The sequence below is a fragment of the Dipteris shenzhenensis genome, chromosome 26 (genome assembly GCF_047967505.1).
Source record: "Dipteris shenzhenensis isolate YYH24624 ecotype China chromosome 26, Dip_SZ_1.0, whole genome shotgun sequence".
In the NCBI taxonomy this organism is placed as follows: Eukaryota; Viridiplantae; Streptophyta; class Polypodiopsida; order Gleicheniales; family Dipteridaceae; genus Dipteris; species Dipteris shenzhenensis.
This window is the reverse complement of record NC_141621.1, coordinates 1,330,987-1,403,075: the sequence shown is the minus strand read 5'-3', so window position 1 is coordinate 1,403,075 and position 72,089 is coordinate 1,330,987. Positions and strand designations below refer to the sequence as shown.

The 72,089-nt window shown below is 44.2% G+C and overlaps 1 protein-coding gene across 1 annotated transcript; it reads right to left on the bottom strand.

The window, feature by feature from the left end:
• Positions 1 to 12,736: 12,736 nt before the first annotated feature.
• Positions 12,737 to 38,085, bottom strand: LOC147884516 (ethylene receptor 2-like). Its single transcript, XM_087397323.1, has 6 exons — positions 36,438 to 38,085; positions 35,219 to 35,587; positions 22,385 to 22,651; positions 22,119 to 22,243; positions 21,832 to 22,026; positions 12,737 to 13,437 (listed from the first exon to the last, which is right to left on the bottom strand). The coding sequence occupies exons 1-6, from the start codon at positions 37,329 to 37,331 to the stop codon at positions 13,089 to 13,091; spliced, it is 2,199 nt and encodes a 732-aa protein (XP_087253449.1). The 5' UTR covers positions 37,332 to 38,085; the 3' UTR covers positions 12,737 to 13,088.
• Between the last annotated feature and the right edge of the window lie 34,004 nt (positions 38,086 to 72,089).

Sequence of the window (72,089 nt, the reverse complement as noted above, 5' to 3'; positions counted from 1 at the left end):
AGTCGATGGAGATGGAGCGCTTTGGAGCTGGAGCTAGGCAGGCGGCTGTCGGCCGTAGCTCGGTGTGGTGTAACAGGAGGCCGCTGCGAGAGCCTCATGCACAGTGTGGGCTTTGGAGCGTAGCGCTTCATCGTCAGAGTTACTCATTGAAGAGGTGGCTGAGGGTTGGCCGTCGCTGAGGAGCATGCACAGGACGTCTCGTTGTAGGAGGTGCCGGCTCGGTGGTGAGGGAGTCGCTGCTAGAGAGGCCGCGTGAGCCTTGACTGCAGTAGAGCTTGGAGGCGCAGTTCGTTGCAGTCGTGAGGCTCAGCCGCTTGTAGATGAAGCAGGTCGTTGTAGACCAAATGGTGAAGCCTTTGAGAAGGGCTTTTGCTTGTTGGTCGTTGGCATTGCAGTCGGATAGAGAGCTAAGGATGTCGTGGAGCTGCGTGCAGCCAGAGAGCTTAGGCTCTTGTTGAATATAGCGCTGGAGCGCTAGAGCTTTGTCGTAGGGGCCTTTGCAGCAAGGTGTCCGTCGCTCGAGCCTCAAAGGCTTTGCTGCAGTTGTAGATGCACCGCCTCAGAGGTCATTGAAGGAGGCTGCGATTGAAGCGGTCGTTGTGTAGCATGGGTTGCGCCTCAAGACCTGCCTTGCATAGAGAGCCTTTGAGTTGCTGGAGAGGCTGAGAATCACAGAAGCCGGTTGATGCGACTGTTCTTGTAAGCTTGTTGGACGTTGCAAGTCGAAGGCGTTCTAGTTTGGTCGAGAGAGCCGCTGAGACTATGTCTTGGCTCGTCCTCAGGAGCTCTTGGTCATGAGCCAAGCTTTGGAGTCGAGACATTGTAGAGGTCATCTCTGAGTCCCATCTTTGGACTAGCCGAGTCAAGGGCGTTGCTTGAAGGTCGCAAGTCGTCTTTGTCGCAGGTCGATGTGGATAGTTGAAGCTGTCTATTGGCACTGAAGAAGACCGAGTTGATAAAGGTCATAGGAGCCTCTTTGCTTTGGTGTTGCACTCAAAGCTCTCCTCTCACCAAGAACAGAGAATAGTCTCTCTCTCTCTAATCAATACAAAGAACTAAAACAGAAAATGGATTCTCACAATGGATTTCTTTCACTCTCAAAGGAATGAACACTCAAAGGATTCTCCCTATCTCTTTCATCAAAAGAGATGAACAGAAATTCCTCTCAAATGGACGGAATTTCTTCCAAAATGAGCGGAAATTTTCTCTCAACGGAAGTGAAGGGAAGGATCTCACAATCACTCAAGAGAACTCTCAATCTCACAATCTCTCAATCACTCTCACAAGAAGGATGGCGCCTCAGCGGAAGGCGAAACCATGCTCTGATACCATGACAAAATATGAAGAGGGGAGAGGAGAAGAGTGGAGATGAGGAGAGAGGGCACAGCTAGAGAGCACACCACAAATGACTAACTGTACACTAGAATTAGTTGAAAAAATAGAATATATACAAACCCTTTTAGGGTTAGGGTTAGGGGATCTAACCCTTTCCTTTATAGCACTCTATAAGGTTAGTGCTATGCACATATGATCACGTGATGGTGCTATGCACACATGATCACATGATGTTGAGCGTGAACTCTCAACATACATATGTTGCATCGGTATGCCTCTTTTGCAAAACACAATGGCTAGTAATTGAGAGAGATCTGAGAACCTTTCTCTGGGCCGAGGATGGTGGTACTAAGCGGATGCATTACATCCCCTGGAATGCTCTTAAGCTCCCCAAGAGAAGAGGAAGTCTAGGTTTTCCTAATACTTTCCTAAAAAATGTTGCCCTGATTAGCAAATGGATCCCAAAGGTGTTCAGTGGAGGCTTGCCCTAGGTGGAAATTACTCATTGGTCCATTGAGACTGGCTCTAGCTACAGAGTGGGAGTTTGGAGGGGTCTTACATGTTATGAGAGGATTTTCTCGAACTTCCCAATCTCCATTAGGGGTCCTCGCTACTGCACGAGATGTTGGAAGGTGTCAATTGCCAAACTCTCCTAGAAACCGCTTGGCAACCTTAGAGGCGATGCAGGGCTAGCTGAAAATATGTGGTGGAGTAAGGCGTTTGGCCTCAATGGTAAGTCTCTAGCCTGGTTTGACCTTGCATCAGAAGCATGTTTAGGAAGGGCCTATGGCACTAGAAACAAATTTGGATTCCACACTGGGGCCAATGGTGGCCCCTAGGGGACATAAGCTGTACGCTCTCTTTGATAGTAACTGAGATAGCATTGCTGCACAGAATCCTAGGCCTTTGTTTAGATGTTTGGCTACCCAAATGCATTCTGGGAGAACAGATAAGACACTTCCATTGGTTCCTAGGTAAGGTCCAGTTGAGGAAATCATCAGTCAAACTAATGTACAAATCCCTCTTGGAGGATGTGGATGCTAAGGTGGACCTCAACAAGAAGTGGGGACTACGGCATTCCCTATCATGGTGGGACAACACCTAATAGACATTTGGAAAGGTTACCACATCAGGAAATTCTCATTTCTCCTGTGGAAGATATTACAACAATGGTTGCCTGTTTGGGCCAAGGTAGCCCAAAGATTTGTGGTGAATCCGCTCTGTCCGCTTTGCAAGATTGCTCTTGAATCCCTACAACACCTAATTTGGAGATGCCCTATGTCTAGACAAGTGTAATACGCGATCGAGAAGGCCATCAGAGGTTTGGGGGCGATGGAGAGCTTTCAAATAGGTTTCAATCAGAAATTGATATTGCTCGGGGATACCATGGGGTGTTCCTCAACAGTTGCTGCTGCTTGGCCTTTAGTGAGAGGAGTTGTTTGCTATGCAATCTGGATCTATCGCAACCAGATAGTCTTTCGAGGCAACCTGACGAGTGGTCGGCGAGACTCTATGGTTCTCATCTTGGAAACAATGTATCTAACTGACTCAATCCTAATCAAAGTATGCAGTGATGCGGCGGTGCTAGCATGTATTGAAGGTATCAGAGCGGCTCTTGCTAGTTAACCGTACCCAGAATAGACTAGTTGCTTTTTGCTCCCTGAGCGTGGGCCTTAGGCGTAGCCACTGTGTAGGCAACAGTTTTGATAAGGGTCCTGTAGGGGCCTAACCCACCCCGTTTTCTCTTCTTAATATCAAAGCCAACATTTTACCAATAACAACAAAAAAACAAGGTGACAAAATATGAAGAGGGGAGAGGAGAAGAGTGGAGATATGAGGAGAGAGGGCACAACTAAGAGCACACCACAAATGACTAACTGTACACTACATTTAGTTGAAAATGTAGAATATACACAAAATCTTTTAGGGTTAGGGTTAGGGCATCTAACCCTTTCCTTTATAGAACTCTATTGGGTTAGTGCTATACACATATCTAACAAATGATGTTGAGATGGTTTCTCAACACCTTCCCTCAAGATCAACATCATGAAGTAGGCCTTCCCTCAAGATGATGATTCTGGGGAATCGAAGAAGGATTGAGCATTACATTCCATCACACCCCTCTGATGAGAATGTCCTTCCTCTGTGTAAAAACCAAGAGCTTGTCAGTGCTTCTCGAAAAGCTCTTTGCCAAGTGGTTTGGTAAAGATATCTGCAATATTCTCTTTGTTGAGAGATATGGTGCCATGAGCACATAGATTAAAGGCTAAGGTATGGTATAGGAAAGAATTAAAGTAGCCACCCTATGATGTGGACTACATGATGTGGAGATGTGGATTGAGGATATCCACAAGGAGAGATGTGGATGAGAGGATCCCACATTGTTGACTATTCAAAGGGCACTCTCTTTATAAGAGGCTTATCATGTATTGTTGAGTACACACATAGCACATTGGAATAGATTGAGTGTTTCATACTTCCTATCTCTCTCCCCATGGCTTTCCGTATTTGGTTTGATCCTCCATGATCTTTATGCTCACTAAGTGATAGATTAGGCTAGTATGATCCTCACTTTGTCATGGTATCAGAGCATAGGTTTAGCTCTCCTAGTTTAGCTCATTAGTAGTTCACTAGGATTGCTCCCATTCCTAGATTAGTTTCAAAATGTAAGATTAGTTTTAGATTGCGAGAGTTCTTCATTTAGAGAGATTCATTCTGAGTGACAAATATGTTTAGAGGTTCTTAGAGAATTCCGAAAGAAAGAGAGAAATCATCTCAGCTCTTACAAGAGCTTATGGAGATCTAAGCAAGCTTTAAGACCGACAAGCAATAGGTCAGGCAGCCATTCAGACTCCTTTGCAAATAGTCGCTCACAAACTCATAAGATTCTCACGACTCTATCTTTGAGCTCAGCTGCCTCAACTTTACAGCAAAGAGTTGCAGCATCAATGTATCCATAAGCAGCCTCATGAATCTGACAACCGCTCTCCCACATCCAAATGGACACCCCCAGCCTCAAGCGGCTCTTGCTCCTTAATACAACTCTGCTCAATAGGCATCCACTGCAATTGGGCGACTCCAACTTGTCTCCACGAGCATTTATGAAGCAGCTTAAGCTTTTGCCTACCTGTCTGCAACCTCGCCAGCCCTACCGGTAGCCTGACGACCTCAACAAAGGCAATGCAGCCCTACATAGTTGCTGTCAACGAGCGGCCTCACCAACAAAGCTCCTGAACAGACGGCTGGCAGCCCATCTATCGGCTAGTGTTCGCGCCCCGCTGGACCTGCGCCATCTATGGTTGCTAGCCGCCAATGCCAACTACATAGTGCAAGGCAGTCTCAATGAGCCTCTACACCTTAGCCATCTCTACGCTCTGCAGGTGCTCCGCTTTCAAATGACTGCATCAGCCCGGCCCACAACGAACCTCCTACAGCAACGTCCCACGACTTCTCCTCCAACATCTTCAACGACGATGCCTCTACGGCCTACGGTCTCCAAAGTCCAGCACTAGCCACAGCCGCCTCGACCAATCAACTCTGTAGCATCCTCAACAAAGACGACTCGACTTCTTCAACGCCGATTCGCCATCGCTATAGATTCCCATGCCATCGACGTCGCTGCAGAGAAGCAGAGTTTTCTCTTCTTTTTCTCTCCTAAGGTGTAACCTTAGGACACGTGGCAAAGATAAAACTTATCCATGGTTAGGGGTGATTAAGTTAGTGGAGTTAGGTTCAGTCGTTTGGACCATAGTTAAATTTCTTAGTCTTGGGTTAAAAGACTGCCACATGGCACAAGGCTACCTCAGCACAATAACCCCTTGCCAAGCACAGCATGTAAGCACCATGTGACTCCATATTTCACATCATCATCAAAGGCCTCTTCTTCACAAAAACTTAGACCATGCATAACTTGCAATCCAGGAGGAATTTGCACGCGCTCCAAAAAGGAAAAATGATCATCTTTTCGACCTCTACGCGTCTATCAAGTCAGAATCATTGTATACAATTAGACACTGCCAATATTGAAAGAAATCAATTGGTAAGACCTTTGCAACAAATGGATTAGTGACGCATGAATGCAAACGTCGCTGTCATAAGCATGCCGAAAGCACAAATGCATGAGATGACCATAGCACGAAGCATGGCATCCACACATATAGCATTAAGGCACATGAATGAACAAAGCATCATGCATCAAGCTACATCGAGTAAAGATGTGAATGCCATCGACAACATGTATTGAGAAGAAACATCCTTGCCACCTTGAGCCCACACATTTGTAAATCAAGCCTGACCACCTGAGAGTAGCTATGTAAGCACCCTGGGGAGGTATTGACATGTAAAAAGCCACACTTGACCACCTTAAGTAGCAATGCATGCATTAAGGGGAGGTGATGGATTTGTAGCTCACATCTGACCACCTTGCAGTAGCCAAAGGATCATGGCACCAAGGGGAGGTGTTGAGAGATATGGTGCCATGAGCACATAGATTAAAGGCTAAGGTATGGTATAGGAAAGAATTAAAGTAGCCACCCTATGATGTGGACTACATGATGTGGAGATGTGGATTGAGGATATCCACAAGGAGAGATGTGGATGAGAGGATCCCACATTGTTGACTATTCAAAGGGCACTCTCTTTATAAGAGGCTTATCATGTATTGTTGAATACACACATAGCACATTGGAATAGATTGAGTGTTTCATACTTCCTGTCTCTCTCCCCATGGCTTTCCGTATTTGGTTTGATCCTCCATGATCTTTATGCTCATTAAGTGATAGATTAGGCTAGTTGATCCTCACTTTGTCACTCTTTGCTATCACAATGCTACAATATGATGTCACCAAGTAACACTCTTTCTCTAATGAAGTGCTCTCTGACATCAATGTGCTTTATCCTAGAGTGGTACACTGGATTCTTAGCAAGTGCTTGAGCCAATTGATTATCACAGTATATTGTTGTTGGCTTTGATTCACCAAAGCAATCTGTTTTTGACAATAGTCTTTTGAGTCATATAGCCTCACATGCACTTGTAGTGAGTTCCCTATATTCTGCTTTAGTTGAAGACAAAGAAAAAGTTGGATGTTTGTTTGACAACCATGATATAGCACCTTGACCAAGGAAAATTTCATATCCCTGTGTTGATCTCCTGGTCGCATGATCGCTGGAATAGTCATTGTCATAATATCCATGCAACTTTGGATGACTTCCTCTATATTCTATTACAAACCCGTCTTGTACCTCTGATGTATCTCAAGACTCTTTTGGCTACATTCTAGTGAGACTGTTTTGGATTTGCCATAAACTATGCAAGTGAGCTTACTGACTTACAAATATCTGGCTGTGTGATAATCAGATATATAAGATCCAATGAGTTGTCGATAGTACTTGTCATTGATTATAGGTTGTTCTAAATCTTTTGTAAGTTTCAAACTATGTTCCATGGGAGTGGCTGTAATTTTGCAATCTGCCATGTGAAACTTCTTCAGGAGACTATCAACATACTTTAGCTGACTCATGAAGGTGTTTTCTGAATCTTTCCAGAATTCAATTCCAAGACAATAGTGCATAAGTCCGAGATCTTTCATATCGTACGCTGTAGATAAGTTTTGTTTCAACTTTTTTATGAAGCCATCATTGCTTCCGATCACAACAATCAGATCATCTACGTACAAAAGTGCAATAGTGATGTCTTCCCCTTGAACTTTGTAGTAGAGAGTATGATCTGCATTGGATTTCATGTATCCCAGATTAGCAAAATACTCATCAATTCTGATGTACCAACTTCTGGGTGCTTGTTGTAAGCCATAGAGACTTTTCTTGATATGGAAAACCTGATTCTCTTTTCCTGGTTCAACATAACCTGCTTGTTGTTGCATGTAGACTTCCTCGTCTAGGTAACCATTGAGAAAATCATTCTTGACATCGAGCTGGTACACATTCCATCTGTTGAGTGTCGCTAGTGATATCAAGAACCGTATGGAATCCATCTTTGCTACTGGAGCATAAGTCTCATCATAGTCTTGACCATACTATTGTGCAAATCCTTTTGCAACTAGTCTGGCTTTGTATCTTTCAATGCTTCCATCTGGATTGTACTTCACTTTGTAAACCCATTTGTTTGCTATGGCCTTCTTTCCTAGTGGAAGGTCGCATAATTCCCGTGTTTTTTTTGTACAAACCTTCCATTTCTTGATTCATAGTAGTTTGTCATTTTGGCTTGTCAACTGCATCTTCGAAGTGCACTGGCTCTTCTGTAGCCATAATGGTAGTCATAAGAGCATAATTGGTGGTTTCAACCTGAATTTCTTTGCCTTTCTGAGCATATGTCAATCTAGCAGGTGGTCTGCTTTCCCTAGTAGACCGCATCTGAGTTGTTGTTGCTCTTCTTGAGGTATCTCAAGCAATTCTTGCTCTTCTTCATCAACCTTTTATGTAGGTGACTGTGTAATTGGTATGTCTATCTTCTATGTATTTGAGGTTTTCCATTCTGATTCCTCATCAAAGATTACATATCTAGAGATAATGACCTTTCGGGTTGATTGGATCATACAACTTGTATGCATTGCTTTCTTCACTGTAGCCAACCATGATGCATTTATGTGACTTCGCATCCAATTTTCTGCAATGATCGTCATGTATGTGGGCATATGCTATGCAACCAAATATGTGGAGATGCCCATTGTGTGGCTTGTGTCCAGTGAATGCTTCATAAGGTGTCATACCTGAATCGATTCGGTCGACTGTGCTGGGCAGGGGGTCAGTGCCATGTGGCAGATGTTGAGTTGGCAGCAGCTGAGGTGCCAATGTTGATGCGGCCTAATGACCTAGCTGATGATGTGGCCTGATGACATGGACTGATGACATGGTTGATTAGTATAAGATGATGATGTGGCACTTTTGGTGACATGGCACTTACGTGGGTAGTGATGATGTGTCACTCAACTAGCCTTGCTGACATGGCAATGTGTTGTGGTTGATGATGTGGCAGATAAGCCTACCATGTGGTAGCTCTTTGACCACAGGTGTGTATGGTGATCCTAGAGGCTAGGGTTTGACACGTGTTAGTATCCGGATGATCATAATCTTAGTAGATTTCGACGAAGATGTTGATTATGTCCTAATTCCGTTAATGGTCTTTCGTCTCCCCATCGGGTGAAGAAGCAACTAGAGCTGAGTGCTTCTATTCGTAGCATGCTACAGCTGAGTGGCCTCTGTTTGTAGGTCATTCGTTGGAGGTCGTAGCTCTGTTGGTCGTCATCGCATGAGGCATTTGAGAACAGAGGTTGTCGTGTGTGTTTGCTACCATGAGCCGTGGAGGTAGCAGTCTTGTGGTTCGAGCGTGAGTCGAGGGAGCTCCTGGGTCGCTGGCAGTTGTTAAAGCTATGGAAGGAGCCGGTGGTTGGAGCCCATGTTGAGGTCGATGCTCGTGGACATTGAAGGTTTTGTAGAGGAAGTTGGATGAGCCGTTTGGAGGCGGAGTCGCTCTGCAAAGCATTGGCTGGTCATTCGTACCTTGTTGCTGGAGAGTCACACAACACTAAGAAGACTCAAGAAGAACAACTCCATACCCAAAACTCTGAAATCCTAAGAGAGCAGGCGATGTGATTGGCTATCATCTATGATCCTCGTGCCATGGCATCCCTTTTAGCGTGATGTGAAGATGTCTCGCATCTATCTCTGTCAGGTCATCTCTCATTGTAGTGGAGGGTGTCACGTCCATGATCTCTGTATTTGGTGGGCCATATCACAAGTGACACCTTGACTCTCATGAGTAGAGCTGGGATAGGTCGAACCTCCATAGTATGTGCTCTCTATCTTTGTCACCATAGCTCTGTGTCGTCTCTTCCCTCTAATCCAGCCTGCCCTCATATTAGCTAGTTGCTTCTCCTCCACTTCACTATGTCTGGGGGCTGACTCAAATGTGTAGAAATCTGTTATGTGTCATTGTGTACACTCTCTCTATCTCCTATGTCACCATCGCCTCCTGCTATCTGATCTATCTCAATAGGGTCTCTATGTGATGTCACACCTCGATAAGATAGAGACCAATGTGGACGTGATCATCAAAGCGGACCAAGGAAGAAAATGGCCCAAAACCATGCCTTTTTTGAAAAAGGCAGGACCCAATGGCAATCCTTAGTGCATGTGAGACTTGTGTACCATTTAAGTACTAGGGTCTGATAATCACTCCATACTCTAATACTCTCAAGAAGTGATCATGATAGAATGGGATCTTGTTAGGGAACTCTTGGTTGTTCCATCCCCAAGCTCATGATGAAAAGAGCCATAGTAGACCCAATCATATGACATGGTTGATCTCATCGCGTGGGACCAGAGGAGACAGGGTATCCAAACTATAGTCGATCCATCTAAATTGTCATGGGACCAAGGGGGATGGGGCATCCAAACTATAGTTAAGGGACCAAGGGAGACAAGGCATCCAAACTATATTGAAAAGGGGGGAGCCCATCAATCTAAATACCTTGACTAGAAAACCATCTAGATATACGTGCATACTAGGCCATGCTAACGCCTCTATTTTCTAGTCGTGTACTAGCCTGCCCTAGGGTTTCTAGATATCTTTGTAAAGCAGTTGCTGAGGAGGATGTCAGGACTATATTAGCTACATATAATCATGTATGCTTCATTATTCAACAAGCAATGATCCCCCCCCTAAGTAATCAATGAAGGTCATGATCTCATCAATGTAGAGCCAAAATTTGATGGCGAGAGGGGACATCCTTGCTTCTATCTGATCATGATCTCAATCCAATCTGACAAACCTCTTGGGGCATGTACTCTCCCTGTGACTGACTCATATAAACTCATGACCGCCCAAATCATGACTATTGGGATCTACATCTCCTAAAATCTCCTAATCATACGATGGTGTCCAAGGCCTTCTAAAAGTCTACAAAGCAAGCATAGACTTCCAGGGATCTCGACCTTGCCTCCTCTATGATGGCCCATACAGTGAAGATGTGTTCTAGAGTAGAGTGTTGTCTTCGAAATTTAGCTTGCTCCAATCCTTACTACCCCTGTGGCTCTAGATAGGTACTATTTTGTCTCTCTAGTATCGACCTGAAAACCTTGGCCAGTGTGTGACCAATCATGGTGGTGGCACTCCAAGTAAGGGGGAAGGCGTGGCATACAACATGATCGAACATCTGCACTAAGATCGAGGCCAAGACCTCCTGTCCGTGCGCGAAGTGCTCAGTCCATAACCCTCATGGTCTTGGTCTCTCAAATTATGGAGTCAAGAAAATGTAGACTGCACATTCTCTGTGGTGAATGAGGTGGGCCTGGGTAGGGAGGACATGTCAGGTGGTGCATGGACTCTGACATGGTGTGAAATCTTCTATGCCTCAAGATGTCGTGAAATGACCCCAAAGTCTGCTTGTGTATGAAGTGCGATCTAATATGTCGGCACTCAGTATTAAACCATAGATTCTTAGCCATCTTTCCAATTGTAGGGCATGTTGGGGCTCCAATCATGAAGAATGATCTGGCACGGCGACATCCTAAACCACTGCTAGGAGAGTGTCCAAGGCATGGGTGAGGTCTGCATCATCTCCAAGGGAGATTGATACCTCATAAGACAGGTGGCTCACATAGATCACATCAAGGGTAAGGTAAAATTATCTGGACATGGTAGTGGCAGGAGGATCGTGCCATGTGTCTGGTGTAATAGTCAATATGTTGAATGTAAATTTAGAATGCTCAGTGTCAATTGGTGAGAGAGGGATTATAAAGTCATGCACTTGTGACAAAACGGCTTGGAAACCCATCAGGTAGCAAATTGTATTTTTCCCAACTCCATGCAAGAAACAAGTGAGCCCTCTAGATAGAGCGCATCTCATAAGACCATTGTACAAGATTAGGTCGTGTATTGCTCCCATCTCTAGTAATGTCGCGCATACCCTATTGCATGTGGTGTATCGTCTGAGTGTGTCACTATCCTAGGCTCTACTAGGTCCATCTTTGGTACTTTGAGGGGTCCAATCCAAAGTCTAGTAAGCCCACCTATCTACTCCTAGTACACGCATTTTGGTCACCTAAAGGAGGATCTCCCACTGTCTAGAGAACTTCATGATAGCATCATGTATCATCTCATATGGTATAATGTATCCGGAGGAAAGTAGCATGTTGCAATGAAAATTGGCCATGGGTCAAGTTACTGAACTCCTATCCACATGTGTTGTGCATGCTCCTTCTTCCACATCACAGATATGAGCGGTCGCAGATGTTATATGAAAAGAACTGCTACGCCCTTAGAGCTTCGTATCCCACGCTCTCCTCATCTCCTTCCTATGACCTATGAGTCAACTTCCACGTATATCTTGTTACTGTTTCTATACTTTTTTGTGTGAGTGTACAAGACTCTGTGAGAACCCTAGATCATACCAAAGGGTGCCATTACAGCTGCACATAGCCATGCTCAACTTGTTCTATATCCCCTTCCCCTAGGCCCAACACCTTCATGTGATGCGTGCATCCCTCTCCTCTTTCTCCTTGTTCTCAAATAATTATCTTACCATCTAAGTGAGAGAGAGAGAGAGAGAGAGAGATTATCATTGTGATGTATTTCAACACCCATCGGGGACCAAATCATCTATAAGAGCAATATAAGTATGTAGCCTGCTAATGAGCAAATCATACACCCCGAGAGAGAGAGAGAGAGAGAGAGATAGAGAGAGAGAGAGAGAGATTATGATTGTGATGTATTTCAACATCCATCGGGGACCAAATCATCTATAAGAGCAATATAAGTACGTAGCCTGCTAATGAGCAAAGCATACACCCCTCAGAAAGGACATTCTCAATAAACACATCCCTCCCTCCTTTTGAATGTCACTTCCAAGTTTCGAGAAATCTAAAGTTGTACACAAAATATGTACACCCCGAAACTGCCTTAGACATTTGCAAATTTCACTCTTTTATTTGTGTATTGTTGACATATAGACTCCATTGGCTTTTTTTTTTCTGACTTGATGCAGAAAAGGATACGAATAATCAAGACAAACTACCACCATCAGAACTTGTTTCTTCGCTACCCATACGTCAGAACACATGTTAATCCAAAGAAATATATTCCCTACGTTATTTCACATATTTCATTCCAGACTTTGCATACAGAAAATTGTAATTTGCTTAAAAAGTGGAGACTGTTGCTGATTACTATCACAAGAAACCATGTTAAAACTAACGCAGATCAATTGCTGGACTGGTACTGTGGTAAGATGACCACGACTGTTATAAAAGAGCCAAAATCTTCTACACACCTGTTGCTTGCATTTTGAAAAGCTCTCAACATTTACAAACAACATCATATGCAGGTCAATGAATAAGAATTTATAAACGTCATATGCAGGTCATTTATAAACGTCATATCCAGGTCAATGAATAAGAATTTGCTCCAGCCACTCACGTCAAAACGTCAGGCTTTCAATTTACAGAAGGTAATGAAGGTCTAAAACGTTTACATATGACCTCTCTGCATAAGAAACCCACTTCGTGGGCAAGGTCAACCGTCATCTATACTGTTACAATCAGGCAAAACTTTACTCGTCCATCATGTTTAAGGCAGAGGTTGCAGCTTTAATCTACGCACAGAAGGTAACCAGTTCAGTTTTTTATCACTAAGACCACTTCTGCAGTAAAGAGCCTCCTCTTGAATCCATGCCTGGGACCTTGGGTAAGCAAGCAATCAAGATGAGCATTGTATGCAAAGCGCACAGTTTTTTTACATACTAAGTCCTATCCAAGAGTTGATTTAGCATGTTCCTCATTTTTTCAAGAGAGAAAGGCTTTAATAGCACACCATCCATGCCTACACTAAAACATCTCTCCCTTGTGGAGGGATCAGTAGTGGAAGTCAGAGCCACAATAAATGGCCTCTCAGTCCGAATGGGAAATTTCTCTTTTACCCGAATAGCCACCTCAAACCCATCCATTTCAGGCAAACAAACATCAACAAGTAGCACCCTAAAGCTCTGGCCAGCTTGTGAGAAAGCGGTCAGTCCCTCACATCCAGATTTCACAGCAGTAACGTCACAACCCAAGCGGTTCAAGAGACCCTTTGTGACCATCCGATTTACCCTGCACAAAGCATCCATTTTCCAAGTCATTGAGAATACTAAAGTAGTCCATTCACACAGAATTACAAGTGAATTCAAAAGACACGAAGCTTACTATAGCTTTGCAGCTTGCACCTGGATAAGCATATCCTCAAACTAAATTTGGCAAGCTGGGATAATTAAGGAATAATTCCTCAAGGAAAAAGATACACCACCTCACCAGCTTTTAACGTTTAAATGAAGTGAAATTTAAATTTTTTAATTATGTAAAAATGGTAGCCCCCTCTTGAAGTCATGTACAAAAGTAACTTGTGCATTCCAAAAGCATAGCTGAAGTTTTCTCCAACCATTGGAGTGACATAGGTAGAAGCTAGCTTGTGGTCAAAGTGGATCTCCTAATACATGTGTGAAGGGATGTGATCGGTGTATGGTATGAGGTAGATAAGCTAAAGAACGAGTAGGTATGGTTGGCTCTAAGGAGTCGCAACGGGATGGAGACGTTTGTGATGTGAGAAGCAAAGTCACGCGATCCCATCAGGTAAACAACTACACTAAAACCCCTCCATGTGGGAAACATTTGAGCCCACATCATCTGTCTAGACCATTGCAGATAATCAAGTACTGTATCTTGCCCATATCTAGGAAAGAGTACCATATGAGTGATCCAGGCTCACTATCTCCCATCTATGGAGATTAAGGATATGCCTACCTCATCCAATTTGGTGCCGGGTCTGGAACGAAAAAAAGGACCTACAGACTTAACTCAGAAAAAGTAAACTGTGTAGGTGTGTCTATGTGGAAGAAAGAGAGAGAGATAGTGGAAGAAAGAGAGAAAGAGAGAGAGAAGGTAGTCAAAGAATTCAAGAGAAAGATGGAAAAACGTGAGGGAAGAAAAGAGAGAGTGCAACATGGAGAGAAATATAGAGAACGCAAGGGGAGGGGTGTGAGTGTGCATGTGTGTGTGCGTGCGTGCGTGTGTATCACAATGAGGTGCGCTTCTAATCCAAATTGGCGTGTGTCATGTATGATGTCTCTCCACTGAGATCATCCCAATGAGAGAAGATTGTTATAAAACTGCAACTCGGCTCGATCCCATCCTCAGTCTGCCTCTCTAGTCTCTTTGTCTTGCTAGTCTTGTCTTGATAGGAAAACTCCCATCTATATCCACATATATACCTTCATAAGACTAGAATATATCCAATCTTACAAATTAAAATTTTACAGAACAAGCAAAGGTAACTACTGGGGCATACGCATCCTCAAAAGATAAATCATTGAAGCACAACAACTAGTTACCACTTACATGAAAAATATTATATAACTTGCATGTACGCTACGGTGACAGAAAAATATGCATTCATAAGACTAGAATATAACCCATGTATATCCACAAAGTCGTAGTGGGCATACTGGACTCTGAGTCTCTATATAGAAAACAATAATAAATTGCCTCTGTTACAATTATTCATCATTTGTAGTAATTGATTGATAGACTTGACTCAAGTTTGTCTATCACATTTGATATTGGACCGCAAGGACTTGCTCCCTTGTGCTCTGCAAACCTCGTATGAAACTTAATTTAGTGCATTCCAAGATTAAAAGCATTGGAATGCCAAGAAGTACAATTTTATACTTCAAATTGTATTTTCTACCTCTACCCGCCTCTCAGCAATCGTCTGAGATCTCATCACCCTTCACTCCCATGTGGCACATAAGGTGTAGATGATATCCTGCCAAATGGCAATGGCTGTTGGGGGACTTGTTGGCCTCCAATCACCATACTGCAATGAGTGACCGTAATGTTCCAAGTAGTAATGACGAGCTAGTAAGGCTCTCAACATCAGAGTCTATGGCATTTCCTGCACTCCCTCCACTATGCTCATGTCATATATGTACGTAGCTACCTACATACTATCTATCTATGTATGCATGTATGTATGTATGTATGTATATACATATGTATATGTGTGTACACACACACACACATACACACATATATATATGTATACACATGTATGCATACATATATACATGTATATATGTGTGTGTAGACGCGCGCGCACGTGTGTGTGTGTGTGTGTGTGTGTGTGTGTGTGTGTGTGTGTGTGCGCACGTGTGTGTACATACATACATATTACACACACACACACACACACACACATATAACTAGTCTGCTGAGCTAACCAGACCACAGCAAACCAGTCTGGTTAGTTTAACCAGGTAGTTAGTCATTCAGCCAGTTCCAACCAATAAAAAAAGAGAGGACGGTGTTGAAAATAGAGGATAGAATCACTCACACCTCACTCCCGATCTAGCTCATACAACACTCAGAGAGACGGAGAGAGAGATAGCAAAAAACTCAGATATATTCTTCCACAATCGTGGGCAGACAAAAGCTGAAAAGATGAGCATGTGCAAACAGCCAAGTGAAGCTATCAAATGCTAAGCCTACTCCTCTCCCTTTGCGCGCTTGCCTGTGCAAGGCTTTCTGTGCAAGTGATTCTATCCTCTATTTCCAACATGGTATCAAAGCCCAAGTAGGAGGCTCACAGGTATGGGAGCCTAAAGGCAATGACCTTGCTGAAGGACGACCCTGATTCAGAAGCTCTTGGGAATCGACTTCCACGACTGGAGGACAGTACCCTTGTGAGAAGGAGGGTGACTCAGGTTCAGTCAGGTGCGTTCAGAGTTCTGGTTTACTGAAGATTGAGTTTGATCGACTTTGGTGTGTGGTTAAACAGCAAAGATGTCGACCGCTACAGCCTCTTCAGCCCCTGCTCTCCCTTCCTCCTCCCCTAGTTTTCTTTCATTTACAATTCCTAACTTCGGAGAGTCTAGGAAACTGGACGGGAGCAACTGCCCGATCTGGAAGATGAAGATCCGGAGTCATTTAGTGGCTCGAAAGCTATGGAAACTGACAACGGGAGTGGAGGCGAAGCCAGAGGACATAGTGGACAGACAGGGGAAGATACTCATGGCAATAGACAGAGAGGAGCTCGAAGCTTGGGAAGATAGAGATGACCATGCCCTAGCATTGATCATAGGGACTACGACGGACTCTTTGCTTCCTCATATCTAGATGGTCGAGACGTCAGTAGAGGCATGGGTCACTTTGAAGGATACGAGACAAATAACTCTACAATCTTGATAAGGAAGAGGGGGATTTGGTACACAACCACTTGACAAAGGTCAAGGTGGTTATGGATCAACTCTACAATCTTGATATGGAAGAGGGAGATTCGGTACACAGCCACTTGACGAAGGTGGACTCATGCCATTTGGTCTTGATGGTACGGAGGAGGCTACCTCGGAGTTTCAAAAGCTTTGTTACGACTGTGACAGCAGGACAAAGGACCAAACCTTTGACTTTTGAGCAGTTGGGTCCATTACTGCTACAGGAGGAAACTAGGGAGAAGCTCTACAACAACGACAAAGACGACAAGGTGTTGCTAGCAAAGGAAAGGACAAGCCTAACGGTAGCAAGTCCAAGAAAGATGACTCTAATGACGAAGATACTTCCAAGAGGAAGCAGAAGAAGAAGTGCTTTCACTCAAATTCAAAGGGAGATACAAAGGCCAAAGCAAATGTGGTAATCGAAGGGTTGTTCCTGGTGACATCACCGTGTATTACCGAGGTCAGATATGTTGACCTAGAAACCACAATGAGGATGTCTGACATAGAGATGTGGGTCGACGAGGAGTCAGACGCCTTTGTGAAGGTGAAGAACAGCATGAGCGCTTGGTACCTTCCAGGTGCGTGGCTATTGACACTGACACAAGGGTGGATTTCATGGAGGACCCTGGGGTCTCATGGTCAAATGGATGTTGTACTTCAGAAGGGGACAATACAGGATTACACAGGCTTTTGGTGGGTGCCTCGATGAGGTGCATAGTTTGCTTTGAAAGCAAGCACATAGGCAGTACGTCGGTCTGGTATGTACTTGATGTTCTGCATTTGAGCCTTTATAGCATGCTGTGGAGAGACTCTGCTCTTCATTTGTCTCAGGTAATGCAAGATTGGAAGGAATTGGCCTTCTTCGAAGGCAGAAGGGGAAGTGTGGGTGCTTCTTCAAATCTCGGATGCAAATTGCTAGAAGGTGATGGACAAGGAGTACTGAAGCTAGAAGAGTACCTGCTTGAGAACTCAGCGAGAGTTCATGGTCTAGGTTATCCAAGCGACAAGGACAGCCAAAGCCAATGGCGAGAGAACCAGGTCATCTATGAGGATCTCTTACAGCTACACACATTCCGGACCTGGCTGGGACCGAGCGAGCTTCCAGTGAAGCTCAGCTTCTACAAAGATCACTGCTTGCATATCACAGAGGACGGTTTCATGGCCCCCCACGATACACGCAGATCCACTTACCCCACTCACTGAGGATCTCTATTGTGTAGTTTCGGGTCTCTTCACATAGACTTCGTATCGAGAGCAGCAGAGCAGAGCAGCAGCGCAGAGGGCATACCCAAGTAGAGGCACATATGCACATCATGTGACATACAGGAGGTTGAGACAGAGAAGCACTCATCTTTAAGTGTCCTCTTTACTATGGGATCCGAGGGCATTTCTACTCCCTCTTCAGAGATAGCTCTGGGTTTATCCCGGTTCCTCTCTTATCCAAACCAGAGATGCTTGGCGGCCTTCATTCATGAGGCAATCAGGCACCACGAGAGGCTACTTCGTTCATGGAGACAGGAGCAGACTTCTTCCTTGGCAGATCCCTCTCAGAGCTCTATCACAGAGTTCTTCCTACCAGATCACACGGGACCCCATGATACGAGACCTCGACATGATCGTGACCCAAAGCCAGTGACTCGACAGCTGAGACAAAGGGTTGACACAGATTACACTTGAGGATATCCCCTCTCTATTCAGAGTCAGAGCCCGGCCGACAAGGGTTACTGTAGCCCTTGTTAGGCGCAGAGCTATGACCAGGAGACGTCACAGAGCCACACCCGTGGGCAACCGATGGCACTCTATTGCCGATTTCATGCCTCCATTGCCTCATCCACCCTGATGTTCTGATGATGATTATGATGATGATGAGATTGATGTGTGGTCGACCATTGACATGACTATGTTGTACTTAGGACAATCATTTTGCAGTTTTTGCATTCTGCATTGGTGTGGATGCTCATTTAGTAGCTCCACCCTCACAGCTCGTTTGTACCAAGATTATCACAGTCTCATAGAACCATCGGTCTTCCGAAGACTTTAATAAACTTTCTGTCTTTCTTTCTCCATTTTGTTCCCTTGTACTTCTCGTACAGAAGAAAGATGTCATTTCGTATGTGCGATGATTATCACGCACTAAACAAGATGACCATCAAGAATAGATTCCCATTGTCCAATTCCGAGCATTGATGATGTGCTGGATCAGCTCAATGGAGCCTCGGTTTTCAACAGGATAGATTTAAAGATCGTCAAGTCGGAATACAGCCACAGACCAATGTTTCGCACCACATTTGGGATGTATGAGTATTTGGTGATGTCTTTTGGGTTAACAAATGCCTCGGCTACCTTTAACAAAATGATGATCGTATCTTCCGTCCGTGCCTTCTTGGATGACATAATCATCTTCTCAAAGTCTAAGAAGAGCATAGGGAGCATCTTGCTACAATTTTCCAAGAGCTGCGTGATCACCAGCTCTGCAAAAAAATTGAATTTTTCTTGGAAGAAATCTAGTACTTGGGGCACATAATTTCCAAGGATGGAATACGGATGGATCCGGCAAAGATCCAAGCCAACAGGATGCGATCACGCCGAGGGGAAGCTCCATCAAACAACGTCCTTTGCCTCTGCTTCAAGATGCCTTGAGCCACGCTGCTGCAAGCCCTCATCAGCTTGGATGAATGGCCTTAGATCATACCAGACTTGTGGCCGATCCCTTGGGGTGTCCACACCATGTCTAGACTGCACCAAAACAGCCACCTAGTATATCTGTGTCAGATCGCCCTGTAGAAGAGATCACTCCCAAGTGCTGCCTCAAGTCGTCTTGGGCAGGCTGCTCCAGACCCTACCTCAACTCGCCTTGAAGCAGCCCTGCAAACGGGATTGACGTGGCAGCAGTCATTCGACCTCCCCATGCTAACTGAGTGGAAGTACCTCACGCTTCCCCTGGGCCTTCATCAGCCCCTCTGAAATGCAGCCAAATCTACGTAGCAATGCCTTAGATCTGCATCAGATCATCCCCCTCTTTGTCCCTCATCAACAATGGCGAATGGTACCGTGTGAGAGCCGGGCACATGCGGAAGCGTACAGAAAAGAGAGAGAAATAGACACCGAAGTAGGCAAAAGCAACTTGTACCACAGCCAAGGGGGTGGCAGAGAGAGAACGCTCCAAAAGAACCCGGATGTGAGACTCCAATCAAGTGATGGAGGGGGAGCCTTTATAGGTCCCAGACAGCCCGGTCGGCCTGCCTAGGGCTGGCTGACTGGCCCACCAGTAGATTGGCTTGTCCTGGCCAGCATGTCGGGCTGACCCGACCCAACTAGGGTCAGTTTAAGGTTGGGTTGACCAAACCAGGAAGATCGATTGACCAACCGAGTTAAGTGCCCAAATAGGGCCCCAACCATGCACTGACCGTGGGTCAAGCTGGTCTATACCAGCCAACCTAAAACAAGCTTCCAACCAATCTAGGGATGCAGACATGCCCTTGGGAATGGCCTGGAGAAGAATGTCCTACGCCTCACTCCAGGCAGGCACACCCAGAAAGAATCCCTCTCTCTCTATGATATGCCATAACTTTAACAGTATCCACATGTGTCACGCACGCTGCTCCTTGATATGAGCAGTCTCAGATGTGATTCTGAAGAGAACTACTACATCCCCAGAGCCTCGTACCGTGCTCTCTCTCCTCATCTCCTTCCTATGGGCCAACTTCCATGTGTACCAGGTCAGTATGGGTAGCCCTCACTCAAGACTCTCGTGTGTCAATAAAAAAGACAACATGTGTACCAGGTCAGTATGGGTAGCCCTCACTCAAGACTCTCGTGTGTCAACTCCATTAGTGTGGGTCTCTGCTAAAGCAAATGTACTAGATGGTTTTTTGCTATCCCATAAACTTGTTGGTCTCCCGTGGACATTAATAGACTTTCTTTCTTTCTTTCTGACAATTACGGTCAAGGGCTTGTTGGTCCTCCTCCGAGCATCTGCTATACATTTTTTTGGGGGAGGCTGAATTACCTTTGTTGACTATTCTAGCATCTCTGTCTCTGTCTTGGTTACTTGGTGTGAAACTTTAGCACATTTGTCAGCCATCCCTTTCACAATTTCCTTGTGGTTCCCCTGCATAGCCCACATGGCCGCCATTTCCTTTCGTAGCTGTTCATTTTCTGATTTCAGCTCCCTCATTTCCTATGCATGCGATCTCCGGTGACCCCTTCATTTCAGTTGCTGCCATCTCTGTTTCCATGGCCTGCATTTTCCCCTTTGTGATGGCCCCATCCAGCTCCCACACAGCCTTCTCTTTTTCCCATTCTTCTGTTTCCTCCACTCCTCCTGTATCTTCTCATATCTTCCCTCCTTAATTCAACGAGGAGTTTGTCCACGTGTGCCTTCTCACCCATCAGTGCCACATTTGTGGCTTCTAGACTGTTAATCTTTCCAAACAGAATTTTTTGAGGTGTGTAAACCTCAGATGTGGCCTCAGGTGGTGACCCAGCTAGGTAGGTGGACATAGCCATTCAAGACTCAAGTGTCTCAGGCCTGCTACCCCAGACGCAGCCCCATGTCATCATGGTGGACATGCAGTCTTGGGCATGCGGTCCTGCACTTTGTTCTGCCACTTTTTGTTCTTCCAGAAGACCCTGTTCTTGCAAATCTCTTGAATGGCAAAATGTTTATTGATAGCTTGCAGATTCTTACATATTCATGTGCTGTACTTAGCTTCAGTAACCAGCAGGGGCTGCTGAGCTACTCGAAACCATTCTATGAGCTTAATCACTCTACCAATGACGTCAGACAGTAGAGGAAGTACCCAACAACTATCTTTCCTGTTCACTCACGCCTACAGTTGTTCTGTCCTTACCCATTTGGCGTCATTAAGTCCATAATGGTTCTGTCCAACCCTGTGACTGATTAGAAATTGGACAGACTTATCCATCCAAATTGACAGATAAGTCTAAACAAGCACAACAACTCGCAGTTACACTCGTCGCTTTGTCCCATAGGACCCCTACTCATCATCCTCAATACATAACCAGGCTAACCCTTCCCCATTGCACAAACACGATAGATCTCCGCCTGATTACAAGAATTGACAAATTCATTTTGTGTGGCCCTGAAACATGATAATCAACAAGAATGACGACACTGCAAGTTTCAGAACTACAACATCAAAAGATAGTGAACTGTCATTCACAAATTAACAGTCCAAGGTCTCCATGAATCTAGGGATTTGAAAAAGAGGAGACTCACATATTGTCATCGATAACAAGGATCCGGAGTCCTGCAAGATCTGTCCGTGTTGGAGGTGGAATTAGAAGCGGTCCATTTTGACCAACATCATACAATTGATCAGGAGGCTGAAGCTTCACGACAAATGTCACAGTCGAGCCCTTTCCAAGCCCTTGACTCTCAATCCAAATATGCCCTTCCATCAAATTCACAAACCTGGACCACATACAGCTATCTTTTAAGAACGTGGATGGAGGATTTCATGTATTGAATATGAAAAGTCAAATGCCTACTTTTATGGGCCAAACCTTTTGCAAATTGCCAGGCCGAGCCCTGTTCCAGCATAGTTTCTGGGTGCTGAATCACCTTGTACAAACTTGCTAAATAGCTTGGGGATATCTGGAGGATTAACACCAAGTCCAGTGTCGCGAACCTGCTCAGCAAAACCAACAACAGAAGGAAAAGACTTTACAGAATCATTTACAGACTTGATGGCATAACTTCAATAAAAGAAGAGGAGATGAGAATGCTGATACATAGCTTGTACGTTATAAGTTTGTGAGAGGAAAGTCACCTGTACTCGGAGAAAAAAAGTATCATCACCATGCATAGGACGAAATTCTGGTACACGAGGATCCCTCAAAAACTCTTTTCTTTCCAAACACACTATTAAAGCCACGCTTCCGTCTTTTGTGAATTTCACAGCATTGCCAATCACATTTAATGTTGTCTGCATCAGGCGTTTATCATCACCCTTAGCATACTCTGGAAGGTCTGGGGCTAGATGTAAAGACACGGAGATCTTCTTCACAGATGCGATTGGTTTCACCAAATTTAGAACCTGCAACATTCATAATGCTTCAAGTAAGAAGACCCAATCGCAGTTCTCCAAAAGCTTCCCTCTTACAGTAAATCTACAAAGTCAACATAGTGGATGCAAAATTAATTATGCTTTGAACTGCTCCTTGGCATAGTTAGCCAATACCATGCTCGGCTGCCGGAGACATGTGACCAAGGCTAGCTTGTAGTTAGATAGACCTTCGCGTTCAACCTAGTGAAGGGTTCAACCTAGATGGACCTGGTGAAGTGTAGTTAGATAGACCTTCGCGTTCAACCTAGTGAAGGGTTCTTCAATTTCATGTGAAGCTCTCACCTCAAAGAAGATACACAATTGTATCACTCACTAGAGTCAAAATCCCTTTGTTATTCTATAGGAATGAAACAATCTCTTTCAATAAAAGGAGATCTCTTTTATCTCTTTTTTTGCCGAAAAAACAGTTCTAATTATATTACTTCGAGAACAAGATACAAGAGGTCAGCTTATAGCTGACGGGCTGCGTTCACAAACCGGACGCAGCCCAAAAGGTAGCATAATAAATCATACTCTCACGGAGGAATATGCTGAGTGTGAATGAACAGCCATCGGGGTGGTGAGTAGTGCCACCGAAGGCCCTGCGTAGTCTGCTCGAAGAAGAGGCTCTGTGAATCCCAAGCCTGGAGGAAGCGTCTCCGCTTCTCCTGACCAGCCCGGGAGTCTCCCTGAATCTGGTCCCACTGGCCTCTGAGGGTATGAATAATCTCACTCCAAATCTCCGCCATGATCTGGGCAGTCGATAAGGAGGTGCCACCGAGGATCTGCGCGCAGCGCGAGGTCCAGATGTGCCATCCTGTAATGCTGCTGATAATCTCCCAGACTGGCTGCCTCTCCCGAACTCCTGTATCAGCCTCTGCTAGGTGCTGTGGGATACCCTCGAGCGGCCCCCACGTCCCCTGTGTGATAAGGAAAGTGGGGTCCTGCTGGCATGCCTCGAACAAGTGATGAAGACCAGGTGCGGTGCTGCACCAACAGAACGCGCCCCAAGTGATCACTCCTAGCTCTGGTGCTGCACGAGTAAGAAGCCCGAAAGTCCACCTCCACACTTCCTGGGCGCGCATGCAGCTCCACAGGCAGTGTTTTGGTGACTCCTCATCCGCATGGCAAATCTGACAGCAACCGTCCTGGCCTATCTGCCTCAACCAGCTCCCCACTGGAAGACCTTTGTGGGTAAGAAGCCACAGGAAGTACGAGATCTTCCGCGGCCGCCAGCTCTCCCACAAGGCCTTCCAGAAAGCCTGCAAAAAGAACCTGGAAATACCCTGTGCGTACCAGCTAGGACGCTGGGTGGGGGGGCGGCTCTGCATCCTCCCGAGAATTCGCCTGCCCAGAGTCGTGCTGTACGCGAAGAAGGAAGTCTGCCCCTGTCCTGTCACAATCTCTGGCCACCACCACTCTCCTGGGTCCCACTCAAGCTCTGACAAGGCCCGCCCCTCCCAGAGCCAAAGACGCCAAAGCTGCAACTGGTCCTGCTCGATACTAGGGTCGGTATGCCAGACCTTCCCCAGAAGGCCTACGACCCTAACCCTCTGCCACGGTAGTAGGGGGTCAATGAGCGCATCCTCTCTCCTGAGTCGTCCGTCCCCTGAAACCGCAAAGAAGGCGATAGAGGAGTCATCCAAACGTCCTGCGACCACCAGTGGGATGCCACGGGGGGTGAACTGTCCCAGCCAGTGGGTGTCTCCAGGCATGAGGACCTGAGGCTCAGGTGGAGCCAACCAAGCGGCTGGGATCGCTCCGTCGATCTCCGTGCGTCTCGCCTGGACTCCGCGTGCACCTCCCGCTGCGTCTGCCAGATCGGCCATCTCCAGATGTCTGTACGTATCCCTCCAAACTCGAAGGGACCGGGCTGGCCCCCTCATCCAGCCGTCCCACCTGATATGTGATCTCTCCCCCAACTGAAGGCCCTCGGCGTCTCTGACCTGCCCATTCCAGACGAGCGGCTGGCGATCGATCTCCTCCTGACAGCTGGGCTGGGACTGAATGAGACTGAGACGGAGCCGCCTCCAAACCATGAGGAGGCTACGAACGAGTGGGGAGCGGGGCTGAGTGAGCGGGGCGGAAGAGAAGATCCACCTGAAGGACGGTAGCCACTCTCCACCTCGGCGCGGGACACAAGAGCCGACTCCCTGCTGGAGTAACATCTTCCACGTCTGCCCCCCTGGGGTCAAACCGCGGATGATAAGCTTGCCTAACAAGGCCTGACTCTGAAGCTCTGGATCAATGACCCCCAGACCCCCCTCCGCCTGCGGAAGAATGACTGTCTGCCAAGCAACCCTGGCTCTGGTATCTCTCTGCCCATCCTCCCCAGACCAAAGAAAGTTCCGAACCAACCTCCTGAGCTGTGCCACGCTGGATCTCGAGAAGCACCAACAGGAAGCCACATACCAAGCCGTGGCTAGAAGGACCTGGTTAACTACTAAAGCACGACCTGCAAGGGACAGCTTAGCAGTGCTCCAGAAAGCCAGCTTCCGTCGGATGGAATCTAGCACCGGGAGAAACTGCTGGGCTGGCGTAATGTCTAGGCCAACCTGGAAGCCAAGGTATCTAGCTGTCTGACCACGTGGAATCCATCTGAAGCCCAGGAATCGCCCCCACTGAGAACACGCCCCCGGGTCTGTGAGAAAACCAACTGATTTGTTCCAGTTGATTTTCGCACCAGCGGCCGAGCAGAAAACCTCCAGGGCCATCCGCACCCTCTCTAGCATCCTCTCATCGTCCTGGACATAAAGGGCTGTATCATCTGCGTACTCTGAGTCCAGAAGCTCCGTGTCCTCCCGGAGTGGAAGGCGAACACCCCTGAGCCCTGTGGACCTCGCCCGAAGGTAGTAAGTCATGGCCTCGGCGAAGAAGAGAAACAGATAAGGAGCCAAGGGACAACCCTGACGTACTGATCTCTCCAAGCTGAAACGCTCACCCATCCTGCCTCCAATGATGACTCTGCTAGACGCTGTCCTGTACAAAGCTGAGATACCCTGGATCCAGCCTGCCGGGAAACCTAGCCGCTCCAGAGTCCCCTCCAAAAAGGACCAATCCACGCGATCGTAGGCCTTCTCGAAGTCGAGAAGTAAAATGGCAAGGTGTGAACCGCTGTACTGAGCCCACTCCGCCGCCTCTGAAAAGGTGAAGACATTATCCAGGATACTGCGGTCCTGGACAAAGCCTGTCTGAGTGTCATGGACAAGGTCTGGGAGTAGAGGTCGAACTCTGGCACTGATCATCTTGGCGAGGATTTTGTAGGCAGTGGTAAGGAGAGTGATCGGACGCCACTGGCGGATCTCCTGTCTATCTCCTCCCTTCGGGATGAGGCAAATCAGTCCCGAGGAGAGGCTCTCTGGCATCTGACCGCTGCTGAAAATCCCCTGCAGAGCTGCAAGGAGGGGCTGATGGATCTGGTCCCAGAAGGAGGTGAAGAAAGCTCGGGATAGCCCATCCTCACCTGGGCATTTCTGCCCATCAATAGCCATCAAGGCCTCCAACATCTCATCCGCGGTGAACGGCGCCAACAACGACGCCTGCATGCTGGGCTGGACCAGGGATGGAATGTGCCTCCACACCTCCTCACGGTCACGACTAGCACGAGGGGCAAGTGGCTCCTGCTGGAAGAGGGTCCTGTAGAAGTCAGTGGCCAACCCCATGACCTCCCCCGGGTCCGTAACAGTGTGACCATCCGCTGTCCTGAGACTCCGTAGCTGATCACCTGCAGCTCTCTGGCCGTGTGTCCTGAAGAACTCCCTGCACATCCGGTCACCCTTCCGGGCCCAGAAGGAGAGAGAGGCGTGATAGGAGAACTCGGAGCGACGCTGGAGGGTCTCCTCCAAGAGGGCTCTGGCTCGAAGGGCCTGGATCCGAAGCTCCTCCGAGCCCGGGGAAGACTGCTGAAGTCGCTGAATGGAGGCGAGGTCCCTCCGAAGAGCTCTCTCTCTGCCCCACCAATCCTGTCGAACCTGTAGGGCTGCGAGCTGGCAGATCTGGCTGGACTCCTGCAGAGCCTGCGCGACCGAGTCTACCAGATCCATGCCCTCCCCCCAATCTCTGTCCCAAAGACTGCAAATGCTGCTACGGACGTCCACCCTCGAGAAGATGGAATCGGGAATCCTGCATGATCGGGGGGGGAGAGTCTGGGCTACCGAATCTAATGAGAGGAGCACAGGCGCATGGTCGGATAGTGTCGTCCCTGGAACAATGCCCGCCTGGCCACCTCTGCTGATGGCCCAATCACTGACATAAAACCTATCAAGCCGCTCCAGGAGTCTGCCTCCTTCCCTGCGGAAGCCCCAAGAGAAGTCCAGGCTCCCGTGCCAACGCCGGAAGGACGGGTCTCTCCAACTGTCCCTCCCTCCTGTCGCGAAGATGAAAGAATCCCAAGCTGACTGCTCTGCCTGAGCCATACCTGTGAACTCCGGATCTCTACCCTGCTGGTCCTCCAAGGTCTCCAGGTTGTTGAAGTCTCCTCCAACAATCCAGGATTCCATGTCTGGAAGAATCCCTGTGAGTGTCCTCCAAAAGGTGGCTCTGCATCTGAGGTCTGTGGGAGCATAAATGTTGAGGATTCCTATCTTGGAACCCTCCAAGTTCAGGCCTACCCAAAGGGCTCGGCCTGGGATCAACGTGCCGTGACCGAAAACTGACTGAGCTAACTGCTCGCACACGGAGGTACAGACCCCCCCGCTCCTCCCCTGTGCGCCGATCGAAGGCTCCCAATAAGTGTAGGAGCGTCCAGGGAGAACCTTCCCGCAGCTACGGGCATGAGCCGCAGAAAGCTTGTGCTCCTGGAGCAGCAGTACATCCAATCGACCAATCACTGCAGGCTGAAGTTCCTGACGCAGAATGAGCTTCCTGGGACCACGGGTACTCGAAGAGTGAAACCCGTTCACATTCCAGGAAACGAGGTGTAGGCTCATGGAGAGGGATGGGGGGCTGCGAACAGCTGTCTGCTCGCAGAAGAAGTCGAAGAAGAATCAGACAGATCGGAGTGGAGGCGCTGCCGCTTGTGAGAAGGTTTGGAGGGGGAGACGGGGTCGTCCTGCCCGTTCTTCAAAACCTTCAGCAAAGGCGAGAGGCCTCTAGTGCCATGAACAAATGCTTTCTCGAGCCAGCTCGAGATCTCTGAAGCAGTCATCCCGTAGAAGGTTCGGAGTTTCTGTTGGGACCAAGCTCTGACATCCTGGGGAAGAGGCCATGTCAGGGGGGGTCTGAGGATCACGATCAATCGGAAACGTTTGGCAGCGCAACGCCACCGCAAGCGCACATCGCCCTCGGACCACTGAGTCTCGAGGAGCTGCCCACCGGACGGGCCTATCCAGGAGCAAATCTGGGCGTGTGTCTGCTCTCTGAGAGCCTCCCACACCGAGTCGTCTGTCCAGGTCTCGGTGCCATCGCTGAGGAACGTGAAGGCGAAGCTAGGGCCATCCCTGGGAGCCAAGGCACCAAGCCTCCCATCCGCCCCTTTGCGGAGCATGAAGATACTAATGTCGAGACAAGCCGGGAAGGTCCCAAGGTCGGCCACATCCAGGTAGTCCCAGGGGCCAGATCTGTAAAAGTCTCGAGGGAGCTCTCTCTCCTGGAGCTGAGACCCAGCTGAGTCTGCCACTGAGGGGCTAGCGGGAAGGGAAACCTGCTCCACTGATGGTACAGACACCAGGTGTCCTGCAAGCGGAGGAGGAGGGGGAGGAGGCTGCGGGATAGGCGACTCGGGCTCCACGGAGGCGACTGGCGGAGAAGGTGGAGGAGGTGGAGCGGAGGCTGCACTCGGCTGGGAAGGCGACGGTGCAGCTAACTCTGTAGGAGGGGCGAGGGGAGCAGGGGAGGGAGGGGGATGAGGATGCATCTGGACCTGGGGCTGAGAGGGAGGGGGGGGGGGAGGGGACTGAGGAAAAGGAGGCGGGGGCTGAAACTGCGGGGCGGGCGAAGGGGGGGGAAACTGGGGAAACCGGAGAGAAGGCGGGGGGGTGGGAGAGAGGAGGATCTGAGGCTGTGGAGGGCGGGCTGCCGTCGAAGAAGAGGCTCTCCCAGGTCCCTGGGGCATCTGCCTGTCAGGCCTGTGGAGTGCTGCTGCAGGAGTGGTAACCTCTGCCTCCTTGCCTTTATCCGAAATCTTCTTATTCTTTCCTCTTTTCCTTCGAACCTCGGTCCAACCGCCCACTACCTCTGGCCCAGGCTCCGACTGCCTCGGCTCCTCCTGACGTGGCTGTCCGGGGGGGGGAGGTGGGGGCGGAGGGGGCGGGGGCGGGGAGGGTCGAGACGAGCTGGCAAAGCGTGGACAAGCAGCCGCCAAGTGCCCAAAGCCATGGCACCGCAGGCACTGACCTGGCTGTCCGGTGACTATCATGCTCTGGGTGATACTGTCGGCACCTGTAACGATCTCGATCACTGCAGGGAGAGTCGCAGGATCCGCCACAGCCACACGGACTCGGGGAGCTCCTGCCGTGGTCACCGCATCGGCAAAGGTGTCGTGCATAACCCAGCCAAAATGGGAGCCCAAGTCCCTGACAATCGGCCGCAGCTCAGTAGCAAGCCCTGGAAAAACGAGTGTCACTGGGTGGCGAGGTATACGGAACCGAGTATCGAAATCCGCTGCGCTGAAACCACGGTACCACGGGACTATCATGATGATCTTCCCATCCACCGATGTGGGGGAACCGGCTACCAGATTGCTCGCAGCTTTCTCACTGGAGAGTTTGAGCCAGAAGATGCCCCTTCCCATAAGGGCCACCTCCTCAATGTGGCCATCCTCTAGCAAGAGAGTGGACTGGAGCCAGTCCCTGATGGTAGACCTGGAGGGGGAGTGTCCAATGACTCTACCGTAAACAGAGGTACGAGCAAAGTCACTGGCTACCGCCTGAACACGGGATGATTGTTGCTCTGTCAGGATAACGCGGTAGGCATCTGGAGAGGGAGGGTCCGACTGGGCCTCCGGATCCGGGCTGGGGGCCGCCATACCGCCAAGACTAACTGCAAGCTTCCGATGAAGAAAAACAGGCTGCCACCCAAGAAGGGGATGAAGCGGCGGTGGAGCCTGGGGGTGAGGCGGGCGAGGCGAAATGAAGGGTCGGAGGGGTCGAAGCTGAGGGCGGGGCGAAGGCTGCGGGGTGCGGGGAGTATCTCTTTTATCTCTAAAAGAAACATTGTTTCCTTTCCAAGAATGAGTGGTGTCACGATACTATCACACTCACCTAACATCAAAAGGTAGAACAAAAGAGTGATCCTGAAGCTAAGACAATAACGTAGATGCCAAAGAAATGATGTGGCGCATTTGATCTCTGATGAACAACAAGATAGACATAGACAATCCTAGGTCGAGATGTGTAGCAACAGGGAATTGGGGTGAAAATAGATACACACGAGCTTAAACATGGCAAGTAAGAGCAGAAGTATGACACCCTATCTATTAGTCTCAAATCAATGCATTCCCCAACGGAGATCTCTTGCCTTAGAACTTTTGCAACCAAATCAGACTGTATCTAGATCACTTACCACCCCTGACCAAAAGAGGATCCAACAGAAACTCTGTTTTATGGAACACATACTATTAAAAAAATCCAAAGAAGTATACCAAGCTACTTGCACACATCTAGACACAACAAGAAGGGTTAACTCTGAAAGAATATAGAGGGCCGGGGTTTGTGCCATGTGGGCACAACTTGGACACAAAAACCAAGAAACATAAGTGACAATTATCCATGTTGGATTGTGGTGGGCAGCACACACAAAGCATAGGAGGAAGGATACACCAAGTGTGCTATAAAATGTACACCTTCCCTCTTATTTGCAATGAGCATAATGGAATAGCAAGGGTTTGCCCAAGACCATAAGGACCATTAACATAGTCTTAGTAAACACATTTGGCGCTTAGTGTAAACCTAGCCCGCTAATACAATTACACCATATGATCAATGACCATTCCTTAACGGTCATTGAAAGGTCTGTCTGTCCCAATGTCAAAGATACTACTTGAGTTTTTCAAATCACAAGGCAAGTGATTTCATGTCTACCGCTTGAGCCTAAAGAAACAATGGATTGGCTATACAGTCCCTTCTTCCACCTGATGTCAAATGAAATCGTAGTGAATATCAATGTGCTTTAACTGCTCACAATCCTTTGGATTCTCTGCTGACTCAATGGCACTCTAATTATCAAAAAAGATCGTGGTAGCACTATCTTGGATTGCACCCAATATCCTCTAAGAGCGTCAAAGCCAAACAGCGTCACACGCACACTAGCAAATGAGGTATACTACCGTCAAACATGCCATGGTTGCTTGCTTCTTGTTGGACCAAAGCACACTATGAGAGTCCAACAAGAATGTGTATGCCAAAACAATATATATACCTTTGTAAGACTAGAATAAGTCCAATCATACAAATTTAGATTTTCTATTGTTCTAAAGATCAAAAATCTACAAAGAATATAAAAGAGAAAATGAAAGAGAAGAAAAAAGAGGTAAACAAAAACTTTTATGAAAAACAAAAGGAAGACATACTTAGCAAGCAAAGCAACACTTATGTCGTCGTCAGTGCCCAAGCATAAGCAGCTATACTAGGTTTCTAAAGACCCGCAGAGTCTCTTGGCAAACCCAGTGCTTACTAAAATACGTCAAATAAACAAAAGAGAATGAAAACAAGAAATAAAGAAGAAACGAAGCAGGTAACTAAGCAAAAATAAACAAGCAAGTCAAGAAACAAAATCTTCCAAAAAACTAGAAACTCTCTCTCTTATTTAAAACATAAAAAGCTAAATGGCCCTTTATGTATCGTTTCTACAAAGAGGCAAAAATACATGTCTAACTTAGAAAGCACAAGCATACTCAAACAAACTCTCTTTTGAAACTAAAAGAAAAACGGGCTATTCAGCTCCCCACTTTTTGTTTTCAGCTTATGTTCAATCATTCTAAACATACCTAAGGCCGATACACCATAGATAAAAGACTTCATATCTAAGAATGTGCAAACTTTTTTCATCATTTTCCTTGGATTATACCTCTTGTTGTAATAGTAAAGTGATCAAATAACTACATTGAGTGATAAAAGACTCCTTAGTTGTACAAAGGCGAGAAAATCTATGGGATTGGGAAGAAATGACTCCATATTTTGCCAAATCAGAAATGTTTGAGTCAATGTGAGGCATTTTTATAATGTGTAAACCACTATGTTCAGGTTGTTCACGTTTATCGTATATATCAACCTCTAATCCTATGGTAGATTGAGAAAGTCTAAGATCTAAGAAAACACAAGAATCCCTCTTAAAGTGCAGTTCAGTTCACAAGAGTCACGAGGATAGATTCCTTCTCCAAAAGCTCTAGCATCTTTGTACATAAAGTCTTGAAAGTTAGGAACATCTGGTACAAATAAATCATCTATAAAATGCCTAACTTGACTAAGCTTATGTAAAATGATAGGGCAGGTATTGATAGAAATAAGACGTTGCATAAACTCAAATTCATAAGTGAAAAGATAAAAGTTTGCTTAAAAGACGGCACAATTAGTGCCCATGCGGATTCCTATAACTTGTTGAAACAAAGAATCACCTATTGTGATGTAAAGATTATCTAAAAGAAAATCTATCCAAGAGCAAACATCTTCCACACTTACTACCTTTGTGTATCTTTTCTTTTTAGAACCTATGTCATGATCTTTATTTTTTAGCCACAAAAAGTCAAAGCATAAGGCTGTTTTCTCAACTTTTAGCACTTTGCATCTATCTTTGTCAAATCTCAACTTGAAAACTTCAGCCATTAGCTTTTTAATTCTAAACTTCAGGTCTTCCAGCTCGATCTTTGTGTAAAGCGTGGTAAAATCATAGGTTTGAAGGAGAATAGGAGACTCTTTTTCCTGAATGCTTCGAGAGGAATTAAAAAATTTTACAACACGAATGACTCCTATAGAGTCATTTAAAATCCAGCTTGAGTGCGAGGGGACATTTGCATCTTTTAATAAGTCCCTCCAAAGTTCATGGACACTAGGCAACATGGCTTTGAAGCAGTAGCTTAGCCATTTAGAGACATCCGTCAAAGTAGTCTCACAAGCAGCTGCAATAAATCTTGGCTTTTTTGGAGTTTTGTGAAACTTCCAACCAACACAAAGAAAAGGTATGCTTGGATTGCAAACAAACCCAGAAGACTTGCAAAAACTCTGATGTTTTGAGATCAAATCCTTTTGAGAAACTAAGGCAGGGGCGTAAGTTTTGGCAGACGAGTTCACTTCTCTCAAAAGACATTCTAAGTAAAACTTTTTGCAAATAAAAACAAAGTTATTTAAACATTTGTCCACATAAGAAATGACAAAATTCCTATGGAATTTTCGAAGAAGAGTTTCATCTTCTTTAGAAAGATGGTTACTTTTCTTTGAGCAATTAACCGAAGGGACTTCTTCTAGTTTCAAAGCAACTTTCTTCAAAATCTTCCCTTTCCATTCTGATAAGATATTTTTAACTCCTAAACATTCTTCTAATTGCAAAACAAACTTTGAGATTCCCTTATCGATAGCTTTTAAAAGGCAAGACTCTTCAAAAGAGTACAATCGAAATTTCGTGCCTTTCATGAAAAGGTCTCTTAGGTTACTAGAAAGCAAAATTGAGGTATCAACTGTGACTACATGTCCTAAATCAGCATCAATAAAGCTTTGGAATCTCTTACTTTTACAACAAGAAGGTTCTTTAAGGATAGAAGATTTTGAATGCTCTGAAAGCCTTTTACCTATCTCTCCATAGTTGAAAGCCTTTTGTCCTAAAGTTTTTACATACTTCGCTACTACTGGATGCTTCCAAATTCTTCTCACAAAATGAGAGAGAGAATCCATTACTTCAGGAGACTTCAAAATGGAGTTTAAGCCTATCTTGTCAAGTGAGGGAGAAGTAAAAATACAAATCAAGATTTCCTTATTTAGATAGACTTCTTTGCTTTGAAAGGAAGCTTTTACTTTTAAGAAGCGATCCAACGAAGTTTTAAGTTGTATATAATGGAGCTTATTTAGATTCAAATCCTCAAAAGAGAAGTTTTCCAAGGTGTATTGAAGTTTAAAAAGAACTTTGACATTATATTTTTCAAAAACTTTTATTGAAAAAAGACTTAGTGACATTAATCTATCTAGGTAGAGTAGTCTTCTTTTATAGTCTCGAGAAGTAAAAACTCTTGGAACTGAGGAAGTTAAAACTGTATGCCAAAAACTCTTGGAACTGTATGCCAAAACAAACTTATGCTTTGAGCCACCTCTATAATTTGCATCACGGAACCCTACAAGTTGCCGTTCTACATATTGGCTCTCTTTCAAAAATGATGGCCTATGGTTGGTTGTCCTACTCCAACATCTGAAAATCCGCTTCACACCATTCCAATGGTAGATACACAGCTTTGGCATAATTTTTTTAACAAAGACCAAGACGATAGCAAAGTCAAGCCCTATAGATTGTCATCGAATAGATGAGCTTACTATATAATGCAGGATCCGAAAATGGAACACTCCAATTTTTGCATGTTATGGCCAACCTCCATGGGCGTTGTATAATAGTCTTTCTTCTCATCTAGCCTTTCATGACCATGATGGCACGTTGCCCACTTTATTTTCTCATTGTTAATCCCAGGTAACCACCTTTGGTAAAGCAACAAAATGAGGAGCAAAAGGACCCAAAGGTCAGAGGGGAATTAAATGCTGGCCTTCATATGTCTTGAAATGGCAAAGCAATTGGATATTGCAGCAAAGGATCAAGGGGAATCTTTAGATGCATCTGGTGCTCTCAAGGGATCCATTTATCCTTGTGGATAAATTACGTGCTCATGTACAAGGGTATCTTGATCACAGCATATTCGCAGGTTTTTATGGCCATTCCAGCAGCCTATTTGCAGGCCAGCTGGGTCGCCCAGGGTCATCCAAGAAGGCTGACCAAAAGTCAATCAAATGACCCGACCAAGCAGGTCAGTAACCGACCCAGCAGGTCGGAATCCACTGGACTGATCCATCAAAACCACCAGCCAGTCATCTGTTTTCCAGCCCTATATGAGGGGCTGTTTGCCCCTCAGTCTCCCATTCAGTTATGGCCATTTCTCCTCAAGTTTTCCCAGCCTGCAGCCACCAGTTCGGGCAGAGATCCACGCAACAGCATGGACAGTAGTCAGAGGAGGCATTTCCAGTCCTGTTTCAGCAGCATGGCTCATTCTCCCACAAACTTGCAGATAGGGGAGTTTCCAGCACAGTTTTGTAAGCCGATTTGGCACTCATGTACAGTCACTAGTTAGAGCAGCCAACATTTATATATCATAAATAAAGCAGTGTACAGTAGTTAGGAAGATCTATGGTGTCCTTCATACTTGAGTTCTCTACTTGCTTCCATTCATGTACACACATTGAGTTAGTTTCCGACCCAGTCAAAACCAACTAGACTTTCTTCAAAAGCATGCTAGGTGTTTTTGGAGCGGCACAGTTGTTTGTGTTTGCCCTTCTTTAGATCATGCTGCTCTCTCTCTCTCTCTCTCTCTCTCTCTCTCTCTGCGCGCCCGCATGCACGCACACAGAGCCAACGACCAGATAATAGAGTAGGTACCTCTCGAAACATTGAATGAAGGCTGAAAGTGCGAACATCAAGCTCAAGGCTTCCATCGTCAAGCCTAGAAAGATCCAGCACATCGTTGATAAGTGTTGCCAGAAGATTGCTGCTCTTCAGGATAGTGTCGACCATTGACCGCTGTTCAGGTTCAAGATCTGTTTCTTGTAAAAGGGAGGAAAATGCAGTGATCGCATGTGTTGGCGTCCGCATTTCATGATTCATGACAGCCAAAAAATCATTCCTTGCTCGGATGGCTGTTTCAGCCTCTCTACGAGCCATGTCCAGTGCAACATTCTGCTCCATGAGAAGATCTCTTGCTTTTATTGACTCCTCCAGGATTGCAGCATGAGAGAGGGCCACTGCCACCTATCCATCACAGTTGCAAAAGAAAATCCAAGTCCATAAATTAGTTGCTCAGCTTCCAACTGGATAATACAGAAGCAACCATAGCATCAAAAGGAATCATGGGGCCATCAGCTACAGTACAAAACGCAGTTGGCACAACGTCTTGACTAATGATAAAATGTGGCATTGCTAGCATGTACCCAAGAAATCTATCATCAATTTTGGCACACCACTTTTGATTTGGTATATATATATACCATAATAAGATGAGAATATATCCAATCTTACAAATTCTAAAATTTTTATTTGGTAGATGCGATACGAACTTTGAACATCGCATAGAATATAGATAGATAGACAGACAGACAGACAGACAGACAGAGAGATGCCCAAACTCGCCATCTAAAAACAGTGTGCAATATCAACCTCGTGATAGTCACCCACAAGGTTGAAAACCATAATCACAAATAGCAGGGACTTGCTACTATGACTTCTACTATGACATCCCCATTGATTTAATCAGCACCCAATAATGGGTGCAGACCATAGCATGCATGCCCACACACAATTGGGCATTCATTTATATGAAGTCTTTGTCCTGAGAGAAACTCAGCACTCCAGGGATGAAGGGCAGACTCAGCTAACACAAAGGTGCTTAAGTAAAGGCTAACCAAAAGACGTCCACATTCTCTTCATCGAAGCTACAATTTTGAACTGCCAGTGAAGAGTATCTTATCTTAGTCTCTGCCAACCAAGCATTTCTAGGCATAAAAGCTTAGAAAAGATGGGAATATGTCTCAAGTTCTCTTGAGAACTGTTGCTAAAATGTAGTAGCGTGTAATACATGGGATAGAGAAGCAAAGGTGCAAACCTGTTCTGCCACGACCTCTACCAGTTCTAGTTCATGTACATGCCACCTGCGGGCACTGTCAGATGGGAGCATGAGGACCATGAGTGCATAGGGTCTCTTAGAGGGCTCTGGCCAATCCCTGATGTGAAAGTTGTTGAGGTGCAATAGTGGTACACGCATTGCTACAACATCCCCAGCCATGTATTTTCCAGTGCGGGGGCGTGTCATTGCCACTGGACTGTTGGGAGATATAACCATTGCTCGATGGCTACTGAAAACCTGCTTGATGGTTGGGTGGTGTATTGGAACGGCCATGGCCACCGGGTTATGTTGCCTAAGGGTGTGAGAAAGCTGTAGTTCCAATCCATTTCGTGTTGGCATCCAAAGTGTGCATTCCTCAAGAGCCAAGGTTTTCCCCAGCTCTACCAAAGTTGTATTCAAAATAGTATGCCGGTCAAGGGTGCTTCTTATTTCTTGGGTTAGCATCCGAACATGTCGCCCGGTTTCCTCCTGTGTCCTGATCATCCCCATTTCTCGATCCAATTCTGCCGCCTTGTTCTTAAGAAAAAGCTCCCTGGTCTTCACACTTAATAAATCAGGAATTATATGCACGAGCATCAGTGCTGTTGCACATGAGACTACTGCCGTCAAAACCTTCGACACTGTCATAACCAATGCAACTGTCTGCGAGTGGACACTGAAAGTCCACAAGCTAATTAGATGCGTAGCACCGCACAGGACAATGAAGGCACCAAACTGTACAAGCACCCATCTGTAGGGAAATACTGCTGACTTTTTCACAAAGTAGATCAACTCCAAGGGAATGGAAAAATATGCCAATGCTATAAAGAAATCAGAGATGTACTGATATCTCACAAGCAGATCATCAGGTGACCAGTTACAGTCGCAATCCATAGGTGGAGATCTGCAATCCTACAAACACTTTTTACAGCTCAAAGTTCCCGGCGCCGCATCAAAATGTCCGACTGCTAACGCAAGCATTAAATCAGGACGAGCGACAACTCCGCAAGGCGGAGATCCAATGCCACTCACAATTCACAGCGTGAAACGAAGAAATCGCAGAGTTGAAGAAGTAGGTGGACCTCCAACCAAGCTTCAACGCACTTGTCGTCAAGCTATAGGCTGGAAACACGCAGAATGTGTAAGTTTCTTCGCCATGTTGCTTTAGATACGCGCACGTGTGCGTAGCGAGGCAAATGATGGTGAATTCCGTCGATCAAACACTTGTCCTCAACACCTCTTCCAGTGCTTTTAGGACAAGACTATGAGATTGTCACGACTCACAAGTACATATCTGCCCTCCTCTCTTCTTTTTCTCTTTCCAATGCATGCACGGTGAAAAAAAAGGCGCAGACGGTGGGAAAGTTGGAGCTTGGAGGGCGAAAATGGAGAGGGAACAAAAGAGTGTCGTTGATGCAGCTGCGGTATTAAGGTGATGTTTGCGAATCCGGATAAAAGTTGTGGCAAGGGAGCAGAGATGAAGGAGAAGCGCGTGAACCCATGTCTCCGAAGGCGCAATAGCAGGAATGGGAGAGCCAAGGAAGAAGAGGACACAAGAATGGGAGATGGAGAGAGCAGAGAGAGCAGGAGGGTGAGGGTGAGGGGCTGAATGTGGAAGGGAAGGCAAGTGGTATCGTTTGTTGTTGTTCTAGTATATTGTTTGTTGTTGTGTGATGGACAGGCAAAAGCCAATGCAGCTCTAGATCCCCCTTCCCCTTGGAGAGGCGCATTTCCACCCACATGCACTCCAAAGGTGTTGCCTATTAACTTCTTTTTATATCTCTCCTCCCTCTGCCTGCACCTTTCAATCCCACATGGCACACATCCTCTTCAAATTTTTGCGCCCAATTGGAGATTCGGGTCAACCCCTCCTCTTGCTCTTTTCTTTAATTGTGAAAAGTATCAATATATCTATGTGGGTTAATATAAAAGGTAATGAAACTCACTGTGGCTTGGTAGTAGTGCTCAACCTCATCTCTCTTCCTCCTTTTGGATGCACCCCACACACCACAAATATATGACTAATGTATACCGTAAAAAGATTCGATTGATTAGGACTTTGTAGGCTGAACTATTTAGGGGAATAAGTGTAAGCCAAAATATGTGCCCCATACTCAATAAAAATACAATAATAGTTGCCAATACAACAAAAGGTTTCAAAGACTAGCGTGATTTATCTTATTGCTTCAAAATTTGTGAGCACAAGAGAAAAAGAGCAAGACATCAATGGGACTCAAAGGATTACGAAGAGAAAGAGCAAATAATATGATTAGGAGTAAAGACGCATTACTTTTTTTTAAATTGAAAGTGGTGTATATCTAATAACATCCTAGAGAATAGATTTGTCTGACCCAAGGTTGGCTCCAAAGATAGCAGCACCCTTGGAGATGAGATCCAATCCCAAGCCCTAAACACAATGCAAGTGAATAAGGCTCCACACATTACGAACCCACGGACATCCCCAAAAAAGATAGGTAAGAGTCTCTGCGAAGGATCTACATACCTTGCATCTATCATCCACGTGCAACCATGGGACATGGTTGCCACTAGGAAAGTGCCCATCGCCTATCCTCCACATGAAGAAGTTGACCTTGCTGTAAGGGGTGGCTTTCCATAATCGAGATAATCTGCCCCGCCAAGTGTGCTCCAATTCGTCTCTTAACAACCTATTGTTGAGAAGTCCTCCTTGTGGGCAAGGAGCTTATCCATTAGCTTCGCAGTGAGCTTATTCAGAGGTGTTCCAAGCCCCCACTCCCACTCCTCTGCCACAGAGCCAAGTGAGGGATATGGATTGGTTGGCCATTCAACCCTGCTCATTATCCCGCTCAAGAAAGCCATTTCATCATGGGACAACAAGAACTTTTCCTCAACCTGTAAAGGGGTCAACCACAGACCCGAGCAGGGGTCCCAAAGGTCCTCCTTGGCATGTATTCCCTTTGCATCTAACCTCCCTGCAAGGGCTTCATTCCCAACTGCAAAGAACCCCCCTGTTGACCAAGCTGCTTTCCACTAAAGTGACAGTAAAAGGGTTGCCTACATGTGGTTTCGATCAAAGATAGGATTCTTGGGGGACCAATGGCCCCCCCTCAACCTGCATGATGTTGAGCCACCAAATTGAATTCTAGAGACTATCATCCTCCTTGAACTCATGGCCCTTACCCTTCCATGTCAACTTTCTAAAGAATACACTCTAGCATGCTAAAAGACTTTATGCTTAATCCAAGCCTTTAACCTTGTATAAGAGCCATCTCTTCCTAGCCTCAGAAATTCCATTAACCAAGCTTCACCCCTACGACCTAGTGTACAACATCCCAACCACTTTGCCTACTTAATTCCCCTCCTACTATACTCTTCCTCCCACATTGCCTACTTGAACCCCACCATCCCATCTCTCTCTCTCTCTCTCTCTCTCTCTCTCTCTCTCTCTCTCTCTCTCTCTCTCTCTCTCTCTCGCTCTCTCTCTCTCTCTCTCTCTCTCTCTCCTACAACCTCCCCCTACCCTACCACCTATCCCACCCATCCTTTACTCTATTCAAGCCTCTCTCATAGTCTCTTTCCGCACCCTATGTTTTGTCGCTCTCCCTCTTTGCCCCTCACTATCTCTCCACCTCTTGTCCACTATTACTTCTTCCAAGGTTGGCTGCCGCTTAACTCCCCTTTAAGGCTTTCACGTCTCAAACTCCAATCCTTCCATCCCTTTGGCTCTTTCCAGTAACATCTATTGTAAGCCAAACGTGCACTTGTATTAAAGCCAAAGCATTAGTTTGATTGTTCTTTTTGTCGAAGTTAAGTTGTTTAGTTTTGTGTATCTAGGAAAGGCGCACACGGGCGTGTGTGTGTGCACGCGCATGTGCATGCATGTGTATGCACACATGCCCATGTGCATGCATGTGTGCAAACGTACATGCATGCATGCATATGTGGATGCATGCATGGCGTGTGCATGTGTGTGGATAAGCATGCACATATGTATCCACATGTTATGGTGTCAAGTGCTATTTAGGGAAGAAGTAAGTTTAGAGGAAAAAGGCAACAAGGAATAAGTGAGCATACAAAAATTTGTGGACCCAAAAATTGGATTAAGGGTATCCAAAATTTATGGTCTTGGAATCTGGAGTCTAGAGAAATTGAATCCGAATCTGGAATCTAAAGCATGATATTCTTGGTCCCAAACCAAGAATCTAGATTGAGTGACGCAAATCTAAAAATTTGGAATCAGTATGTCTGGGATCAATTATCTGTAGTCAACAATCGCATATGCTAGAGTGAGTGTACTTGGAATAAGCAGGTTTGAAAACAAGAAACATAGATGAATGACCTAAATTGCAAAATTTGAGACACATAAGCTCGAGGTCTAAAATCCGTAGATACAAAATGGTGTGGGGAGCTCATAATAAGTGAATCCAAAACAGGTAAGTAACTGAAGCTGGAATTCAAGCTAGTTGCTTATGTAAATTTGAATAGGAGCTAAAAGAAAATCTATAAAGACCTCGGAGATATGCATGTAAATAAGGGAAGTAATTTGACATTAATCAAGGTTATATTGCACATAGAAAATAGATTAGGGAAGTGAAAAACATCCAAATTTCATGCAAATGACCCTAGAATCAAAAGATGTATTCTCCTCTCTCAAATTATAAGCAAGCTCTCCACGTGGAGCTTAAACCAAACTTGCTCTCTTTAGTGTTGTAGTCATTCTTTCTTGCTCAAAAGTAAAGATATGTAGATAAACCTAGATCCTACAACCAAAAAAACAAGGGGCACCTCTAGACTTATCCTCATGATAAAATTTGTTTCTCCATTCAACAAAGTCACACAAATTGATTTACAAACTCCCATTCTAGGCCAACAAACTTACATTTTCACTTCCATTACTTTTTTCTCTCATTTGTGCTGGTTGAGAGCCTTAACAAAGGCTCTAGTTGTACCTTAACTCAGGAGGATCTTGCATCCACTTGTGGTTGTGGAGCTAACCAAAATGGCTCCTTCTCTATATCGAACATAGTAGTTTAATAAAAGGAACTTGGTATTCCAAGCTTGAATTGATTGGACATTCGAGAACATGTAGGGTAGAGCCAGATCGAATGAACCATAAGTAAACTACAACCATGCAAGGCTGAGCTATGTATGTTAGGCAGGAAACACAATAATAGTATGGGAAAGGATCACTTTAGAGGCTAATTTTGTTAGCAATAACATAGATATTTACTCTAGGGGAAACCCTAGTGTAAAGGTATGATGAAATTCTAAATTGGGAAAGCGCATAGATCATCATATTATCAAAGGGGATGAACATTAAAAAAATCCATTATCATACCTAAGGGCTGCAAGATGAGGATGATGCGTTATTAGTGGCCAACAATTTCATGTCTCCCAATTGTAAGGAAGGGTTCAATACAGTAGGCAATAGGAGCAATGAATTATGGGGGAATTTCATACCTCATCACCTTGTATAGGCAATTGTAAGGAAGGGTTCACTAGTAGGCAATTGGAGCGACAAATTATGGGGAACTTGATACCTTATCACCCTCTATGTAGCCACATCAGCGAGGCACATATGAGCTTGTAAGGTCATGAGGCGATTGCAAGGTCGTTGCCCTCTTCTACAAGTGCCACATGATACTTGCTTATAGGACCATGTTTTGCACAAGAGTTTGCTTTGATGTTGTTACCATACCAACTTTGTTATAGGGATGTTGCCCAGTTCACATTTCTTTTTTTTAGCTTTGCAAGATCAATTTCATTAGTGTAAGCTTAGCACTATGGTTCTATATATCTTAGAATTTAGAGGTGGTGAATTTGGAGCCCATGCTGGGAAAAGTTGTGCATATCCATGCAATGCTAGTTCAATTGATCATTGAATCCTCCCTATGCATTACATTATTAACATATCAGTATTAGAAATGCTACTCATATATTACGTGAAACATGGTTATTTTGAAGTCAGTAGTAATTTTATAAAAGCCATCCTAAAACTTTGCTAAAAACAAAAGTTGCTATACACACAAAAGAGTAATTTTATAAAAGCCATCCTAAAACTTTGCTAAAAACAAAAGCTGCTATACACACAAAAGAGTCTCTAGATATATAAATCAAAGGCCAAATATATATTGTATTTATACCTAGGTTTCTGCAAGTTGTTGACATTCAACTGTCACAAAGCCTCATATTTCTTTTAGGATTAGATCCTTTCTAATCAATTCAAAGCTTGGAAGATCCAAATGAACTAATGAAGTAGGGTCTAGGCCAAATCTAAATCTCCTCTCTTACAACAAACTTATACCAAATTGAGCAATTGCTTATGGCTAAACTAAAACATGGTAGTGAGATAGAAAAATACCACTTTTGCAATCTATCATGAAGAGAGTTCTCAACCCTTTCCTACATAAGCACTATTTATTGCAAGAAGAACTTTTGCTAATGAGCTCATTTTGCATGGGCAAATATGCTAAAATTGCCCAATGCAAGAGCTCATTTTGCTTCTTGCCCAGAGCTATAAACAAATGTGTATATCGTTTTTGCAAATTTGGCACTAAATTTCACTCTCAAGAGTTAGTAGCCCTTCCACTGGAGAATATCCCTTGCTAACCAATTACATCAATTGCTCAAACTTCCACTATTTTCGATAAGACTTGAGTTACACACACACACACATATATATAACAAGTGTATATTATCCTAATGAATTGGAAGTAGGGCATGTGTTGACCAACACCAAAAACCAACCTTGAACACTATGTCCTTATTAAGATAGACAAAAGGAGTCAAAGCCAAGTATTTGTTAAATGAATTCAGAATCAAATATATCAAAGATTGGTTTTCTTAAGCATGATTTCATAGAAGCATGTTGTGCTTCGAGGCGAAATTGAAGCACCTTTGGTGTCAAGATTTGCAGCTTCCATTTCGAAGGTGCAAAACCCAGCACTAGAGCGCCATTTTCTCCAAGCCAATCAAAATTTGGCATGTGGCGCATTGTTTGTTGGGCTGAGCTACCTTTAATGGTCCTAAGCTGGTCAAATCTTGATGGGCAAGCCAATCACTGCACGGCTCGTTGCAAATATTCAAAGATGTCTTGTACTTCCCCATTAAATGCTTGACGCTCCTCGAGTATTTTTGCGTGTGAACCAAACGACGTTATGGAACAATTGCACATTCTTTTGTGGCTGCGCACTAAGGGCGCTATAGCGAAGTTGGTTGCGCTTCCATCTTAACCAAGTCCAAATCCGCACCCCAAATTTTTGGGGTGCCGTTTCCGCACCGGAGCGCCACTTGAGTTCCACTCGGAACAGCAGGTAGTCCTTTACAAATGACCTATCAGAGGTAGAGCAGAGAGGATGCGAGGACAGCAGCTACCGGTAAACTCAGGTGACTGCATTTCTGCGTGTGAACAAAATCACAAAGGACCTGAACTAGCCGCGCTCCAATGAGCGTGTGTGCACTAAGCCTAATAAGCCTGAGCCTTTCTCCATGGCGAATGCACAAAGCCTTTGAGCATCGGATGTTGATGCATTCGCGTGGTCCTAAGTGTTTCTGGTCTGCTCGCGTGATGTACGGACACGAATCGCCAGGGACCCATAAGCTTCGGGCCTTACCCGTCCTACATCCCAGTTCGCTCGCGCATTCTGTTGCCTGTGGGCAGGAACTTCAGGAAGCACCCATCTATGTGCCGTCGTAGTCAGCGAGCAAGCCACCGACCACTCACGTCGCCGACTTTTAAGCCTCAAGTCCATCATGCCACCCATCCATCCATCCTCCTCCACTCACCACAGTCACCACTGGGGAGGAGGGGACTATTTTATTAATTGCTTCAACACTCTGTGCGAGGACTTGTGGTGTTTTGAGCAACCAACAAGGAGATCAAACCGCCGAATCTACCATTGGGACCGACTCGCGACTCGATTCACCAACACAATAACCTTTAAACAAGCCTAAAATAAACTTTTCCGCGCTCTCTCTCTCTTTTGGCTTGTACAACTGTGCAAGAATCCCACTGTATTATCACCACAACATGCATGCATATGTGGGGAGTCCCGACTCCTCCCCACTGCCCAGCATAATCCAGGAACAACCCCCCACTCAAAAGCCATCTGCAATGACGGTTGAAACGTTGCCCCCGCCCGTTCCGAGTCCATATTGAAAAAGAGGACATCCTTGGACTCGGTGACCCTCCTCTACTTTTTTAAACATTCGTAGTCGCCCTCCTTCGCAACCCATCGAGGCCGCTTCACCCGCCAGTGCCGCCCCAGGCTTCGAAAAGCATGTTTGCGGCCAGATACGTCCCCCCTTCTGCCCTTCTGCCGCATGATTCCTGCGCCAGGGGATGAGGTGCCGATCCCAGTTGTAAAGCGAACGCTCACCCAATTTCCCAAATACTGCCAGCGCGTCTGGTTTTTGAACCCAACTTGACGACGTTCAGAGTTCTTACCGGGAGTCTGAATCCTGATCCACAACCACTTGTTATCAACGCGTGCTGTGCTCAGCCGATGGATTGGGTTTTAGGACGGTGGACGGATCACTGCACATCTGCATGTTTCATTGCAAGTTGCTGCTCTCCAGAATTTGCATCGCCATCGATTCGCTATTATTTAGTGTTTTACCGCGATATTTACGGTCAATCCGTGGAGCGGGATTAAAGGCAACCTATATCTCAATTCCCACGAGGAAAAATCCATTCCAAGGTAGCGCCCATCCCCTCAATGCCACGATGGCAGAGGTTGCCCATAGGAATGCTCCATTGGAGACGGCATTTTCTCGTAGTTCCCATAAACGAGAATTCCACAATCAAATCTACATAATATGAACCTTGATGTGTAGGGGAATGATCATCGAGAGGAAATTCTTGGTAACAAATTTTTAGGCATAGGTGACTCGTTGAAAGTCTCAAGCACAATCTTGAAAATTTTGACTAGGTGTCATTCTTCCATGTGAATGTTTGGAGGAGGTGGAGAAGGCCGATGAATGTAGGCCATTAGATCTCTAAGATCTATGGCAAAGAGTACTTAGTAGCATTTAAAAGTGATAAAAGTTGCATCCAAGGGCTAAATATATACACTCATTATTCTCCCTTATACATAATATGGAGATGATAATGATTGAAACGACGGTGCCATGGGAATGTGATTCAACTTATATTCTACATTGAATTGTATGCCAATTGAATGGTGGAGATTAACTTGCCACACATGAGCCACACCTGTTTACATTAGGATGAAAAATATCCGTCCCTCCCCTTTTGGAACTCCTCAACCATTCACATCCCTCTATTTGCTGTCATTTCTTAACAGACTCCTTTTTGCACGCTAAAACTTTCCTCCCTCTACCAGTTGGTGGAGATATAGGGAAACCCCCCCCCCCCCCCCCATTCTTTCTAGCTTTGCTACCTCCTTCAGTTATGTTGCTAGGGGAATGTGTTCTTAGAGACCGCTCCAACTATCTACCCAACCAACATTTTATTGAAACTTGTTATGTAATGTAAGCAAGACACATGAGTATGTGTGCGCTTGGCAAAGTAGGTCAAGGCTAACCGATGTAGTGTGTGTCAGTGTGTAGTTGGGGTAGGACCCTAATCTTTGTATAAATTGGCAACACACATTTGAAGAGAGTTAGAGAATTGAATCCTAAAAGGAAGTTGGACCCTCTTCCTTGGATAAGCCTCTCTCACACACTCTGCTTCCTCTCTCACATTCAAGCACTTGCATACTCCCCCTAGCTTCTATTGTCTACACCGATCCTAGATTTCTAGACATATTTGCTAGAAATGCTCGGCATTGTGGTTATTTCCATAGAAGGCCCCTAGATTCTAGGTGCTAGACATTGGCAATAGAATGTTCTATTAGAGACAAGCAATTTGGCCTTGCTCTATGGACATTGCAATGTTGACATAGTTTTAAGGTAGTTGTGACCAATCAAAGGTAGCTAGGAGAGAGAAATTTAAACTTAATAGGGGGGGGGAGGGGGGGGAAGTTTCACCTTCTCTCTGAAAGTAGGGGCTCCACAACAAAATACGCTTCTCTTTGTACTCTAGCACACCCTAAATGCACATGCATGTGTACCTTGTCTAGTGCTACAAAATCGTAACATTGACAATGAACGCGTAGTGGTAGCATGCACACAAACACATTCACTTAATCACACAAAAAATGAGTTTATAATAAAGACTCTGGAAAAATATAAGGGTCACAACTCACTACGAGCTACTAATTTACAAGCAATAAATCCAGCCTGATTCATCATGTGTACTCCAAATTTTGCAATTCACTTCCATTTATTCCCTTGTACACAATCCCTTTGGTTCACAAAGGTAAGTCAAAATTGCTCATTAAAGATAAAGAGTTAACATCATTTTTGGTGAAGCACTATGATGGGTAGGGGAGTTTCAACTTCTCTTGGTAAGTGGGGACTGCACGAAAAGATATGCTTCTCTTTGCACTCTAGCACACCCTAAATGCACATGCATATGGCTACCTTATCTAATGCTACAAAGCTATAATAGTGACAATGAGCCCTTAGTGGGGGTAACACACACACACACACACAAACACACACATACTTTTCCTTTTTTCCTCTTGACCACACTAATTATTTTTTCTACCCTTTACATTCCTTTGAAATTCCTTTAAAAATTGCCTTCCCTCCTTCCTCTCTCTTTAGAATTTCTTCCTCACTCTCTCTTTACCCTTCTCTCCCCTCTCCTTCTCCAAAATTTCCCCCCCCTAAAACCTCCTAATTTGTCCCACTCTACCACCTCTTTAGTTTTCCTTATTTTTCCTTATTTTTCTCAAATTTCCTAAAAAATTGTTTATCATATTTTCGCTTATTTTTCTTTATCAGCCAAAATTTTCCATTTTTGTTTCTTATTTTCCTAAATTTTCCCTACTACACCTAAATTTTCCTTTTTTCCCCTTTGCCTTCCACTAAATGTTCCCTTTTCTCTCTCTCCCTCTCTCTCTATCTCTCTCTCTCTTAATTTCTAATATTTTTTCTTATTTTCTTTCCCCTATCTTCCCTTAATTATTTCCTAATATACTCTTTCCTTCTTTCTCAACTTCTAATATTTTTTCTTATTCCCTATTTTCCCTTGATTTTTTCTAATATATTTTCCCCTATTTATTTGCTAATATATTTTTCGCTAATTATTTCCTACGTTTCCTAAATTTTTCTAAAATTTCAAACTTTCTTAAAACTCCTAATTTTTGCTTTCTCCTTATTTTCTTCTCTATTCCTAAAATTTTCTTATTTCTATTAATTTCTTAAATTTTATTCTCTATTCCTAATTTTTGCTTTTTTCGTATTTCCTTCGTTATTCCTATTCTATCCCTTCCTAACCTCCGCGGTTTTACTTCACGAATTTTCGTACTTCTACCGACTTTAAAACTTCCCTCCTTCCTAGCCTATTTAATACCTTTCCCCACCTCCTAATCCCTCACTATTACTACAGCTCTCTGCTCATTACTCCACACCATCCCTTACATTACGTCACTCACTCGTACTGGCCCCTATTCCTCTCCGCCTCCTCGCATAGTTGGCCCTCTCTCTACTCCTTCCTCGCCTACGCTCTGTCTATGCTCCTGACTGCCCCGCCTCGGCTGATGTGCACAGCCTATGACCTCTACGGTCGTTGTGCGACATCAGCATATTCCCCTGTGCACGCTTGCTCCAAACCAGTGGCAAACAGTCTCTGCCACGTCCGCCCACTACAGCACGTACTCGACGATAGGTCTCTCTTCTACAACACGCACGGCATTCCCAACTATAGACAAAGCCTCCTCAAAACTTCTCGACCTTCATACACCTGCATGTAGAGCTCTGAGGCACGTGCTGCATCATCCTTTCTTACAAGCTTGGAATCACAGGTCTCTGTTTTGCTTCATCTTTCCCGTTTCTACACGTGGTCCCCCCCCCCCCTCTCTTATTATTTCATCTTTTCATTTCTCTTCTCTCACTTTCATTCACTCAAACCCCTCACTTAACCTCATTCTCATACCTCTCATGCCTCTTATCACTCCTCTATTTTACTCCCTTCTTAAACGTTCCCCCCCTCCTTGTTATTATTTTCTTTCCCTTCTTTCCTCAGTGATTCTCTCTCATTAAAATTTTAATTAACCCTTTTTAATTTTGTAATTTCCCCCCTTTTTATGTTTCTCTCTCCTTTTTCCTTTTTTATTATTACCCCTTTAACCCCCCTTTTTGAAAAAACACTAGCATAAGTCTCTTTTGCCTTCTTTCTTTTTATGATTATAATTTCTTTACACTAATAGTAAATTTTACTTTAAAACACAATTTTTATTTAATTATCTGTAAAGATTTCCTTATCACTTCTTTATTTTTCCCATCCCTTCTTTTCCATTTTTTCGTTTCCTAATATTGCAAAACTTTTTAAATAGACATATCCCTTATCAACCTTCTTTATCTATATAGCCTAATTTTTTCTAAATAGTCTCTCCTAACATTTTCTCTCTTGCTACCTTCTATATGCTCATAACTATAATTTTGTCCATTAAACTTAATTCCTCATGGAAACACTTATGTTTATTTCTCCACTGTACCTCCACTTTATCACCCCCATTATTCTCTTAACACAATTCTACACACTTCTAGTGATCATACCATTACTCCTTACAATTTTGCACTCATAATTTTTACAACTAGCTTTGCAAGTCAGTGGTTAAGTGTTTATTTTTATTGTGACTTCGATAACAAGGGAGGGGTGTTTATGACACCTGTCTTCCCAACTAAGGTCTAACTAGTTCTCACCATGTTTTTCTTGTTGGATGGTGGTAGGTAGGCAGATTCCCCTCTTCAATAAAGACGATGCTACCAACGACTTATCAAAGCTCGACTTCTCACATTTCCTTTTTTCATAAAAAAATGTTCACCCTCTAGTGATGCTACTTCATTCATATTGGATTTTTCTATTTTTTAAAAAGTTTGTCATTAAACTTTTCTCATTCAGAACTTTAAATTGTCTTCTCTTCACTATGGAAAGGGGTGTTGTAATGTCTTCTATACACACACACACACATGTGTGCATGCAAACACATGCATGTACGCATGCAGATATGCATGTGCTCTCTCTCTCTCTCTCTCTCTCTCTCTCTCTCTCTCTCTCTCTCTCTCTCTCTCTCTCTCTCTTTCTCTCTTTCTCTCTTCCCTTGTAGATAAATTTGAGACATATTTAATCCTTGTTATACTTATCTACCCAAACCGGATGGTCATCTTGCCTTATCTAATGCTACAAGCCCTAAGACTAACAATGACCCTTTGATGCTCACCATTAGGTTTTCAACCCTAGCAATAATAGCACATTCTTTTTGGGACAAAGATGTACCTCCCTCAAACACTGCACTATTTCTTACTCCCTGATTGCCAAGGTCTTGGTAGTCCTTAAGTAAGGCCACAATTGAGGTAAACCCATCAGGGTCACCTGTTAAAATAGACCTCTAATTGAAGGCTTACATCAACCTTGACCTTGTGATGGTGAAATCGACACGATCTCAAGTGATTTGGCCACTTATTAGTCAAAAAATAGGTGATGTAGACTTTCCCTAGAGGAATTACATAGCTTCAATCATTTAGCTAATCTAGCTCTTACCTACAACCACACATGCATGACTTTCTAGAGCTCCAATCATTTAGCTAATTTACCTCTTACCTACAATTACATATGTAAAGGACTTTCTAGAGCATAAATTTGGCCCTTTGAACTTAGCACTGCTTCCAAATTCCATTGAAATGACATTTACACCAACCATCACCTCTCCTCAGATTCAATTTTAGAGTTCAAAGAAGGAACCAACACCTCCTCCTCTAAAAAACACCTTTAAACATCTTTAACAAAAAAAATTATCAACACTTATGCCCCAAATTCCACCACTTCACCCTCTGATGGAAAGAGACCACATAGTTAGATGATGGACAAGCAAAGAACATTGCTCTAAGAACGTCTATAATAAGGTCGGCTTCTCGCTCATTTAAGTGGAACTCCTCGTGCATGTTTCCCCCACAAATACAAACCCCTCCTTTGCATACTTCTAGCACATGGAAGGTCTGAGTGAAAATGGATGTCCCTCCATAGTCACAGCCTTGCTCCACCACACATCCTCGCTTAGGCTAATGTCTCTACATAGGCCACTCTTCCCTTTTGAGTAAAAAAGGATTCCACCTTTTTTCTTGTCTACCAAACCCCAAATCATGTCTAAACTAGTTAGTGTCACCATTAAAAAGGAGCAAAATTTATCGTACCAAGAAAGATGCTACCAAGCCTCGACCTAAGAACCCTTACTTTTGCTAATAATCCATTTCATGGATTCACCCAAGAGGCATCACATTCGAACATCTTCGGGAGCCATTTAAACAAGAGAGGCATACTTAATAAACGTATGTTGGCCAAACCCAAACCTCCTGTATTCCTAGGGATCTTCATATCCTCCCATGGGATGTAATGAATTCTCTTTCCCCTCCCCTCCCCCCCTCCTTGGCCCATATAAATCTTCTTTGTAGCCTCTCTACATCTATCTAATGGCTCTTCTTAAAATCCATATGGATGCTACAGACATATTGATATTAAAAGAACATGCTGTTTGATAAAGAGCCTAGCATTTTACCCCAAATAGGGGCCCTACCATCCACAAAAGTTCTCCTTAAGTTTGTGCCAAAACCATTCAAACCATTGTTTCAGTGAGATACCCATCCTAAGAGGGACTGCCAGGTATCTAACTATGTCTCCTCTCTTAACCGAATTGCTATGCCAACTTTTGGACCAGTTCAGCTTGCAATTAGGATCAATGCATAAGGCAAAGGTGTTTTTCCAAGTGCAAAGTGACCTACAAGCCTTGTAAAATAGAAGTAGTATCTCATGTAGTAGAGACCTAGGCCTAATCCTCCATGGAATGACGAAGTGTAATGTTATCTACAAAGACTTGAGAGCAAACTTGCTTCCCAAAGGGTAAGGCTACTTCGCTAATTTCCCCTTCATCTACACCCTCCATAATCAGATTGATTAGAGGGACTATACCAAAGCAAATAGCAATGGGGCTAGGGGGCATCCATGCCTTATAGATCTACTAGATAAAATGTACCAATTGCTCCACCATTCAAGCACAAGACTATCAAGGTATAAACACTTCTAACTTGAGGCACATGTATAGTCTAGAGCACTAGTGACATAAAAGATTTTATAAATAGGGTTGCAACTCAAACTCGCTACCAATTTGCGAGCAATAAATCTAGCTCGATGCATCATGTGTACTCCAAAGTTTGCAATTCCCTTCCATTTGCACATGAAATTGGCATTGTCACTTGATCCCTTGGGTTCAAAAAGGTTATTCCAAATTGCTCATTAAAGATAAAGAGTTAACATCATTTTGGGCAAAATGTGATCCCTTAAGATAATTCAAAATTGCTCATTAAAGATAAAGAGTTAACATCATATTTGGTGAAGCATTGTAAGGGGGGGGAGTCTCAACTTCTCTCAGAAAGTAGGGGCTCCACAAAAAAATGCGCTTCTCTTTACACTCTAGTACACCGTAAATGCAAATGCAAATGTTTACCTTATGTAATGCTACAACGTTGTAATAGCGACAATGAGCCAAGTGGTAAAACATATAGACACACATTCACTTCAAGCTTAATCACACAAAATGTTTCTAATAGAGACCCTAGAAACATAAGGGTCACAACTCAACAGTAGCTACCAATTTGCAAGTAGTAAATCCAGCTTGATTCATAATCCACCGCAAGGTCCACCTATCTATGGTATTGTGCCAGTCCTTTAGGCACCTCCAGCTACATCACAGACAGTACTGGAATGAGGATCATAGTGCAAGCACTAGGATGGGCAGCCGTGCCACAAGTGGTCATGGGAAGAGACAATAATGCTTCACGAAGCCGTCCGATCACGATCTGGAAGTTTATCACCAAGTTTTTAGGAGAAGGAGATCCTATCTCCCACATTGAAAGGTATGAGCAGATTTGCGAGACCTTTGGAGATATCAATGACTTGGATAAAGTGAATGCATTCGGGCTTAGCCTTGATGGTAAGGTAGGCCAATGGTACAAGGCCTTAGGAGCTGACGAAAAGATCAATTGGGAAACATTAAGTAAGGCCTTTATTTTCTCCCACTAGGCTGAAATGGAGTCCAATCAACCAGTTGTACGAGCTTGCGCAAAAGGAGCATGAAACCCTACGGGATTACATAATAGGATTAAACATCTAAATTCCCACTGCGAACTGCATGAGAAGATGAGCAATGAATGGCTTCTGCCTCGATTCCTCATTGGATTAAGGGATGCCAAATTGCATGATCATTTATTTACCTTGAATCCCACATCATTTGAACTATGCAACAAGATTGCAATTCTCATGGATGACAGTATGAAGGATAAATCACAACCGAAAAAGTCACCTATTGTTTCTCCTTCTATAATGTCTCCTACTGGCAAGACAATTAGCACCATTGAGGCCAACGATGCCACCCAAGTGGCTAAGGTCACGAACATAGATGAGGTAGCTATGGATCTGCAAATCGAGTGGCTCAACAGCTCTTACGGTGGGCTGGGTAGAGAAGGCCCTAGCAATCCACTCTTGTTTCCAAGAGAGACAATGTGTGGTGTGGAATATGCACGGGCAACCACCCTACAAATTAATACCCCTACCTATGAGCAAGGTCGGCACTTTACTATGCCCGTGTCCATTGTGCTAGATGGGGAAACCATGAGACTTTGCAGTGTAAATACCCCAAGTCAATGCCCTGCCCATGTACCAAGAAAGGCAACCGATGTCTCTACTAACACCACCAAATCCATACAATCAAGGCTAGCTAGCCATACAAGGAGCCCGCCCGGCCAACCAAGGGCCACTACAGGCTCCAAACCCATCGTTAGTTCTAGGTCCATAATGCCCACCACCGCCACAGATTACTTCCATAGACTAGGTTATCATTAAAGAACCATCGAGCAAGTGAAAGGACTCTGATTATGTCCTGATCCTTCTTCTCATGAAACTCATGTGTATCAAACAAGTCAGATAAGTCATTACATCATGTAGGACGAGCAATATATTTTGGTGGATTAGACGGCACCCACAACGCAATGTGCTAGGGACATGAACACCCTGAATTGCAAACTAGCTATCCAATGCTACACTTGCCAAGGTTTGCACCTCGTAAGTGAGTGCCCATATAAGGCAATCGCCAATTAGACCATAGCCTATTATAAATGCTAGGGACCTCACTTTCTTAAGGATTGCCCTTACAAACATGATCGCCCGGACAATAGTAATCAATTAAAACACCCCCTTATGCACCAGTAGTGGGGTGGACCATCTTTACAAGGATTGTCCCATTCGGAGGATTCCTAGATCAGCCCCTAACCCTAAGGCTAGCATTAACTTGTTGAGTATTCAGAGAGCTCAAGTGTCCTCAATATCATTGAATGTGATCACGAGGGCCCAAGCTAAGGACATGAATAAGGAGCTTTGTATAGGCATGCTAAAGAGAAACCACCTCTCAGTAGAAGGGTAAAGGCTGTGCAAGTGTAGTTAAGGTCAGAAAGGTCTTAGATTGAGTCATCATCTAGTGCTGCTCAGATGAAGAGACTACACAATGATCTCCACCTCAACATCATCAAGACTTGCCTAATCAAACATAGAGCCTACTGCACCATGGTCTAAGGTGAAGGGTAGGGCCACTGAAGTACAGCCTCATAGATGGGATGTAAGACCCATGGGCTAAATTGAATACCTCGACCTAGTCACTGAGAAACAACACCTAGAAGAGGCACAATGGTTAGTCCGAGAGTGTCAAGAAAGATTTGAGAAGTGGCTTAGGACTATCAAAAGCATGGACACCATCCATCCCAACCATCAGAACCCAAGAAGAGCTTTAAAGCCCTTGCCTATCCTAGATAAGGTAGATGAGGTAGTCGCAAATATCACATCATCCGAGAAGTGTCTCCTACATCATAAGATGTTTGATGAAGACACTACTTGGCATTAAACTGTAGATGAATACCCCACATCCTTTTACAGGTTTGAAGAACCATAGTTAGAAGGCCAAGAATGGACTGGCCAACCTCCGGTTCCCAAACTCGCCGCATTCTTGTCCACAGAGGTGAAAATGCCCATAGCAGCCTTGTTAAGAGGGAAACCCATCCTTTGGAGAGATCTCTTTGATTGGATGAATAGACAGATGGTCACCCTAGAAGAAGTGACCATCGAGATAGTCGAAGCCCCCTTCGAAGAGCCAAATTTATTGAAGATACTAGTCAACAAGCTAGGTCAATACTTCGACAGTGATAATACAAATGCTGTGATTCCAATCTTCTACCAAAATAAGAATACCATGGGAATATTGGATGGCATAGTGGGTGCTAGTATTGTCACAAAACATTATCGGGCGAGGTAGGGAAGCCTAAAATGGAGAGCACCAACCTAATTATAAAAGTAGCTGATGATGCTACAACTCAGTCAGTGGGGCATCCTGAAGGACATAAAGATCAAGACATTTGGTCTAACCTACAGGGATTGGGATGGACTTCCATGGTATCCGGATGGCTATGATGTCATCCTAGGCAGACCCTTTATACGTGCAATAGGTCTAGTCTTGACTAGGCCCTGAAGAGAATTTATCTGCACAAGGATGAGCAGATTGTGAGGGTTAACCTACAAACTTGGAAAGCCCACTCCATGACTAGCAATCTATTTGCGGCGGCAAAATTAGACACTACTCAAAGAACGTCACCCATCAATGTGTTCTAAGTGTGTAACGAGAAGGACAAGGGAGAAGATGAAAGCCCACCCCATGAGCCCACCCCATGACTGACAATCTATTTGTGGTGGAAACATCAGACACTACTCAAAGAATGGCACCCATGAATGTGTTCCAAGGCTGTAATGAAAGGAGAAGGACAAGGGAGAAGATCGGGGCAAGCATGGTATGCTCCACTGCCAGCACTTGAATTCTCTCAAAATTGGATGCATGTCCTAGTGACCACAGATGTGGTCAAGAAAACAGGAACCAAAATGGTGGCTTATGATCCCAAAGTGCTAGGAACGGAGGGCTCTAGTTGATGATCAAGGAGTGCAGAAGGTGAAGATAGACCCTTCATTGGCTGAGGCATGTGGGTGCTATTATGGCACACCACGAGTTCTCATCCAATTGGGGAGCTAGGTTGGATAGAATTAAGGCTTCCCTTGGACCTTTTAAGGTGGTAGAGGCTCCTCTCACCAAAGTTAAACCTCCTGTGGAAGAGAAATCACCTCAAGAAAATAAGGCCAAGAGAACCAAGGCTATTCAGTCTTCCTCCAGGGAAAAGCGGCTGGCCCAGAAGCCATAGAGGAGGGGTAGGAGGAAGAAACTAATATGCAACAAGTCCCAAAGCATTTCAAGGCTTACATGGTACAGGACCATGGGATAAAAGGCTAGCGGAGCAAGGAGACCAATACGAGTATGATGGGCCTTGTAAGGTCAAGGAGATGGACTTTGCCCCCCAGTAAGAACATGTCTTGCTTTCTTAGCTACATGAGTTTCAAGATTGTTTTGCTTAGAAATATATGGATATGAAGTGTGTGCCACCCGACATTGTATAGCATACCACACCTATGATGGATGACATTAGATCGGTGCGACAACAACCCTATCCGATGAACCCAAAGTATGCGATGACTTCGCGAGAAGAGATACAAAAGCAAATCAACACAGGTTTCATTTATGAGATTGAGTTAGACTGGGTGTCCCCCATTGTCATAGTGCTAAAAAAGAATGGCAAGGTTAGAGTATGTGTTGATCTCAAGAAAGTAAACACTATGACTCGTAAAGACCATCACCCACTTCCCTTCATGGAGCATGTCTTGGAAAGAGTCACAGGCAAAGAAGCTCACAACTTCTTAAATGGGTTCTTAGGATACAACTAGGAGTCTATAGCACCACTGGATCAGCATAAAACTACATTCACCACCATGGAATGGGGAGTCTACACCTCAAAAGTAATGATCTTTGGACTGACTAACTCCCCCGCTACATTCCAAAGGTTGATGATCATGGCCTTCAAGGAATATCTAAGAGATTTTCTAGAGGTTAGTCTGGACGACTTGTCCATTCATTCCAAATGGGATGATAATCTCAAGTATTTAAGACTCGTATTTGAGAGATATCATCCCTCAACCCCTTGAAGTGTCAATTTTGGGTGAAACAAGAGGTTATACTTGGCCATGTAGTGTCCAAGAATGGAATTTCCACATACTATAATTGTTGAGATATCGAGCTCCACTCGTGATATGCCAGGGTGACCATTGTGCATTTATGTCACCGACTTGTTAGCTGCAGATGCGGTTGGTACACCACCCACAAATAATAGCTGGATGATAGCTATCCTTATGTACTCTAGTTCATGGCTCAGTTACTATGCCACCTTAGTTAGCTGAGTTTGGTTTGAGACCCACATATAGGGTTCTTCGATTTCTTTGTATAAGAGTTCTTTTGGCTTTCACAACTAAGAAGAGGAAAACTGTTTTTAGCCTCCACCTTTGTGTGTATTCCCCCATTGTGTATGTGAGAAAGTTGCAAGTGAGCTTCCTTCCTTCTCTCCCACTATCTTCACATGGTATTAGAGCCTGGTTTATGGTAAGGAGCTCAAGAAAGCAAACCAAGTTCGCAGTGTCCTAGTAAGAGGACCAGTGTTGCTTTCCTTTTTCGAGTTTGGGAGAAAATCTCTACAGGTAGCATAGCCGGAAGTGCAAGAGTGCATTGTCTCAGATTGAGATGCCCTTCATGGTGTGGCGAGAGGGCAGTATATGCTGCGGGAAAGGGCGATCCCCTAGGTGACTTTATTTTTCTGATTCGAGGCCATTTTGGGGCCCGTTTTGAAGGCAGAAGTTCTTCACAGGCACTCAAAAAAAGGCCCTGTTTTTGTTGTGCGACCACTGCTCTGCAGGTCAGTGAAAAGTTGCTATAGAAATTGCATCGTATGCCTCTGCACAGAGATATTGGGAGTTACAGAATCATCCTTATTGCATGTTCATGCAAAATCGTCACTAGGAAGTGACTATGTGGTCAGATACCACTTTCTCAATTTTGTAGATTTGCGTGTGTGAGGCAGAAGCTGTGTTTTTTTGCAGTGACAGAATTTTTTGCAGTGTTCTATAATGGCGTCTGATTCTCTTTCACAGATTGTCACTGAAAAGCTTGACAAGAACAACTTCCAAGCATGGAAGTTTAGAATGACAAATTTCCTTATGGGAAAAGGCTATTGGGAGTTCATTATAGGAAATGAAGAAGAACCAGTTCTTCCTAATGTTCCCAATCAACAGGAAATGCAGGCATTTAAAGGATGGCATGAGAGAGCCAGAAAATTTATGTATTGGCTATCTATCAGTATTTTGGATTCTATGATTGTGCATATTCAGAATGCAAGTACGCCAAAGGAGGCATGGGATACTTTGGCAAAAATGTACAGCACAAATACGCAAGCCAGGAAAATGCAGCTCAAGCAGGAGTTGCACAATGTGCAGAGAGAAAATATGAGCATCAATGACTACCACATGAAGGTGAAGAAAATTGCAGATGCACTTGCTTCCATTGGGTCGCCAGTGGAAGATGATGATTTAGTTTCTGTGACCTTGAATGGTCTAGGAAAGGATTATGCACAGTTCCGGACATCCATTGCTATCCGTGAAAAATTTCCTGATTTTGAGGAGTTGTTTGCTCTTCTAATTTTTGAAGAGCAGAGAAATGGTGGTGCATCTTCTTCAGAAGGAACTTCAAAAGAAACTGTCTTCTACTCAAATGCTGGAAGAGGTAGAGGCAGAGGTAGAGGAGGCCGATCTGGAGGCCGTGGTAGAAATCAAAATATGCAAAAAACTCAAGAAAACTAGTCCTATGGAGGAGGACGTGGTAACTCTAGAGGCAGGGGAGCCAAAGAGGCCGTGGTGGATGGCAAAGAGGTCAAAATGCAAACAGCAATGTTGAATCCTACTATTGTGGTAAAATGGGTCATATGGCTAAAGACTGCTACAAAAAGCAGAATGACATCATGAATGGGAAATTGCAGTAAGGGAATTATGCATCTTCTAGTAGAAGGGTGATGACAGGAATGAGCATCTGTTTATGGTGCAGCACATGACCAATTCTGTGACAAGTGCAGAAGAAAGCATGATGTGTGGTATGTTGACTCAGGTGCGTCCAACCACATGACAGGTCATGCAGAATAAATGCAGGATGTAAGGAAAATGGAAAGACCAGGATTTGTGGAGACTGATGATGATACTGCACATCCTATTGTGCAGATTGGTAAAATTCCTTTGTCTATGCAGGATGGGAAAAAGAAATACCTGTCTGCTGTATTTCATGTCCCGAACATCACCAAGAACCTAGTTTCTATTGGCCAAATGGTTGAGCAGGGCTTGCAGGTTAGATTTAATCCTCATGGATGCTTTGTTGAGGATATGAAAAATAACGGTCGCTTGATAGCAAAAGCAAAGAAGAAGGGCAGGATGTTTACATTGGATGCGGACATGCCTGAATTGAGTGCAACAATGTTTGGACATGGGACCAGTGTAGTTGCAGATATTGATATCTGGCATAAACGCATTGGTCATGTTAATGTACAACGACTTAAATCAATGCAGGCCCAAAATATTGTTGTAGGATTGCCTAAATTCAAGGTTGCAGAAATGTATAAGGTATGTGAAGCTTGTCAATTTGGAAAATAGGTAAGGAAACCATTTCCTAGACATGTTCAAGAGAGTAAGAAGCCATTGGAATTAATCCACTCTCATGTGTGGACTACTAAAGCTGCATCTATTGGAGGCTGTCATTATTTTGTCACTTATATTGATGACTAGAGCAGAAAAGTTTGGGTGTATTTTATGAAAAAGAAAAGTGAAGTGTTTGGGCATTTCAAAGCTTTTAAAGCTATGGTTGAAAAAGAAACAGGCCTGCAAATAAAATGCCTAAGGTTAGATGGAGGGGGAGAGTACCTCTCAAATGAGTTTGGAAGGTTCCTGCAGGAGCATGGCATAAAGCAGCAATATTCATGCAGTCATACCCCATAGCAAAATGGACTTGCAAAAAGGAAAAACAGGCATATTGGAGAGGTTTCTCGGGCCATGCTAAATGAAAAAGACCTATCAGATTATTATTGGGCTGAAGCAGTTGCTACAGTAGTTAACATGATGAACAGGAATCCCACTGCAGCAATACATGGCATGATGCTAGAGGAGATGTATACTGGTAGGAAACCATATATTTCTCGTTTGAAAATTTTTGGTTGCATTGCGTATGTTCATGTGCCAGATGACTTGAGGTCCAAGTTGGATCCAAAAGCTAAGAAGTGCATCTTCATTGGTTATTCTCTGCAGCAGAAAGGGTATAGATGCTATAACCCTTCTACTCGTAAGTTTATAGTGAGTAGAGATGTTGTTTTTGATGAGATGAGCAGCTGGTATAAACTAGTAAATGTGATGATTGATGTAGATGCACAAAATGGTAATGCTACACAGAATTCACAGCAGCAATCACAAAATATTAGTGGACCTGTAGTGTCCTCTAGTAGTGGTTCACATACTTCGCCATGGACAGGCAGATTGAGATCAGGAGAATCTCCTCAAAGCAATGCAGATAGTGGTATGCAGGTATCACAAAAAGGAAAAGAGAAGGTAGATCAGCCCATTTTGATGTGAATGCAGGTCACTCTTATGTGGATGGTGAATCCAGTGGCTCAGAACAGAGCATTGATGAGGAGTTGGGTATTCCTTCTATTGTTACACCTGGAGTAAAGAAGACCAGGGATGTTTTGAGAGCATCTAGAAGTGAGCTTGTTTTTCGCAGGTCTACTAGAGCTAGGTGTCCTCTGGATAGGCTGAAATATGATGGATTTAGAGCCATTCACTATGCCTATATGGTCAAAGTGATACAGGAACCAGAACCCACTTCTTTTGAGCAAGCCATGGGAAAAGAAAAATGGGAGAAAGCCATGGATGAGGAAATGGATGCCTTGGAAGCAAATGCTACATGGGAATTGGTGCCTTTGCCTAAAGACAAGAATGCAATTGGCTGTAAGTGGGTTTATAAGGTCAAGCACAATGCAGATGGTTCTGTGAACAAATACAAGGCAAGATAAGTTGTTAAGGGGTATGCATAGACATATGGCATTGATTATGAAGAAACATTCAGTCTGGTTGCAAGGATGGCAACTGTAAGAGCAGTCATTGCTATGGCTGCATCAAAGGGATGGTCTTTACATCAGATGGATGTAAAGAATGCCTTCTTGCATGGTGATTTGCAAGAAGAGGTGCTTATGGAGAAGCCACCAGGTTATGTTCATGCTGTTCATCCTGAGTTTGCAGATCCAAGAAAGCCTTGTATGGCTTGAAGAAGCACCTAGAGCATGGTCTAACAAGATAGGATAGTATCTTGTCACTATTGGCTTTTAGATTTCCAAGGCAGATTTCTCACTTTATGTGAGAAAAACAGAGAAAGGTATTATGCTGCTTGTCATTTATGTTGATGATTTGATCATCACAGGTGATAGTGATGAAGATATCCTTCATGTGAAAATGCTATTGAAGCAAAAGTTTGAGATGAAGGATTTGGGAGAGCTACATTATTTCTTGGGCATTGAGGTGATTAGATCACCAAGTGGGATACAACTCTTGCAAAGGCAATATGGATTGGACATGCTGTCCAAATATGGGATGACAGGCTGTAAGCCTATTTCAGTTCCTTTGGAGTAGAATGTGAAGTTGAGCGCAGATGCAAGTGAGCTTCTGGAAGACCCTACTATGTACAAACACATAGTAGGAAGTTTGATTTATATGACTATTACCAGCCCAGATTTGAGCTATGCTATTGGATTGGTAAGTCAGTTTATGTAGGCTCCAAGGAAACTGCATTTGGATGTGGCTAGACGCATACTCAGGTATGTGAAGTCCACATTGCAGTATGGACTATTTTATGAGAGTGGGGTTTAGATACAGTTGCATGGATACACTGATGCTGATTGGGCTGGTAGTATTTCTGATAGACAATCTACCAGTGTTCTCTTTTGGGAGTGCTGCAGTCACTTGGAGTAGCAAGAAACAGCCTATAGTTGCCTTGTCGAGCACAAAGGCTGAGCACAGGGGTGCAACAATGGCTGCATGTGAGGTAGCTTGGTTACATAAGGTACTCTATGATATGCATCAGTCTACAGATGGGCCAGCTGTCATTTATTGTGACAACATGAGCAATATACACTTGGCAAATAACCCAATCTATCATGGTAGAACAAAGCACATTGAGGTGCATTATCACTATGTGCAGGAGAAGGTTTTACTAGGTCTTATTGATCTAGTTTATGTCAGCATAGAGGATCAGGTAGTTGACATATTCACGAAGGCATTGGGTATAAAGAAGCTACACAAGTTCAGAGATGTGCTTGGTGTGCAGGAATTGGGATTGAGCTCGAGGGGGAGTGTTGAGATATCGAGCTCCACTCGTGATATGCTAGGGTGACCGTTCTGCATTTATGTCACTGACTTGTTTTCCATCAATTGATAAAAGTGATTATAAAAAAATATACCCGATTTAGCCAGCATTGTTGATTTTCTACCTCTATACTGTAGCTCCCCAATAGCACCATGTAAAGCATCAAAGAATCCCAGTATGCACTCCATTGGTTGCCACTCTTCATATGATGAGGAATATATATCTGAACTAAAACAAAGAGACTGATTGTCATGGAAAGAAATAATTATTTCATTTCAAGTATTTCATTACACAAATACACTTACAATTGGGTCTAGGTATGGAAGATAAGTAGGATAATCTCGTAATACAAGTTCTTGATGCATGTAGACATGCTATATCCGAACCTCTCTGACGCATCTTGTGCCTCCCTTTTTTACTCTAAAATATTTCACTCTGCCCTTCCAAGAAGCCAAAAAAGTGTTAGTGGATTGTTGCTTTCTCTGCTTGCTGGGTTGCATTAGAACCCAATCTCCTTTTTCCATTGCTATCCTTTTCCTAGCTACCATCCACATTCATAGTATTGAAAGCTTCTACACATGAGATTAGTGAGGTAGGTCTTTGTGGCAAAGAGATACTTTGTACATCCACATCTTCACCAAGTAGAGTGACAAACTGTTTCCTAGTGGCACGATCAAAGTTTTTGGTTGTTGCCAATAGAAATACTCACTCTAATACCTGCGAAGTCAAAGAAACACACACCAAAATAGTAAGACATTAACAAAATGAACGAAACTGAGAACAAGCGAATAAAAGGTGAAAGGAGCTTATTGTCTTGAAAGTTTAAGAGCATCACAACAATAGTGATGCAACGAGAAATGCCAGTCAAAGAGAGAATGGAATGGTTCGTCATGGTGAAAGTAGAGGAATGCTTGTTGAAGAGAGAATGGCATCGGAGAACAAGAAAAAATGGATGGTTGTTTTGGGTCACCATGCAAGAAGGTTTCAAAGTGGAGCTCTATTTCGATTTTGGGTCCACATCTCTTGATACGACAGGTGAACCATATAAGAATAAAAAACAAATCTTCTCATTAATGCCACAAGCTTGTAACAACATAAAGTACTATTTTCTTTTTCATATTTTTGCCTTTTTTTGTGGAATTTCTATGTTACATTGGCCTTCTCCTCATTGGTTGAGAGACATTTTTCCAAAACCCTAAAAGGCCCCAAAATGAGCTCCCTTTTTTCCTAATGATCTGGGAGCGAGCCACAACTTCATCTCCCATGAGGTATGGGAAAGTTACAGGTATCCCTAAACCTCATTGTCGCTTCAATAAGGGCTATCAACAGCCAACTCATAAGCACCTTGGATTTTGTGAATTGAAGTCTAACGGTTGTTTGCCAGGCAGTAGAAATATGCTTTTATGTTCTCCCCATAGAAGCAACTGATGAACACATCATATTGGGAAGGACCTAGTGTTACGCCGTGAACTGTCAAATCGACTGGCATTCCTGGAATGCTTCTCTCACAAATGGTGGTAGAACTACGGTAGTTTCATTGTGTGGACCAAGTCTTGCTCCTTTAGTTTCACCCTCATTGGCCCATGACAAAGAAGTTCTATGGGAGGGCAGACCGGAAGCTCCATACACCTCCAACCCCCTAAAAAGAGTCCAACCTTGAAGAGAGGAGAAGGCCAACTGCAGTGGCAACCCAGTGCCATTGCCCATTTTGCCCTACCATTGCTGTCCTCCACTCAAGAAAATCATGAACATCAAGTACAAGAGGCTATCCTCTGTGCTCAATGCTACTTCAACCAGAACTGACGACCAGAGTGAGTCTAAGCAGCACAAGAGTCCCTAATTGCTCTAGTGACGTCTTTGCCGAAAGCATTTGTGCCAAGAAGAAGACATGCTGCCATACCATGCTTCAGACTCTAGGCTCCAATCCACCTCCTTAACTGTAGCATCCCCCTAAACGTTGGGTCCCCACAAAGCTCTTGGAAGACCGAGGCAAGCAGGTCAGCTAGGTGTCGAAGTTTAAGTTACAAACTGCAAAGGTTCCGAAGGTAGCAACACAAGAACTTGTGTCGTGACCCGAGATGTAGAACCACAAGAACCTACCAATGAACTGCCGACCGTAGCAAACTAGCCCTAAAATCTTGAACGTGCTCTATTACCATGAATCGTCCACCTCAATACGAAAATCTCCCAAAACAATGAAGGACAACACAAGAACTGATCCCTACAATGTGGGGTGTTACACAAGAACCTCCCTCCAAATCCGAAGGCGAACCCTCAAAGGTTGTTGTGATCATACCATCTCCAACAAGGCCATCCAGCTCACGAGAGCAAATGTCTATGTCGAAGGTGGTCACACAAGAACCCGCTTCTCCCACGATAAAGGACCATTCTGTGATGACTCATCATAATGCCAATGTCCCTCTAGCATCCAAGGTAAGATACAAGCTAGACACATGCTCCACATGGCTCTTAACACGCTATGCGGCAGCACGACGTCTGTCTACACTGCATTCCTAATGATTGTCAAGTCCAGGTCTAAGTGAGTGAGTATAGTAGGCATATCACCCGATGCACCCATAGCCCATAGGTCACTGCATTACACCTACACACACACATCCATAGTTAGCACTAGGTGATTAGTGTCATTAGGTCCCTTTTGCATTTTGTCGCAATCTTGCATGCTGACCTCACAATCTGTCCCACTCTTCACTGGTACACCCCACTTGCTCCTTTCTCCCTCCCACCTTCCCACTCCTTCCCACTTTTCCCCTCTTTCCCTTTCCCTACTCTTCTCAGACACTATCCCGCCAGCCATCGCCATTTGAAGATCCCGTCGACCATTGCCATACTAGCTACTCATCTCATAAAAACCAACATCTCTGCTTTTTGTAAACTTACGAGTAGAAGGGTTATAGCATCTATACCCTTTTTGTTGTAGAGAATAACCAATAAAGATGCACTTCTCAGCTTTTGGATCCAACTTGGATCTCAACTCATCTGGCACATGAACATAGGCAATGCAACCAAAAACTTTCAAATAAGAAATATCTGGTTTCCTACCAGTATACCTCTCCTCTAGCATCATGCCATGTATTGCTGCAGTGGGAGTCCTATTCATTATGTAGACTGCTGTAGCAACTACTTCAGCCCAATAATAATATGGCAGGTCTTTCTCATTGAGCATGGCATGAGATACCTCTCCAATATGCATGTTTTTCCATTCTGCAAGTCCATTTTTCTGTGGGGTATGACTGTATGAATATTGATGCTTTATGCCATGCTCTGCAACCTTGAACTTAGGCAATCCTGCAACAAGATTTTGGGCCTGCATTAATTTAAGTCATTGTACATTAACATGACCAATGTGTTTATGCCAAATATCAATATCTGGAACTACACCGGTCCCATGTGCAAACATTGCTGCAGTCAATTCAAGCATGTCCGCATCCAACATAAACATCTTGCCCTTCTTCTTCCCTTATGCTATCAAGTGACCTTTATTTTCATATCCTCAACAAAGCATCCATGAGGATTAAATCTAACCTGAAAGCCTTGCTCAACCATTTGACCAACAGAAACTAGGTTCTTGGTGATATTCGGGACATGAAATACATCAGACAAGTATTTATTTTTCCCATCCTGCATAGACAAAGGAATTTTACCAATTTGCATAATAGGATGTGCAATATCATCACCAGTCTCCACAAATCCTGGTCTTTCCATTTTCCTTGCATCCTGCATCCATTCTTCATGACCTGTCATGTGGTTTGATGCACTTGAGTCAACATACCACACATCATTGCTTTCTTCTACACTTGTCACAGAATTGATCATGTGCTGCACCATAAACAAGTGCTCATTTTTGTCATCACCCTGTCTACTAGAGGATGCATAATTGCCTTACTGCAATTTTCTAGTCATGATGTCATTCTGCATTTTATAGCAGTCTTTAACCATATGACCCATTCGACCATAGTAGTAGCATTCAACATTGCTGTTTGCATTTTGGCCTCTTTGCCATCCACCATGACCTCTTTGGCTCCCCCTGCCTCTAAAGTTACCATGTCCTCCTCCATAGGACTGGTTTTCTTGAATTTGTTGCATATTTTGATTTCTGCCACAGCCTCCAGATTGGCCTGCTCTACCTCTGCCCCTACCTCTTCCAGCATTTGAGTAGAAGACAGCCTCTTTTGAAGTTCCTCCTGAAGAAGATGCACCACCATTTCTCTGCTCTTCAACAATTAGAAGAGCAATCAACTCCTCAAAATCAAAAAAATTCTCACAGATGGCAATGGATGTACGGAATGGTGCATAATCCTTTCCTAGATCATTCAAGGTCACAGAAACTAAATCATCATCTTCCACTGGCAACCCAATAGAAGCAAGTGCATCGGCAATCTTTTTCACCTTCATGTGGTAGTCATTGATGCTCATATTTTCTCTCTGCACATTATGCAACTCCTTCTTGAGCTGCATTTTCCTGGCTTGCGTATTTGTGCTATACATTTTTGTCAAAGTATCCCATGCCTCCTTCGGCGTGCTTGCATCCTGAATATGCACAATCATAGAATTTGAAATACTAATAGACAGCCAATACATAACTTTTCTGGCTCTCTCATGCCATCCTTTAGATTCCTGCAACTCCTATTGATTGGGAACATTAGGAATAACTGGTTCTTGTACAGCTCCAGTAATGAACTCCCAATAGCCTTTTCCCTTAAGATAATTCGTCATTCTAAACTTCCATGCTTGGAAGTTGTTCTTATCAAACTTTTTAGTGACTCTCTATGAAAGAGTATCAGACACCATTACAGAACACTGCAAAAATATTCTGTCATTGCAAAAAACACAACTTATGCCTCACAAGGGCAAATCTACAAAACTGACGAAAGTGGTATTTGACCGCACAGTCATTTCCTAGTGACGATTTTGCAACAACAGGCAATAAGAATGACTTTATGATTTTATCACTCCCAATATCTCTGCGCACAAGCATACGATGCAATTTCTGCGGTAACTTTTCACCGACCTATGGAAAAGTGGTCACACAGCAAAAACATGGCACTTTTTTGAGTGCTTACGAAAAACTTCTGCCACCAAAACAGGCCCCAAAATGGCCTCTAATCAAAAAAATAATGTTAGCGAGGGCATTCCAATTGTGCTACCTACAGAGATTTGCTCCCAAACTCAAAAAAGGAAAGCAACACTGATTCTCTTACCAAGACACCACGAACTTGGTTTGCTTTCTTGAGCTCCTTACCATGAATCGAGCTCTGATACCATGTGAAGAGAGTGGGAGAGAAGTAAGGAGTGTCACTTACAGCTTTCTCACATACACAATGGGGGAATACACACAAAGGTGGAGGCTGAAAACATTTTTCCTCTTCTTAGTTGTGAAAGCCAAAAGAACTCTCTCTAAGTACAAAAGGAATAGGTGAACCCTATATGTGGGCCTCAAACCAAACTCAGCTAACCTAGGTGGCATACTAACTGAGCCACTAACTAGAGTACATAAAGATAGCTATCATCCACTATTATTCATGGGAGGTGTACCAACCATATCTGCAGCTAACAAGTCAATGATAATGCACAACGATCACCTTGGCATATCATGAGTGGAGCTCGATATCTCAACACTACCACCTAAATCGGATGTGGTATGCGGCCACCCTAGGTCTGCCGGTCATCAGTGACAAGTATACAATGAAGAAGAAGACGGCAGCCCTCAGTAAAGTTTGACACTATGACCACAAGAAAAGCAAAGGGTGCATCCACTTCATTGAAATTATCAAGCTAGAGGTGGAAAGACTAGCAAGGGCCCTGTAGTGGCTAACACAAGTAAGGCACACAGACCACCAGTAGTCCATCATGCCAAATATCTCATTGTGGTTGGCAGACCCCCAGGTCATGAATTGGGTAGATTATTTTTGCAACCAGATGAGGGATGACCTCAAAACATACGGGGAGGTCATCGGCAACCCAATGCTCTACATGCCGATTCTCTACCACATGCTGTAGCAACATCTGCCTGTCGACTACAGGTTGCCAAAAAGTCTACCATGGGATCGGCACAGATAGAGCATGAAGAAGAAGAGGTCAAGCCCAAGCAAGTGACAATAGAGCCCATTACCACTTTGGTTGGCCATCTTGTGCAATCGGACCCAACTCAGTTGCTCGCCCAATACGAGGATCGATAGATGCAAGAATTCCTAAGCCGTCAACTACAACTCTAGTGACCATTAGACCTAGGAGCTAAATCCACACCCACAACTCTCACTGGGCCCTAGGTCTCAGCCTCAGCAATGGCCCATCCTCAAGAGACCACATCCTGCTGTTGAGACATCGAGCTCCGCTCGTGATATGCCAGAGTGACCATTGTGCATATATGTCACCGACTTGTTAGCTACAGATGCGGTTGGTACACTGACTTGCTAGCTGCAGATGTGGTTGGTACACCGCCCTCGGTGACTTTATTTTTCTGATTTGAGGCTATTTTGGGGCCCGTTTTGGCGGCAGAACTTCTTCGTAGGCACTTAGAAAAAGGCCCTGTTTTTGCTGTGCGACCACTGCTCTGCAGGTCGGTGAAAAGTTCTCGCAAAAATTGCATCGTATGCCTATGTGCAGAGATAGTAGGAGTTCTAGAATCATCCTTGTTGCCTGTTGATGCAAAATCGTCACTAGGAAGTGACTGTGTGGTCAAATACCACTTTCGTCAGTTTTGCAGATCTACCCGTGTGAGGCAAAAGTTGTGTTTTTTGCAGTGGCAGAATATTTTACAGTGTTCTGTAATGGCGTCTGATTCTCTTTCACAGATTGTCACTGAAAAGCTTGACAAGAACAACTTCCAAGCATGGAAGTTTAGAATGATGAATTTCCTTATGGGAAAAGGCTATTGGGAGTTCATTACAGGAAATGAAGAAGAACTAGTTCTTCCGAATGTTCCCAATCAACAGAAAATGCAGGCATTTAAAGGATGGCATGAGAGAGCTAGAAAAGTTATGTAATGGATTTCTATTAGTATTTCGGATTCTATGATACAAGCATATTCAGGATGCAAGTACGCCAAAGGAGGCATGGGATACTTTGGCAAAAATGTACAGCAGAGACACTTAACCACAGCTTGCAAAGCTAGAACCTAAACCTGCAATCTGTGAGCTAGAACCTGCAACTTGTGCCCGTTTCCTGCAATCTTTGACCTTGGGGTATTTGGGGCTCAAACTCCCTGAGCTTGTACTGTACTCCTTCCATGGCCGCAACTGTTGAAGTAAATCATGAAGCCTAATCACCTCTAATCACTGCTTACCCTGCATTCGGCAACTGTACTCCATGGATGTTAACATCAAATTAACAGATTGGTTAACAATATGCTAGCGCTGGTTAAGTGATGTGATTTGATGGACAATGGCAAGTCTGTAGAGCCATGATTGTGTCTTGGAGCTAGATGGGCCCAAGAGGATGGTAAAAGAATGAGAAGGGAGAGTGGTATAAAGAGATTAGGGTTGGCCCTCCCTTTAAAAGGTGACTTGTATAAAAGGCCAAATGGTTGACTTTGGTATTTATTGTTGTTTGCACAAGTTGGAATACAAGCTACCTCTTCTTTTCCAAGAGTGTTTTGGGTGTTCCCTTGTTTCTCTTATAGTGCCCTTATGTTTGCCACTCCATATCCCTTCACTCTCCTCTTCCCTTCTCCTTCTCCCTCCCTTCTCCCCTCTCTTCTCCCCTCTCCCCCTTCCCTCTTCTCTCGTGGAAACACATTGCAACAATTCGGAGGCCCCTTGAGTGACACATGTGGATGTCTCATGCCTTGCATTGCTCTCACAAGGAGTAGCTTGGAGTGGAGGCTCCATTGGCATCTCTTCAACATTCTCACGACATGCGAGTCATCATCGAGACCACACATTTTTGGCGCCGCTACTGAGGAGTTCAAGGTATGCTTTTGCATTGCATTTGCCTTCTCTCGTCATCTACCCATTGCTCATTGTTTTAAGCTTAACTTGGAGCTTTGATAGTGGAGTTATAGGAGAGGAAAGAGTGAAGAAGTGTGAGTTTGGATGGAAAAGTATGAAAAACTATCATTTTCTATTGGAAAGCCTTTTTGATCATTTAAAGCTTGTTTTTTATGTTTTTTAGTGTTTTGAGTTGGTAGGAAGATAGTTTGAAAGATTGCTAAGGAGTGTATGGTGTCAAAACTCACAAAACACAACCAAGAATGATGAATCATGCTGAAAATCTAAGTGGTTTTGAGTGTTGGCAATCATCTCTTCAAGAAATCTCTCATTTTGCAACCAAATGTTGTTTTTCTTTCTTCTTTTTTACATTGGGTAGGTAGATTAGGTAGTTTAGCATCCCCCCATCACAAAAAAACATGAACAAAAACTTCCAAATCATAAAAAGTATAAAAATCCAATCAGCAAAACTGCACGTTTCTATCCCCACAGGTCATCGCTATCCCACCGATCAAACTTGCATTGACCCATCGCCATAGTCTAGAAAGATATATGCTTCCTTTCTGGCTAACCTTTCTAGAACATGTTCTGTGAATGGCAAGGGGTAGTACTACGGTCATGCCTTGTGGTAGCATTAACCTTTTTCAAATCCACAGAATCCTGCATCTAAGAGTTTTTAAATTTATTCCCTCACTATGAGTGCATATTTAGGATTCATAGGGTAGGGGCATTGCCGTACTAGCCTAGCATCATCCATGATGGGGATTGTATGTTGCAATACTGTGGTAGGTACCTCTTCCATGTCCGTGTACTTCTTGTAGAAGAGTGTGGGGTAGAAGAGATGCATCATGGCACAAAGAGTGAGAGCTCAATTGAGGCAAAATCCATGTATTAGAATGAAGGAATGTCCTCCACTTTATAGAAAGAGAGGATGGTGTAGGCACCTCCCCTATATCAGTGGCAATCAGCCCCTACATCAGTGGGACTAGCCTAAATCAAAGGAACCTCCCATGTGGGGGCCTTTGGCTTACATCATCACTTAGGTCACACACTAGACACATCATAGCACTAGATGTGCTGCTACAACACACACACACACACACACATATGTGACTCCCTAGATGCACACATGCATCTTAGAGAAAGCCCTTGGCCATACTTATCCCAACATACCCCCCCTCAAGGTTTTGCCTCTTGCAATGTCAAGGATTCATCGTCACATAGTTTCTCATGCCATACCATGGTGGTCACACATGGCCATCTCATGGTGGTCAAGGATAAATCTATGTCCAGGATCTCATGCTAGAGCAAAAGGTGCCCAAGGGTCAAGGTTTACAAAAATGGGATAGACCAAACACATATCACATGGCCTACATTATATGGTGACCAGAGGTGATTTACAAAAGACAACATAGCATTCTTTTTGGAGTACTACTCTAGGCAGAGAACCTCAAAATTTGACCAAGTGATGATAAACAAAAATTCAAAGACAAGTTGCTCAAAATGCAAAGTCCTTGTCTTCTACTACAAAGTTGATGCTTCATTTGTTGATGGAGTTCTCTCTTCGATTTGTCATAGTCCTCTTTTTCTCATTGCAAAACTTCTCAGAGTGATTATTCTTGCCACAATAACAGCAAGGGTTGATTCTATTACAATCCTTCTCAAGATGATTGTTTTTCCCACAGTGTTTACAAGCCTTGTACCTACTCTTTGAAAACTTCACTGCAAGTGCTTCTGTGTGCATTTTGCCCATTCTTGAAGTGTTCTTTCTCTCCTCTTCTTGTAAGGCACTAATGATGCCTTCTCATGAGGGTTGAGGAAGACTCTTCAAAGTAGTAACCACATAGTCAAAGTCTTGAGGCATGCTGCACTGCCATAGCATCATCCTCAGTGACAGGAGAATTAATTGAGGCTAGTTGTGTCATAAGACTCCTCATAGTGTTGACATGATCATCAACATTATCTCCCTCCATTTTAAATTCAAAGAACTTAATTTTCAAATTTAATTTGTAAGTATAAAAGCTAGCACCAAATAATATGTCTAACTTATGCCGTGCTTCAAAAGGGGATTCCAAATCTGAAATGTGGTGTACATAATCATCACCCAAACCTAATGCAATGATTGCATAGGCTTTCTCTATCCTTTTTGCATCTACAGGTGTAGCACTAGAGTCACTGGCCTTTCCTTTACCTTTGGTTGTAGTTGATTCACGTTCTTGAGAGGATTGATTCCTTCCTTGACTAAG

What these genes read in the sequence shown, in the direction of transcription:
- LOC147884516 (XM_087397323.1), bottom strand. Translation starts at nt 37,331, where the DNA reads ATGGATTGCGACTGTAACTGGTCACCTGATGATCTGCTTGTGAGATAT. An exon ending in TTCATTCAATGTTTCGAGAG is followed by an intron (nt 22,652 to 35,218) that starts GTACCTACTCTA and finishes TGAATGTTGCAG; the next exon opens with GTTCTAAATTTGGTGAAACC. An exon ending in GGCCTGGCAATTTGCAAAAG is followed by an intron (nt 22,027 to 22,118) that starts GTTTGGCCCATA and finishes TATGTGGTCCAG; the next exon opens with GTTTGTGAATTTGATGGAAG.